Here is a 72,089-nt window from a genome sequence, read left to right as displayed (position 1 = left end):
CTGGATCTATTTTGTTCATCAGTTTATTTTGTTCATTAGATTCCACATATGAGGGAGATTATGTGATACTTGTCTTTCTCTGACTGGCTTATTTCCCTTAGCATAATACTCTCCAAGTCCATGCATGGTGTCCCAAAGGTAAGATTATCCTTCTTTTTTATAGCTGCATAGTATTCCATGGTGTAAATGTAGCACAGCTTTTTTTATCCACTCATCTACTGATGGGCACTTGGGCTGTTTCCAGATCTTAGCTTCTGAAAATTTCACTGCTCTGAACATAAGGGTGCATAAATTCTTTCTAATTGATGTTTCAGGTTTCTTAGGATATATTTCTAGTGAAACCATAAAAATCCTAGAAGAAATCATACGAATCCTAGAAGTAGCCATAGGCAGCAAAATCTCAGATATCTCTCATAACAATATGTTTGCCAATACATCTCCTAGGACAAGGGAAACAAAGAAGAAAATAATCAAATGGGACTACATCAAACTAAAAAGTTTTTGCGCAGCGAAAGAAAACATCAACAAAATGAAAAGGGAGCCCAATGCATGGGAGAACATACTTGTCAATGATACAGCTGATAAGAGGTTAATATCCAAACCTTATAAGGAACTTAACAAAAGGAAGACAAACAATCCAATTTAAAAAATGGGCAAAGGACCTACACAGACATTTCTCCAAAGTGGACATATAGATGGCCAACAGACATGAAAAAATGTTCAACATCACTAATCATCAAAGGGATGCAAATTAAAATGACAATGAGATATCACCTCACTCCTGTCAGAATGGCTGCCATGAACAAATCAACAAATGACGAGTGCTGGAGAAGATGTGCAGAAAACGGAACCCTAGTACACTGCTGGTGGGAATGGAGACTGGTGCAGCCACTATGGAAAACAGTGTTGGGTTTCCTTAAAAAATTAAATATGGAGCTGCCATTTGACCCAATGATCTCAAGGTCATTTTTAAAATGGCATTATTTGTTTCTTCCACTGACAGTGTTAACCCACAAAGTCCTTCTAGTTTATAATTCCTGGTCATAAGTTCCTGCATTTACATACATTTTAACTTATGAAAATATTAAAAAGGCAAAGCACTTTGCAGTGCAGCACCTGACAAATGGAGCTTTTTAAAAAGAAAATATTATTCTTGTGTCCAGTTTTCCCATCATGCTCAGAATTCCCTTTTAATTCAGTTTAAGCTCTCCATGGAGTGGACCAAGCACAGAGCTGTGCCAACATGTAATGTACACTGCTTACCTTGTGAGCCATTCCTCAGTCCCAAGGGGTGCAGGGAAATGGATTGAATGTTTATTAAGCAGGGACCCACAGATAGTCACCTGCAAGTGCAGAGTATTCTTGTTATAAAGTCACTAGGTAAAGTGAACCTCCTAATGCAGAACGGCCATGTTACTCTGAGCATATTCTGCAGATGCTATTAGGCCCCTCTAACCCCTTCTTGTGCAGAAAGTTACAAATACAATCATCTATTATTTAAATAAACTAGAGTGCTATAGATCTAAAAGAAATTCAAATTATTCCATTTCACTTCTGAAATAAATAAATGATTGTTGGAGGTAAAACAATGCAAAAGGTTCATATTTATATAGTGACATACTTCAGTTAATTCAGTCAATTTTCAGACATAGTTGACAATAGGTATTTTAAATGATCTGCATTGTACAAATCTTATTTCTAAGTTCATACACTTCTATTTAAGCAGCAGAGATAAATTTCTTTGATAAATTTTGTATTAACTCTTCATAACTCATGCTAACAAACCAACATGGACTATTTTAAATCGATCCTCACACAAAAGGATAGAAACCAGAAATACATCAAGATAATTCAATGTAAGCTTATATTTTGCATTCATTCTGATCAATAATATTTAAGATAGCATTTTGTACAGTGGAGAGGACAATGTCTTTGACCTCAGGAGACCTGAGTATTTATCTCATTCCTCTTCTCTCTCCCTCCCTGTCTTTCTTATTCCCTCCCTCCTTCTCTCACTCCCTCCCCTTTCTCCCTCTTCCTCCTCTCTTCCTCCTTCCCTTTTTTCCTCCCTTCCTTCCTTTCTCCATAAATATTCATTAATCACCTACCTACACAAGATGTTATGTGATAAAAAAGGTATATAAGATCCAGTTTATACCCTCAAATAATATTTCTCTTTGCAGAGAAAGAGTAGCAATAATTTCTTTTCTTAAAAAAAAAAATTTAGATTTGAAATCAGAAGAGCTGGATATAATTTCTGTCTCTGCCACAGGAGCAACCTTGGGGCAATTCTGTAAACTGCCCAGATCCCAAAACCTCCCTCAATATAAGGACAAGATTGAATAAGCTGATTTTGAACACTTCTTTCACTTCTAAAATTTACTTTTATCTATTCCAGTGAAGAGAAACTTGAGATTTTGGGGAGAAGAATTACTTAAGTAGATTAGAAAGATTAACTCCATAGCAGCTGGTTGATGAAGGTGTGTGTAAAGTTAAGAGAAAAAGACAAGAATATCTGTTAGAAAATCTCTCTTCTCTCCACATCACACAACACCCACCTAAAGAGGCAGGACCCACCTAAATCAACAGCACTCACCTATATAGTGAGCACAGAACCTTTCATTGTTTCTTGATTCCTCCAAGTAACCATGTACACAGGCTATTATTCATACAGAGTTAGTTTTAAAATTATAAAGTTTTTGTGTGTTAGGGATGGGGTGGTATAGAGCTGGCAGAGGAGTCACATTATATCAAATTATTTAAAATAGAATTGTACATGATACATCGCTTAAAGTCCTTACGAAGCTATTTCTAACACTGGGAACTTCTCAATGAGCTTCTCTCCTCAGAAAGCCCCAGCCCTACACACAGCCCATGCAGCCCCACTGCTACTAATGCACACAGGAACATTTCCTTTCTCTCCTTGTATTTCTTATGCTTCACTCTTTCCCCATTTTCATCCTAATCGTAGGTGATATTTCTTTTTTCATATATCTTTATTGATTTCAGAGGGAGGAAGGGAGAGGGAGAGCGAGAGATAGAAACATCAATGATGAGAGAGTGAGTCATTGATCTGTTGCAGCTCGCAACCCGGGCATGTGCCCTGACCAGGAATCAAACCCCAATCTCCTGGATCCTAGGTCGACGCTCAACCGCTGAGCCATGCCTGGCTGAGCTAGGTGATATTTCTTTAGTGTTGAGAATATAATTGATATTTAAGAGCTTACTATGTGTCTGATGCTATTTTAAGCACTTTGCTGGCATATATTATCTAATCTTACCACACTTCTGTCTTCTAGGTTTCATTATCATCATCATTGTCATATTACTAAGTGTGTAACTCAGGCACAAAGAGGATAAGGACCATGGCGATAAAGACGATAGACAGCCCAGCCAGCCTGTGGAGGCAGGATTCAGAGACTAGCTGTGTGATTCCAGGGCCATGTGGTATGCCTCCCTTAGCCAAATATGCCTCTTCCAATTGGAGACACTTAGTCTCTCTTTTGCTGACCTTTCAGTCCCAAAACAAAAATGCCTCCCATTTTTTGGTGCTTAGCAATGTCAGCTCTCTTTGTCTGGTCCTATCCCAGCACCATGGATTCAAACCTCTGACCGAGATCCTTCATTGGTCTCTCCCTGCTGCTCTTCTTGGGGTGAACTGTTTTTACCTAATCCCCACTCTCTCTTGGCATGGTGGGCTGCTTTCCAAGACTCTACCCCAAAACCAGAGTCAGCAAACTGCTGCTAAGGCAAAAAGAAAGAGTGAATATGTCTTGGTGTCCTCTCCCTCACCCTTAACTGCCATCAGACTGTCATCCATTTCAATCTGAATATAAACAATTTCATTAAAGCTAACTCAAAGTCACCTTGTCCAATCCATTAATTTCCACATGAAAATGTACCATCTCCTAGAGTTTATTATAAAAGGATTTGACCTATACCAGTGTCTTTCACCATGAAGGAAGAAATCAATATAGTCACCTTAAAATAAAATAAAAATATTTTAAACTCTTTTAATGCCCATGGTAGTCACTTTACAATTATTTTATAGACTTACATTTTTGTGGCTTTGTTTACTCTTTAAATGCATTTCCTCACAACCTCATGTGGGGTGCTGTGATCCTTTTTTGATAGAAAAAACACAAAGGTAGTGACCACCTGACCAAGTTCATTCAGATTCACAGTGGCCAATCCAGGAATGAAACACAGCTCCTTCTAGAGAAACCTGACCCCTGAAACTTATTACCACTCACTTTAAATGCCTTTTGCACTAAACCATAAGTCAAGGAATAATTGTCCCTGTTTCTACACAGCTCCTGGAGGAACTGTCAGTGAAACACAAAATAGAGTGAAGAACACAATTTCTGAGGGACCAGGAGGAAAATTCTGGAATCTTGTGATATTAAATCATTAAGAGGGGATCTTCTCAGTTCCTAGAATCTGAGTGGTTCTCATTTCATTAGCTCTTAAAGACATAGTATCTAAATATGACAAAGTCCCAGTGGGGTTTAAATTTATCATTTCTGATTGAGGAACAATGATTTTACTTATGAGGTGCCAAAGTATCTGCATGCTATTCTAACATGTAAAGATAAAGTATTCCTGGGATTACCGTTGTCAGGAGGGCTCTAGACTGTTTAGGATTCTCCAACACAGAAGGGTGGGGTCCCTAGGTAATGCCTCAGGACGTTTTCACTGCCATGGTACAAAGATTTGCAGAAAAACAGCTGGTGGCTGTCTCACTCCAAACATGAAGAAAGGAGGAGCAAAATGTTGCAGAGGGAACAGGGAACATAGTAACTGAAATTAGTGGGCTGACTGAAGAAGATGAATACGAGAGAAAAGCCCTTCACCAAGAGCCTCCTTAGGAATCTTGGTTATTTAAGATACTTCCATGAAAAGGATTCTGTGGACTAATGATTTGGGTAAATTCGATTTCCTCTTGAAGAATAACAGCTGCTTTGATATGTTAATGTACACTTCAATCTTTAGTTCAGAAATCCCCATACTTATTGACCCATTAGAAAAAAATTTTGTGTACAATTCTTTGATAACATCCCCATTCTGAGAAATAGTTAGACAGTAATAAAGTAAGAAATATATTTGTTTGTATGAATGAAAACCAGGGACATCTGGCATGTATGGTTGTAAACGTTGTCCCAAGATGTGAAGTGGCCTTTAAGATGGATCCTTTGTCCTAGTTGAGCTGATAAAGGACCAAAAAGACAAAGAGAATTATTGATAAAGGGGCCACAGAGGTACAGGAATCTTGGACAAAAACTCTTGACCAGAATATACAGCTTGCAGCCTACTTCTTTTTTTCAACAAATTCTTTACGCTAATGAGCCTGGCATTATGGTTCATCATCTTCTACTTGCTTAATTATTCTTGATTGCCTCTGTTGTACATGCATAACTTCAGGTTAACAATGCAGACAACCCTTTCCTCTTCCCTGACTGGACAGTGTATCAGAACGGAGCCATTTCTGCCTCTCTAGCCACCTCCTATTCTCCAAAGTGCATCCCCATACATTAATCTGCTGGTTAAATATTGATAGCATGCCTCTCCCTTAATATTTATTTTGTTGTCCCGTTGTTGCTGCATATATGGTGATTTATTTGTTTGTCTTTCCAGTCTGTATAATCAGAACTAAGTCAACATTTCCTGTGTTGACCCTTCTCATCCAATCACAGTTGGAGGTGTTTTGGAGAGTGAACTGGTGTCAGCTTTGAAATAATTCTCTGTGCTCAGTAAGTGTGCCATCATAGCCAGTAGGGGTCAGAAGGGTATTTCTCTCTGGGGCCAAGTGGCTGGTGGTGGCAAAGGAGAGCCCCAGAGGCAATGTCTTGGGTTGATCATCTCTCTTTGAGCATTGTCTCCTAAAGGCAGCCTGAGAAAAATGGGGCCAAATGGGTAACTTTTGTGCCTTTTATGGAATGTTGGCCCTGGATCTTTTATAGTAAGTAACTTGAAGTGTCCCTACCAAAAATAAAGACCTGCATGCAACCTCTGGTCTTACTGAGAGTCTATTGGAGGCTTTTAAGCAAGTAACTGAACTCTGTGCCCCAAACGCCTCACAAGATCATGTCGGAGTATTAAGTGATAAATGAACAGGAAACATCTTTGAGAATATGCCATGCTGTGCTGCTAAAGAAGTATACATTATACCATAGAAATGTAAATGTCATCTTTATTCTTAGGGTAAGCAAATCCTTCTGTTTTAATCAGACTGCTGTCAGTGGCAGCCTTTGACTCCTGCTTTCCAAGCTCAAAGCTGTGACTCCCCAGCAGAAAGGCCACACAGTTGCCTTGTGTGCAAGTGTCTTGGGGGAGGGGGTGGTGATCAAATCTGAGATACATTTGTGTTACTAACAAAAGAAGAAGATTAAACAGACCTGCTCTTGGCCATTTCCAAGCCCTGGGTCCCTGTTCACTTATCAGTGACTTGGGAAGTCTCTCTCTGCCTCTCCACCTGCTGACAGAATGAAGGCGAGCAGCAAGCAAGAGGTGACTCCTCCATCTAGGTCACTCTCTGATTTTCCACAACAATGCCTAACAGTTTAGAGACTTTAGGTCATATAAATACACAGGTTAATGCTTGTTGATACAGCAAATAATCCTTCATGTTGAGTTAGTGAATTGGAGGGCACAGTGACAACTTTCCAGTTATTTCTGGGTGATTCCTCCTATCCTCTGAGTCCTGGGGAATTTGCAGCTTCTGTGGCAATAGTGACATTTGTAGTCATAGAAACTAGAATCTAAATAACTAACCTCCAGCAGACCACTTATTTTGTGCCTGATCGATTCTTCAATGGATTTTGATTACTTGACATTCCTCTAAAACTCCATATTCTGTCACATTGCCATGCTTTTTGAGAATGATTGGAATACTTTCCCTCCTCCTGCCTCCTCCGCGTCAAGTAATTGTCTAGGAACTTCCTACTCATTCCTGGGGTTGCAACTCAAATTTCCACTCAGTATAAGCCTTCCTAGTCCCTGCAAGTGAGAGAGAAATGTCTCTGTAGCACCTTGCACAGACCATGTTTAAACAGCTCCACATGAACTTCATCACTTCTGCTTACTTTCTGTATTAGTCAGCCTACAGACAATAAAAGCTTATTCCAAGTAGTTCAATAAGAAGAATTCAGTGCAATAAATGAACAACAAAGGTGCCAAAGAGGCAACGATGAGGCAATGCAGATTTTAGTTACACTAGGAAGCTGCTAACTTGCTGCTAGGGCTGAACGAACAATGGTAAGAGATTGTTTTCAGAGCCTGGAATCCATGGCTACCAAATCAAGTCTGGTCCATGGGGCTGCAACCACTAAGATGCCACCCAGAGAGATAGGGATAGATGTTCTGTCATCTCCCTAACACCCATCCTCCAATCTTTTGCCAGTGCTTAACTGCCTTAAAAGTGGCCTGGGAAATGCAGCTCCCAAAGAAAATCTATGATTGGATCTGAGAGTAAAGAAGCAAGTGACTGGCTCAAATACTTCTTTCCCTTAGTAGACAGTGAGCTTCTTTTTGATATCCCCAGCACAAGAAAGATACTCCATAAATCTGTTGAGTAAAGTTCTGACGTAAAATAAGATCTATTTTCTTTGTATTCTTGTCAAAAGATCGATCATGCCTTTTTAGACAAATAATGTCAACGTTCTAAGCCTACCTTAAACCTTTCTTCTCTCTTTATCAAATTGAAAAGTTCCTTTTTTCCTTTAACTATGCTTTTTCCATCTTTGTTGGCTTTCCACAGTCCCCACATTCCCAGAGTTCCAAAAGTTTGGTAAGAATCTGCTGGTAATCCTGTTTGAAATTTGCATTGAGTTCAGCCATCTGTTCCCTAGGGTCCTGCTCTGTGGGCTAGTAAAGCTAAGAAAGGAGTTTCTTTGCTATCAGACACATTATAAGTCTTTTCGTTATCAACTCCCTGGTAGAACACATAATGAAGTTCTATAGCAGCGGATAGGGAATTCATTTCTCAATCAAGTGGCTGAACTTGTAGCTGCCAGACTGTGAGCCGTTAACTATAATTATGTCATGGGTATTCCACAAAGATAATTTTCTTTGTAGGACAAAAAAGGCAGGTTTTGCTGAAGGCCTGTAGATTAAGCCCAGGTCAAAGCAAGGTGAGCTTGTGTTGATATCTAAGAGGGAGGTGTTCCTCTTCTCCAGGATGAAATCATCTGGCCTCTGCCCTAACCCATAAAGACATACATTAGTGAAGAACTGACAATAACTATGTGGGTGTGTATTCACTGATTTCCAAAACTCGGGGTTCTCTGCTACTTGCCAATTTTTATATGCAAGTTCCCTGTCAATGAGTTTCTATTTCAGTCATAACATTCCTCAGAACTTGCTTATAAGTCAGGTAGGTGCCAGATTCCTCACACAAATTCAAGGAAAGAAAAATATCAGGCTACTCCATGGAGAAACAAATTCTGGAAAGCTCAATAAGAGAAAAAAAAATGTCCTTGCTTGAGGAAAGTGGGCAGGGGGGTGCTGGTGTTCACTTGTATAGATTCCGGAGAGCTGATGTGCCCATCTCTTCCTCACTCCATATTCAGTGAAGTCACATTGGTAGCTTGAAATTGACCATGGTGGGACTATTTACACCTCACTGATTGGCAAACACTATAAATTAAGACTTTTTCTTTTTCCTTTCTTTTCAAAGATCTAATTGTAAAACATTTACCAGTGTACCACTGAGAGAGGAAGAATCTCATTTTGCCAACAGCTAACATTTGATAAATTCGATCAAATAAAGACCACCATGAACACACCTGCAGCCAAACAAGTCGAGGTATAGTAACATCCTACACCAGGGATGACTGAAATGCAGGAATCTCATGGAGAGGAAGTGATGAGGGGCTTGTTATTGGGTTGGGCTCTGTAGAAAGGTTTTACAGGGGCCTGGGGAAGGGGCCAGCTCTACCTTGGAGCTGCCATACAGCACAGGCAGGTTAAAAAGGGAGTTTGCAGCGGTCATGATTTAGGAGAAAGAAGAAGGAAGTGTGGCTTGGAAAACCATTAAGAAAGAAGCTGCCATTAGGTAAGGAAGGACAGAAACTGCCCATTATTTCACAACTGTGGCATTGACTTGAGAGACACCTTGTCTATGTGGCCTTTGCCATGTCCTATCAGGCACATTTTTTTTAGGTTCTGTTAGGAACAACACAGTCTGATTACCAGCAAAGCTAAGAAATGGACTTGGGGTCCTGTTTTCTTGGAAATTAACAAGTTCAGGTAATGGTGAAATGTTGCATCCATTATTGCTGGGTTTGGAAAGCAGGGCTGCTTCCTTGTGTAAAGGTCGCCCATAGGCACATGGCCTCTGGGCAGGAGTGGGTTGTCCACTCCCACTGAAGTGAGTCAAACAGCAAAGCTTCTTACAACCTAGGATATGAGAAAACATCATTTCTCAGCACAATTTCACTGCTACCAATGAACTAAAGCAGTTTTCCTAAGTTCACACCTTCTACCAACCTTCACTTGCTCATTGCTTGCTTCAGACTCACCAGTCTGGCTACTGGATTCACAGGAAACAAGACTGCCTTTTTACCAAAGGCACTGCAGATACAGGGAAATGTTTTAAGACCTCTATGTCTTAAACACTTTTGTCTCCAGAACCAGGCACCGTGCCTGACACAAAGTAAGTGCCTAATGAGTGCTTGTGGAATTAAATCCTAGAAGATGGGAGTATTAAGGAGTGAGACAGGACTATTCTCAGGCCACACTGTTTGGACAGTTCTATGTTCTGTGCATTTACAGGTTGTTTGTTACCACCATCATCAAGTTCCGTTTTCTGCAGAAAGTGCCACTTAAGCATCTCATGGATAGGAAGGAAAGTGTGGTATCTGCAGCTGTGTCCTCTAGGTGTGGTCCTTGCTGCAAGTAAACATGAAGCATGATCTTTTTCTAGAGTTCAAATCCATAGAGCCATAAACTACCAGAACTTTTCAGAAGGGTTTCTCTTATTTTGGTCCATAAACCACCTGCACTGGATCACCTGAGATGCTTGTTGAAAAATGTAACTTCCAGTCTCCACCCCAGATTGACTGATTAGAGCCTCGGCACTGGAAACCGGGGTCTGCATCTTTCACAAACTCCCTTGTTTGATGACTATGCACACTAAGGTTTGAGAACAGCTGGTGTAGGTTTTTTTCTGCAAGGTTCCTTCAACTGAAGAATCAACAGGAATGCACAGATTCCCTTGTCCCAGTCAGCCAATGTTCACTGAGAGTCAGATACGGAGGTAATAACAGTGCAAAAGCCTCAGAGAGCTTAGAGTCTTCTGGTAAACTCATCTGTCAAGACTATTTGCCTGATTTGAGAAAGGTCCCATTTTTTATTTTTTAGACCAAAAAGAAAAAAAATGGCGTCATGCTTCCTGACCAACAATTAGAATTGCTAATATTTACAAATCAGCTGTTTATAGTGGTTCCTTCTCAGAAGATGAGCTTGCTTGGAGTGGGAAGAGAAATGCACTCAGTTGTACTGCCCCTTCCACCCCAGTTCACTCTCCACACCTTGAGTCTGGCTCCCGGGACACTGCCTCACCCCTCCCACTGCCAGCTGCCTCATCTTCTCCAGGCTCTGCTACACTGGTCATGGTGGGAGCTGAGGCAGGAACAACAATAGCACCCATGCCTTAGCCCCACCTGACCAGACCACTGGAAGGTCTGCTTCTTTCATAACTTCTGAAGATGCTCGGTGTAGTGAGCATCTCACTTACTCAAAGGCTAGTATGGGCAGGTGGTATCCCATATCAGGCAAACTTTGGCTAATAAGGGACAAGACAGACAAGAGCCATCAGAGAAACATCTTGCCATCCCATCCCAAACACACACCCATGGACTGTTCCAGGCAAGACAGTTCCCTAAACTCTGTCAGTGTCTGTCTCTTTCTTTTTTTATTATTGCTGCCCCAGGAGAGCACTCCTAGATACTAGTCATATGCTTTGCCTCAGGCTCTATTTTGCAAGGAACCCACGCTAAGACAGTATCTTTAGCACTTTTTAAAAATCATTCTTTTTGTAATTTGTCTATTAAAATATTTTAAATGTCTAACTTTGGCATAATGATTAACTGTGTCCCTATTTCTTCCTTGAAATCAGGGATTTCAATATGAGTACTTTGCTCATCAATATAAGGAATTCAAGGGGCCTGCAATTAATTGAATCATTCAAAGCCTCTGCCCTAAAGAGGTTTCCATTCAGAATTCTCAGGGACCTGGTGCCATCCTTGAAATGTCAGGCTTCTGAACAATGAGCCAGAGCTACTCCAAGTGGTCACTCACTACCAGGAGCAAAAAGTGGCCCGGAGTATGGGAAGAGAAAAACATAGATGATTTATAACTTTCAAATTCCCAAAATAAACTGCTGAGGAGACTGTGATTGTCATGGTCTGTGACAGTCACCTGTGCACCATGGAGCCCCTCTGAGTCACCTCCATACCAAGAGCAGTCACTTAATGTCATTTGGAGGTGCATCCCATATGAATGTGTCTCTGATTTTAATGAGCAAATCACCTACAACCTGATTTTTCAAAGAACTTTTTCATTTCATAAATTGAGAATATTCTCTTTGATTAGTTTATATTTGTAGCAAACAGGTATTTGAGAGATTTTAAGATGGTTGCAGAGTAGGTGGATGCTACACTCATCTGCTTCGGCACCAAACCAAATTTACATCTAAATTATAGAACAATAAACCTGAATAACCAACTGAAAGCTGGCTGAATTAAATTACAACCAAGGATTTACAGAAGAAGCCACACAGAGACTGGGGAAAAGGGCAGAGATGTGGAAAAGGCTGGCCTCCACACCCATGTGTGGTGACTAAAGAAGCTGGAGGAATATTTCAGCTGCAAAACTCCTTCTCCTAGGAGCATGAGGTCTCAAACCCACGCATAGATCCCCAACCCAGAGCAATAAAAATGGGAAGAGAAGCCCACATAGTATTTGGTGGTGAAAACCAGTGGGACTCAGTCTGCTTAAGAGAGAAGGGAGTCTGCTAGAGACCCAGATGCCACCTTCCCAAGATTGAGCCTTCCTTTTGTTACAGCATCAGCTTGGGGAGTGCACTCCCTGATCCTCCAACTACTGGCAACACCACTCTGCTATGCTTGGGCCTGGCAGAGAGATTTGCTGGCTGCACCCATCTGGGACCTTTGGGGCACTCATTTTCTGGAGAAGCTCTGATTGAACTGTATAACTTTTAAAATGGGACCATCTTCCCCACCTTAAGTGCATAGCTGGTGTGTCCCCACTTGTTGAATCACTTGGCCTGCCCTACCACTTTGTGGTCCTGCCCTGCAGAGTTCAGTTGCACAAGGAGATCAAAGTGCTTACAGAGCTGGGACTTTTGGACATTTCTCGGGAGGGTTTGGGGAGGAATCAGATGGGAGGGTGCTGGGTTGTGTGGCTACATGGAAGGGGAGCCACTGCCATCCCCTGAGAGCCCAGCCCATGCTACCCCAGGAAGGAGAAGAAGTTCCAGTCCTCCCACCCCTTGTCATCAACACCACCAACTGGAGACTGTTTGGATAAGCCCATCCAAGTCCCGGTGGCCTTGCCCTGTTGAGCTCAGCTCTGCAGGGGGAAGGGTGTGCCTCTCAGAGCTAGGGCGTTTGGATTGTGTCTCTCTAGAAGGGTATTGTCTGACAATGGAAGGAAGTGCTTGGCCCCCTCTTACAGGCTCCATTTACACCACCATCAATGGGAGACTCTTGATCTGTCCCCCCTGAGCCCCAGTGGCTCCTCCCTGCTGAGCCTTCTCCTGCATCCAACTGGCTGTATCCAACCTGAACCTGTTGTGTACTCCTCCTGGGGGTTCTAGAGACTCTTGCAAAGACTGAATGGATTGGCTGTAGCATAGGGACACTTTCCCCTCATCGAGTGCTTGAAAACATAGTCCCCAAGCAAGGGAATCACTAACCCCATCCTCCCAACCCAAGTCACCCCACCCTAATGATCTCTGGACCTATGGAAGGGTTTGTGGGTCATGGCCAGCCTGGACCAATTCTACAGTCTTTCTGCAGAAGGCTCTAGAGGAAGATCAGGTAACATCATGGGAGGTAGAGTAGCTGATAGTTGGAGGAAAACCTCAGGGAGCCTCAGACCTTTTGTAGATCTTCCCCCAGCTCTAAAATAGAGGAAACCAGCCCTTGTAACACAGACTGGCCCTTCCTATGCACGCCTGGGTTCAGTTGATGCAGCCACAAATAGTGAATAGCATGGTAGCTCCAGACAGGTAGCCCAAGACCAGTTACACACAGTATCTGACATCAACCTGTACCTGAACCTTGCCCAAGCAGACCCAGAACCAACAGAACCAGTGGTGGGCTTCATGCCACACCAGAGCTCGACCCTACTAGACACATAAGTAGCACATCAAAGGAGGATTCTGGCCAGCACCAGAGACTGCTGGGAACAACTCTGCCCCTGGAGGCAGCCTCTGCACAGCAACTCAGGCACAGTGATTGAGATTTATCCTTACAGTCAGCCAACCTGGAGGGTTATCTCCACCCACAAAAGGGCCAACCTCATTCAAACAGCAGGGTGCACATAACCCACAAGAAGCATTCCTGGAGCACTGAGATCAGGTGATCTGGAAGACTGTACCACTGAGCCCAACTAAACAACTACATCATAAAGCCATTATAACAAGTTTGGAAGTCATAGTAGATCTGCATTATACACAAAGACAAAATAAAAGTAAAAAAAACATGCCTCAAATTAAAGGACAAAAGAAATCCCTAGAAAAAGAATTCAATGAAATGGAAGCAACCAAAACACAAGATGCAAAGTTTAAAACAATGGTTATAAAAATGCTTACGGATCTTAGGGGAAGAATAGATGAACGCAGTGACAACTTAAAGAGACAGTAAGCAACAAAAAAGATATAGGAACCATAAAAAAAGAACAAGCCAGAAATAAAGAATACATCTTAAATGAAGAATACACTAGAAAGAATCAACAGCACATTAGATGAAGCAGAGGATCAAATCAGCAATTTAGATGATAACAGTAAGCACCAAAGAAGAGCATAAAAAAAAAAAAAGTTTTTAAAATGAGGATGGTTTAAGGGGTGTGTGGGACAACATCAAGCATAATAACATCCACATCATAGAGGTAACCAGAATGAAAAATGAGTGAGCAAGGCATAGAGAACCTGTTTAAAGAAATAATGGCTGAAAACATTCCTAATCTGGTGAAGGAAAAAGTCATGCAAGTACAGGAAGCACAGAGAGTCCCAATCAAGATGAACCTAAAGAGATCCACACTAAGTCACATCATAATTAAAATGGCAAAGGTTAAATCTAAAGAGATAATATTAAAAGCAGCAAGAGAAAGACAGTTAGCTACCTACAACTGAGTTCCCATAAGGATGTCAGCTGATTTTCCAACAGAAACACTTCAGGACAGAAGGGATTAGAAATGAAATATTCAAAGTTATGAAAAGCAAAGACCTACAACCAAGACTAATCTTATCAGCAAGGTAAAATTGAAGGCAAGATAAAAAATTCTCAGACAAAAAAAAAAGCGGAAGTTCGTTATCACCAAACCACTATTGCAAGAACTTTTAAAGAGCCTGCTTTAAGAAGAAGAAATAGAGACAGAAACATAGATATGAAGAATCAAATGGCAAAAAAAAGTACCTATCATTAGTAACTTTAAATGTAAATGAATTAAATACTCCAGACCCATATATATGCTGTCTATAAAAGAAACACAAAGGCTGAAAGTGGAGAGGTGGAAAAACATATTCTATAAATGGAAACCAAAAAAAAAAAAAAAAAAAGCTGAGTAACAATACTTATATCTGACATAATAGGCTTCAAAAGAAAGATGACACCAAAAGGTAACTACATATTACAAAAAGGATCAATCCCACAAGAGGACATAACCCTTATAAACAGATATGCACCCAATATATGAGCACCTAAACATATAAAGAAAATCTTGGTGGACATTAAAGGAGAGATCATCAACAATGCAATCATAGTAGAAAATTTTAACACCTCAGTGACATCAACTGATAGATCTTTCAGACAAAAAATCAACAAGGCAATAGCAACCTTAAATGACATACTGGATTGGATGGATTTAATTGGTATTTAAAGAATATTTCATCTTAAGCAACACAAAATACATTCTTCAAAGAGTGTACATAGAATAGTCTCAGAGATAGTCCACATGTTAGGACTCAAAATAAGTCTTAACAAATTCAAAAGATTGATATCATACCAAACATCTTCTCAGATCACAATGGCATGAAACTAGAAATCAGTTACAATAAAAAAACTGAAAAACATTAAAAAACGTGGAGGCTAAATACCATGTTATTAAAAAGTGAATGGGTTAACAATGAGGTCAAAGAAGAAATCAAAGGTCACCTGGATACAAATGAAAATGAACACATAACAACCCAAAGTCAATGGGACACAGTGAAAGCAGTCCTGAAAGCAGGAAGTTCATAGCATTACAGGCCTAACTCAGGAAGCAAGAAAAATCTCAAACACTCTAACCTTACACTTAAAAGAACTAGAAAAGGAACAACAAGCAAAGCCCAGATTAAGTAGAAGAAAGCAATTAATAAAGATTAGAGTAGAAATTAATGACATAGAGACTAAAAAAAAAATACAAAAGGTCAATGAAACCAAGAGTTAGTTCTTTGAAAGAGTAAACAAATTCACAAATCTTTAAGCAGACTCGTCAAGATAAAAAAAAGGAGAGTACCCAAATAAATAAAATTAGAAATGAAAGAGAAGTAACAACTGACACCACAGAAATACAAAGGATTGCAAGAACATACTACATGCCAACAACTATATGCCAACAAATTGGACAACCTGGGCAAAATGGACAGATCTCTAGAAACATACAATCTTCCAACACCAAATCAAGATGAATCAGAAAACCTGTACAGACTGGTAACAACTAATGAAATTGAAGCAGTAATCCAAAAACTCCCAGCAAACAAAAGTCAAGTCTTGGACTGAATTTTATCAAACATTCAAAGAACTAATATCTATCATTCTCAAACTATTCCAAAAATTCAAGAGGAGGGAAGGCTTCCAAGCTCTTTTTAGAGCCAGCGTTATCCTAATTCCAAAGCTAGATAAAGACACTACAAAGAAAAACAATTATAGGCCAATATCCCTGATGAACACAGATGCTAAAATCCTCAACAAAAAATTAACAAACTGAATCCAGCAAAACAATAAAAAGGTCATATACCATGATCAAGTGCTATTTATTCTGGGGATGCAAGATGAGTATAGTATTCCCAAGTCAATAAATGAGATATATCACATAAACAAAATAAAAGATAAGAATAACATGATCATATCATTAGATACAGAAACAGCATTTGATAAAATCCAGCACCCATTTATGACAAAAATCCTTAGCAAAATGGGATCAAACCTCAACATAATAAAAGCCATATATGACAAACACACAACCAATTTCATACTTAATGGGAAAAAATTAAAATAATTTCTCCTAAGATCAGGTACAAAACAGGTATGTCCATATTCACCACTCAATTCAACATAGTACTGGAAGAACTAACCACAGCAATCAGACAAGAAGAAACAGAAGGAATCCAAATTGGAAAGGAGGAAATAAAACTGTCATTATTTGCAGATGACATGACACTATATATAGAAAACCCTAAAGACTCCACAAAAAACCACTAGATCTAATAAATTAATTTGTAGTAGGATACAAAATTCATATCAGAAATCGGCAGCATTTTTATACACCAATAATAAACTATCAGAAAGAAAAATTTAAAAACAATCCAATTTACCACTGGCCAAAAAAAAAAAAAAAAAAAGGTACCTAGAAATAAATTTAACCAAGGATGTAAAAGACCTGTACTTGGAAAATTATAAGATATGGAAGAAAGAAGTTGAGGAAGATAAAAATAAGTGGAAGCATATGCTATGTTCATGGATAGGAAGAATTAACATCATTAAAATTTCTATACTACTTAAAGCAATCTAAAGATTCAACACAAGTCCTATTAAAACACCAATGGCATACCTCACAGATCTAGACCAAATATTCCAAAAATTTATAAGATACCACAAAAGACCTTGAATAGCCTCAGCTATCTTGTGAAAGAAAACCAAAGTCAGAAATATCGCACTAACTGATATCAAACTGTACTACAAGATCATAGTAATCAAAACAGCATGGCACTGGCACAGGAACAGGCACATGAATCAATGGAACAGAATAGAGACCCCAGAAATAAACACATGCCTTTATGGTAAATTAATATTTCACAAAGGAGGCAAGAACATACAACAGGGTAAAGACAGTCTTTTCAATAAATGGTGTTGGGAAAATTGGAAAGATATATGCAAAGAAAAAATGAAACGGGACCACCTTATTATACCATACACCAGTATAAATTGGAAATGGATTGAAGACTTAAATATAAGTTGCAAAACCAAAAAAAATCCTAGAAGAAAACCTAAGCAGTAAAATTTCAGATATTTCTCATAGAAATATTTTTGTTGATCTATCTCCTTGGGCAAGGGAAACAAAGGAAAAAATAAACAAATGAAACTACATCAAACTAAAAAGCTTTTGCATAGTAAAATATACCATCATCAAAATGAAAAGGGATCCTACTGAATGAGAAAATATATTTGTCAATGATTCATCTAAAAAAGGGTTAATTTCCAAAATTATAAGAACTTATACTACTCAACAGCAAAAAACAACCCAATTAAAAGATGGGCAAAGGACCTAAATAGACACTTCTCCAAAGAGACATACAGATGGCCAATAGGCATATGAAAAAAATTTTCAATGTCATTAATCATCAGAGATGCAAATTAAAAACACAATGAGATATCACTTCACACCTATCAGAATGGCTACCATCAATAAACCAACAAACAGCCCTGGTCCAGTGGCTCAGTTGGTTGGAGCATCATCCCTTACACCAAAAGGCTGTGGCTTCAGTTCCTGGTCAGGGCACATATTTCGGTTGCAGGTTCAATCCCCAATTAGGGGTGCATTCTGGAGGCAATCAATAAATCACTGTTTCTCTCTCACATCAATAATTCTCTCCCTCTCTATCTCTGTCTTCCTTTCTCTCCAAAAATCAATACAAACATTTCCTGGGTGAGGATTAAAAAAACAAATCAACAAACAACAAGTGCTGGCAAGGGTATGGAGAAAAGGGATCCCTCATATCTGAGATTTTGGAGCCTATCTTTTTTTCTAGAATTTTTATGGTTTCACAACTCAGGTTTAAGTCTTTTGTCCATTTCGAGTTTACTCTTGTGGATGGTGTAAGTTGGTGTTCTAGCTTCATTTTTTTGCATGTACCTGTCCAATTTTCCCAGCACCATTTATTGAAGAGACTGTCTTTACTCCAATGTATGCTCTAGACTGCTTTGTCAAATATTAATTGAGCATAATGACTTGGGTCGAGTTCTGGGTTCTCTATTCTGTTCCATTGATCTATAAGCTTGTTCTTGTGCCAGTACCAGGCTGTTTTGATTACAGTGCTTTGTAGTATAACTTGATATCTGGTATTGTGATCCCTCCAACTTTGTTCTTCATTTTCAAGGTTGCTGTGGCTATTTTGGGTCTTTTTTGGTTCCATATAAATTTTTGGAGTATTTGTTCTAGGTCTGTGAAATTTGCCATTGGTATTTTAATAGGAATTGCATTGAATCTATAGATTGCTTTGCATAGTATGGAGATTTTAATGAAGTTAATTCTTCCTATCCATGAACACAGTCTATGCTTCCACTTTTTGTAGCTTCCTCTATTTTTTTTTCAATGTCTTATAGTTTTCCAAGTACAGGTCTTTTATCTCCTTGCTTAAGTTTATTCCTCGGTATCTTATTTGTTTTTGCAATGATAAATTGGATTTTTTTTTAGTTTCTTGTTGAACCAATCACAATTATACCTATTTTTTTGTCAGATTGGCAAAATATATATTTTTTGGTGTGTCACAGAATTTTAGTAATTAGTTTATGTGTGCTGTGAGATAAAAAAGGTTGCTCTAAGACAATAAAATGGCAATGCAGCTTTTTTAAGGGAAGAATCCCAACCTCAATTCATGTAAGCATTTCCCTGGGGCCTCAAATTCCTCCTTAGAGGAATCATCTATCATCTAACCTCCTGCTTTGGAGACATTACCTGGTTACCAGTACCATGAATGCGGGGTGGGGAAAGAGGGGTAATTACACCCATCATTCATTATAAACACATTACTTAATTTCTTTTTTTTAAGGTGTGTTCTCCTTCCCCCACCCTCTATATCTTTGTCTGATGTCCTGAAATTCAGAGCCTCTTGGGTTCAATTTTCCCAAAGAAGAATGAACTTCTAGTTTTTCAATGGGAGAGAGGCATATGACAAAGGGACCTATCCTTTCTTCATGTAGACTTTCTACTGGCTTTCCACCTGCCTTAGTCAGCTCAGGCTGCAGAAACAGAATTCCATGGACTGTGGCTTATAAACAACAGATCTTTATTTCTCACTGTTCTGGAGGCTGGAAGTCCAAAATCAGGGTACCTGGATATTTGGGTTCTGGTGAGAGCCATCATCCAGTTGCAGACTGCTGACTTCTTGTGGTTTCTTCACATGACAGAGAGCAGAGAGCAGAAAGTTCTCTCCTGACTCTTATAAAGGCACTAATTCACTAATTCCAATCAGGAGGATTCCATCCTCATGACCTCATCAAATTTTACTTACCTCCCAAAGGCCTTACCTCCTAAAACCATCATCATATCAGTAGGTTAGGGTTTCAATACATGAATTGGGGTGGTAGTGCACAAATATTTAACCCATAACAGCATCTCATCTAACCAACTGTGTTTCAAAGCAATATCCTTTGTTGCTAAATTTCTGAGCTTCTGTGGTTGCTGAGAGCAAATCAGCTCACCTCTCCACAGCATCTCCTCCCAGAAATCTAGGTTTTAATTTCCTCCATTTTCCTAAGTCATTATCCCAAACATGGGCTTCTCATTTCCCAGAAGTTTATTGTAATCTTTTCCCCACTATTGTTTTCTACTGCCTTTGAGAGTTTATATCTTTTTATTCTTTTGATAGCACATTGAGAGAGAGAAAAGAGAAATATGAGGTCAATTTACCTTGTCTTACCAGAAGACCCTACTCCCTACTGTTTTCCGGAGTATTACTGCATCTCCTTTTCTCTATGATTGCTGAGGTTCAGCATTTCCCAAAAGACATTTTATAAGAACAGTGATTCCATGAGCTCCTAATTAAGAAATATATAAAGGATCCCATGGCGAAATAATCATGAGAGATATTATCCAAGGATATCTTTCTGCAAAACCAATATCTTTCAAATAAGTTGAGTAGCACTTATCAAGAAATGCCTTCAGAACTAACTTATAATCCACATAAGAAAATCCACTCTTTTGTTTTGGGGATCACACACACACACACACACACACACACACACACACACACCTATGGTAGACTTGGCTTACATAATTATCTTATTCCCCAGATTTAGCTCTAAATTTTTTAGAGCTAAAATATTCAAAAGAATATGCTTCTGTTTCTAAAGAGGAATTCTAAGCATATTTTGAGTAATGACATAGTCAGCTTCAGTCTAGAGCAAGGCAAGATAAGTGCTTCGCAAGGAACAGCACACAATCAAATGCAGAAGCCCTGCTTATTAATATTTTTTAAGTCCTTTGATTTTTTGGCCACATCTTATGTACTCAAATGAGACACATCTTATAGGGTTGCTTCCAACTTCCTATAAAAACAAGGATTAATCTCCCTCAGTGACCAGTGAAGTCCTCTCCCTTGACAGGCATCAAAACCAGCAAGAGCTTGAGCTGTTTTCATTTTTTCAGTTAAGCTCTTCCTATGAAGTCCCATATTTGATGTGTTCTTTGTGAAATAAAAAATATGCTTTAGTTTTACTGTTTCAGTTTAAAAGAAGGATAAAAGAGGGTCTGGGTTTTGTTTTTCAAGAGTGGTTGGGAAGGAGGATTTCCAAAAGCACCCAACGATTTTCTCCATTCTCAGTTTTGCCCTTTCTTTCATGGTTTGTGTTTTTTCTGAGGAAGGATGCTTCTTGTGTGCCAAAATACCACTTGTTACAAATGCAGTCAGTGTCCCTGAAACACTCAGAGGGTAACTTCGTGATGTGCTCAAGTGTCTGGCTGATACACAGTGCAGCTCAGCTGCCAGTACCCTAAATGAATGCTGATTGCAATTAGATGCAAATTAGTTGCAGCAATACATACACAATTTCTTCAGCTGCTTCCATATTCCAAGGCACAAATGCCATTCCTGACTCTTATAATTAATTTCCCTCAAATAAGTGTACAGTAAGGATATCCCTACCATTTTGTCTTTCATCACTAATTTACACATCTGACATGGGGAACATGTAGTTTACCAGTTAGACAGTTTAATTAGGTTAACTGACACAGCCACCAAGATGTTATGGGAGTCGCTAGACTCTTTGTTACCCACCTATCTTGTCTCTGTGCAGAGCAACACAATCATGTACAAATCTTGCACTAGGGCAACTCTGCCCTCTCCAGTTCTCAGCACAGTGCCTGGCACATAGTAGGTGCTCATTAAATTTGTTAAATGGATAAGTGAGTGCATGTTCTAGAGCCTTATTTTTATCACCACAGTACTTTACTTCCATTGGAAATCAGAGAAGCTCTAGGGTCATAGGGGCCAGAGGATGTGCAGAAAGAATAGCTGGTGAAGGTAGAACCTGTGATCATGTGTCCCACCTTGCCTCATTTTCTGAAGCTACCGAACTTAGCCTAAGTTCTGTCTGGCCTGGTGGGGTTCACTGGAATGTGTTAAAGGTGGAGAGCATCAGAATGCCATCTGGCCACCACATGGCTGCACTTTCCCATCAAGCAGAATTTCAATTGTTTGCAGCATGATATTGCTTTTTCTGCCAACTTCCTAAAAGTGTCTTTGCAGATGTCTCCATTTGACCAGAGAGCATTACAATGAGCCCATTCATGAAATAAAAAAGCTCCTTATTGCATGTGACCGAGGTTGCTAGCTATAACCAAAATGTGAGCTTACTTGCCATTATTGTCACTTTGAAGTGGTTGCCAAACTAGGGCTATATTTCCTAAGTTCATTTTGCATTTAGTGGTCTCATGCAACTAGTTCTCACCAGTGGAATTGTGGGAGACTATACTGTCTTAGATGGCCACACCACTAGGTCCCATTTCACTCAGTCTTATAATGTGACGCTGCATTTATGTATCACACACTGGGGTCTATGTTCTCTCCCTTTTGTCAGGAGCAGGGGGCTTGGGAAGCTTATCAGTCCAAGTTATAAAAGGTGATACAGCTTCTGCCCAGTCCTCTTGGGACACATACCCTTGGAACCCAGCCACCATATCCTGAGGCAGTCCAGCAGCTGAAAGTCCAGTGTAGATATTCTCTCTATAGCCATAGCTGATGTACCAGTAGACACCAGCCTTGGCAATAGCGAGTGAGTTGGCCATTGACTCCAGCCCTCAGCCTTCAAGCCATCCCAGAGGTCACCAAATGGAGCAGGAAAAAAAGCTGTCTCCACTGAGACCTGTCTAATTTTCAAATTTATGAGCAAAACAAATATTGTCATTGTTGTAAGCCACTAAGTTGTGGTTATTTCTTATGCATCCATAAAGAACTAGAACAGGACTGTGAGTGGAAATGATGTATATAACTTCCAATATGAGGCATACAAGTAGTAAGATTGACTTCTCCATGCCCTCTCTTTCCCCAATGCACTTGGGACAACTGAACCACAAAATGGAAGGAGCCAGGTATCCTGATTGCCACTGCTGCAAGTCTTCTATCTCTCAAGAATACCTACATCAGACTGTTCAGGAGATAGAAATAAATTTCAATTGTGTTAAAATATTAAAATTTAAGAGTTAAGCCTGGCTGGTGTGGCTCTGTGGTTGAGTGCCAACACATGAAGCAAGAGGTCATGTTTGATTCCCTGTCAGGGCACATGCCTGGGTTTCAACTAGATCCCCAGTAAGGGGCATGCAAGAGGCAGCTGATCAATGACTCTCTCTCATCACTGATGTTTCTGTCTCTCTCTCCCTCTCCTTTCCTCTCTGAAATCAATAAAAACATATTTTAAAAAATATTAAGAGTTTATATCTTTACAGCATCTAGAATTATCCTAATTCATGTTTCTAATCTGTCCCAAATCTTCTGCTCTTACCAGTATCTTCCCCTCCTGTAGTTTCCCAGTTGTCTGAGTGATAGTATGTGTTGTCACAGGGTTTCTGTTCAATTATCCTCAGAATGACAGACAAATCCTGTGTATTATCAGAAGAACAATACTTACAAACTTTGAATCTCCTGGGTGAAGTTTAGGCAGAGGGCAAAAGAAAGGCAGGAGCTCAGTCCTCTTACCTCTACTAGACACCTCAATGACAAAGCCCACACTAGCCCAAGACACAAGAGGGAAGGAACCACCATGCAGAGCAGCACACTCATAATAAACCAATACAGGTCTACAATAAATCAATTCCGGTCAGCAGGCTGGATCTCTAAGCTCATCCCAGAAGCAGCTTTATACAGTGGAGCTGAAACTATCACACATAAGCTTTTACAAGGAGATCGTATTAATGTTTTTGCTACATTTCATAACCAGTTTAGAACAGGCAGGTGAAGCTTTGGCCTCCATGGGCTTTGGTGCCAGGCAGAAGTCTGAAAAAATTAGAGGCTCAGGGCAGCATCAGCACCCCAGTGACAATGTCTTTCCCACAGGGCTTAAGGCCTAGTGTCCATTTCTTGAGCTGTCCATAGACAAGAATCTTTTTACTTCCCTGGAATCCTCGTGAATAATAATGCAATGCCCTATAGCATCATTCTTGACAAAAACAGAGATGCACGCGTTAACAAGAGCCAGTTCCACAGGAGGTAGGTAGTGAACTTCAGGGGTTCCCTTTCAGCTTTTCTGGATTATTCAGAGACCTTAAAAGGCCTTGCCTTCTGCCTACTCTTAAGGTTCACTTCATAATCTGAGAGAATTGAAAAAGTTCTGCTGGGGAGCTTAGATTTTGTCCTTGGTACTCTGGAATCTTGGTGTGAACTGTGCTGTTCCAGGAAGTTACCTTTCGAATGTTCAGTATAAATTATGTTCTACATAAAACATCAGTGTCTGACCTAATATCTGACCTGTGCCTTCCCCTAGCACCCAGGGACCTGCCCACATCCACCCACACCTTCCTTTTTGATGATATCTCTCACCTCTATTACTTAGAGTTGCCTAAAGCTTTCTCTGATTATTTTTTTATTTATTTTTTCAGTACTTAATGACAACTGTCCAGGGAACAATTGGCATCCAATCCAAGATGAAAAAGCTTTACCATGAAATGAAAAAGTATAATAAAAATGCAGCGAATTCATGTTTACTTTTTGAATCCCAATAAGAGCTTACTTCATCAGTGAGTTCTGAGTCTCCTGAACTCACCACTGCCTGGCATTTTAAGGTATAATCACCAGCCAGGCCTGTGGGGGCTCACATTCTGCTGCCAGCCCTACAACAGTGTGAAGTAAGATCATGTGTAATTTCCCCAAATGGCCTTTTTATGCTTCAACAGAGATCCCAGACTGGAATTCAGCTTTTCACAGTTCATTCCTAACTTGAACAAACCTCTTTCTATGGGGACTTAAAGAATGTTAGAAATTCCCTCATGTTTATGTGGTCCCGAGCTTGGTCTCAGCCTCTATCTTGTCATGAGCTATTTGTTTCATGCTGTTTTGATTTCACTGGAACAACGGAGCCTCTGAGATCCCTCACTCTGGTCTCCTCTTTTCCACATACATTTAGGTCTCTGGGCTTAGTGTCTTCAGTGGAGATCTTGTGAAATGTTTCCAAATTTATTTTCCAGAGCCTCAGCCCTTGAGAGCAGACTTGCCTGGGTTTTGTCAGTCTCCTCCTCACCATATTTCTCCCCTCCCCCATCCCTCTCCTCCATCAGCAGCTCCCTCCCTGTTGGCTCCATCAGTCATTGCTAACCTTAGAGAAGTGATAAAGGCTTTTGGTTGCTGTGCTCAGCTGGGGAGATTCAAAGGTGCCAAAAGCCAATTTATAGTTCTCAACTTCTTCCATCTTTTACTAGCTCCTAACAGGTTTGGGAGTTTTGAAGGCCTTGTCAATCCACAAACCCTCTTTTCACTCATCCCTGTCCTTGAAGCTCCTCACTAAAGGACCAGTTCCAGTTGACAAGACTCTTTCTTCTCAGTAACTAGACCAGGCTTGATCTGTTTTTGTATTGAGTGGACAGTAGCCTCACCAAACTTCCAAGACTAGGTCAAGCAATTACTCCACTTCTGATGTTTTAGTAGGCCTGAAAATGCACGAGGGGAGCAGGAGTCTCCCTAGGTTATGCCCCCCCACCAGTACTGCCCACTACTCAACTATAGACCTAGGCCTTGTGTCCACTCCCTGGACTCCTGGGTGAATAAGAGCATTTGCCTAAAGGAGCTGAGAGCCTTGAAAAATTCAGTTCCTCTAGCAAATCAAAGATGGATTCAGCAGTGAGCCAAGTCACCATTCCAGTCCCAGGCACACAGCTGTGTGACTATCTTATGCCTTCAAGTGACAATCAGGCTTCAGATATGACCCTCTGCACCCTGACTAGCACACTTCTTATGTAGAATAGTTAGAGTCTGAGTGTCATAGGAAATGAAGGACTGAGCAGATACAGATAGACACTCACACCAGAGTGTAAGACTGGCTCAAAACCACCTTGGAGTTATCTGTAACTCAATTTAGAATCACTTATGAAACGGGGGATGCAAACACCCACAGACACAATCCCTGTACTCAAGGAAGCCCCAGACTCATCAGGAAAATGAGCTGTAAATCTGGGCTTCTCCTACACGCCCCCAACCCACACATCACTGAGAATCCCTGGAACTGGACTTCAGGATGAGCATTGTTTGAGACTCTACAGAGTCTCACTCAAGGTTGGCAAGTCCTAGAAGGGCACATGGAATGTGATGGGAGGACAAAGGAGGAGTAGCTTGCCATCCAGAAAGCAAAAAAGAGTGCAGAAACCACAGGAATTAAGTAATGAAGTCATTCATTCATTCATGCATTCAACAGATATTTATTGAGAGCCTATAACATACTGGTCATTCTTCTCGATATTGGGACTGTGGTAGTGAACAAAACAGATCAAGAAAATCCTGTTTTTATGGAAATGATGGACATTTATATCCTTGACTAAGACCAGCTTGGTGGAGGGGTTGTACCATAGAAAGTCAGGAAGTGTCAGGGAGCCTTCCCCATTGGCCGAGATGGTGTAGCAGGAGGTTCTTACACTGAGAACACCAAATGCTAGAAAGTTGAATGAACAAGGCCCTAGTGCACCAAAAGCTAGAAAGATAACTTTATAGAAAAAACGTCCTCCCCTCCCTATCCCTATAAAAACCACAGGCTTCAGCAAAACCAGGAGATGGTCTTTGAGATGGGAGTCCACCATTCTCCCAGCTTGTGGCACCTGAATAAACCTCTTTTCTTCTGCACCAGCACTTGTTTTATGAATTTGGCTTTTGTTGTGGCAGGCAGCCGAACCTGCATTTGGTTACAAGGTAAGACAGGGTAGGAACAGTCTGAAGTCAGAGGACAGCAGTGCAGGATGAGAGAAGTTTAAATGATGGATGAACAGCCCTACTGAATAGGAATGGAGGAAAGGATAACAATTTGGGAGGCAAAGGAATATAGAAATTGAGAATTGAGAATTCTACTGAAGGTGCAGACAAGGATTATTAGGAGGAAGAGAAGGAACTGAGGGAACAGCAGAGTTAAGATGGGGGCTGCAGAATGGGCTACAGAGATGACAAGATCTAGGGTATGTCTGTGGGAAGATGGATTGAAGTTGAGGAAAGCTCATGGGAGCTTAGTGATCACTGGCGGACCTACCCATCCACTGAGAAGGAGGTAACACATAGCCCTGTTTTTGCATCTTCTACCTATGAAAGGAAAAAATGTTATCAGCTGTGAAATAAAACTGACAGTTGTTACCACTTCAAACATTTGAGGTTTGTCGTCTTTCTCTTGGAACGGAAGTAACCATAGGTATGTATGTATGTGTGTATCTCAGTTTCCTTCTGAAAAACCAAGCTGTTCAGAATTTTCTTAACAAATTGTATTTTTTCCTGTAACCAGTATAGAATTGAAAGAAAGAAATTGCTGTAAAGTACCATTTTATTCTATGTGATACTCCTTTAGCTAACCGAGGATGGTGATTTTTTGTAACCATAGGAATTTCAGTCTTGGTCTGGAATATTATACCTATAAAACCCCTTGACTATGCATGTTTGTTCTTATAGTTTGTTCTGAAAATAATACACTAAAAACCCTATGCCCTTTCCTAGTATAGTTGTCAAATTTTAGTTCTTAACTTCAGCCTTGCATAACAAAATTGGTTACACACTTGTTTTGTTTTGGTGTACTTTGCTTTGGCTTGTTTTATAGACTTCATTGCTGTTTCTAAATGTCTTGAATTTTTTACAGGAGTTATGTTATCTGTGTAGATGAAGATCTCTACCCAATAGGCCTGGAAACTGATGGTAAAAGTGCTGACCAAAACACGAATGAAATGCATATGTAAACCTTGGCTCTCCAGCAAGTTGTTAGGAAAGGAAACAGCTGAAACTCACAACCACAACATTTGGTGCCAGTGTTTGAGCATTTTTTGCCAGGGCTCTGTGGCCCCTCCCTTTGCCAGTTCCCTATGTATAGGCACACAGATGGGTCAGGATGGCCTGCGTTTCCACCTAAGGTTTCCCATTTTGTTAGTGGCAAATCTTCGGTTTCCTCAATTTCACATTGCAAATGTAATGCCCTTTCCCTGTCTCATCTCTCCATCAAGCTGATCCTAGTCAAGGATATAAACGTCCATCATCTCCATAAGAACAGGATTTTCTTGATCCGTTTTGTTCACTACCACAGTCCCAATATCGAGAAGAACGACTGGCACATTATAGACTCTCAATAAATATCTGCTGAATGCATGAATGAATGAATGACTTCATTGCTTAACTCCTGTGGTTTTTTGCACTTTTCTCTGCTTTCTGAATGGCAAGCTACTCCTCCTTTGTCCTCCCATCACATTCCATGTGCCCTTCCAGGACTTGCCAAACTTGAGTGAATATCAGGATGATCTGTAGATTCTCAAACAATGCTCATCCTGAAGTCCAGTTCCAGAGATTCTCAGTGAGGTGTGGGCTGGGGCTTGTAAGAGAAGCCCAGGTTTACAACTTTTTTCCTGATGAGCTTGGGGCTTTCTTGAGGACAGGGACTGTGTCTCTGGATGTTTGCATCCCCTGGCCGGGGCCACTGTTTCATAAGTACTTATGATGCCATGTCTGGTGCATAGCAATTGCTTAGAAAAGGTAGGTGTGTGAATATTATAATCCTGACATCTATGGGTCTTCTCACCACCTGTGATCTAATCCAAAAGCCTTCTTTCAAAGCTTCTCCCAGGCAGTGGACCTCAGACTATAAGGGAGCTAACATTCTGGCCAAATACCTTAAAGACCCTGAGGCAATGTAGTGGCATGCACATGTGGCACCAAATAATCTTGAAAAGGAAAAGTTTTGTCCCTATGATTTGTACAATTTTCCAACAGAAGATGGTACATTTTAGAAGAAAGAATGTTGGGTTTGGAGGCCTTGAGATCTGTTTCATCTCTTGCTAGATCTATTACCTAGTATGACTCAATTTTTCCTAATTAGGAAGACCCATTTCAAAGACTTGTGTTAGAATTATCTATAAATAAATGTAAAGCTCAATGTAAACATTGACCAAAAAAGATGAACCAGGACTAGTCAAGTATCCCTTAATGGTAGCTAAGTAATCTATGTAACCCTTCCCTTCCTTGTTACACTCCCAACACACACACACCCAACCCTTTAGCCATTTTACTGCACCTTCCAAAAGAAAGGAAGCATAAGAAGCATGTTTTCTTATTTTTAAATCCTGATAAATTACTTAATGGAAGGTAGAGAAGTTATTTCTGAGTTGAAAGTTTGTGAGCATGTTGCAGACTGCCCAGTTAGCTGTCCTGCCAGCAGTTTCCATGGAGAGCTGTACATGGCACACACATCCTGTCAGGGTGCATCTTACTTAGCTCTTCATTTTACATAAACAAGCTTTCTTTCAAAACACTCCCATTTCGCTCCTACATGACCCCATCTTGTGCAAGGGAGTTTGGTCTCCATAGCTTGGCACATTTACACAAAGAGCTTTGATTAGTTTCAGTCTTTCTTCACGGTAACAGTTGTGCCAGTCAAAGGAGGCTAGACCTGAGCTTAAACTAAACCAATTAGCGTCAAGACCTGCCCCCTCCGCACTGCCTTTCTTTCTGCTCCTGCGTAAATGTCTGAATTTGCAACATGAAAAATCTCCATAGTGGCCATGCCAAGTTCTAAGCCAAGACTTTTAAAGCCCTTCCTGGCTGCTGCCCCTGTGGACACAACATTTGAGAGCATAGACTGTCTGGGCTGAGCCTATCTGTCTCTGCTGTAAACTGCCTTTAATGGAAGGCACTCTTCAGTAGCTTATATTGCAGTGAAATGCTGGCCTCTAATTTTAGCTTCACCCAGTACAGCAGTTGCACAGTTTTTTCAAATGTTATTTCAGTTACATAATACTCTGTAAACTCTGAAACACTGAATATGTGAAAACCCCCAGGTTTAGTTTAGTGCCTAGCAGTTGCACTTGTGGTAGATGGGCCAAGGCTGGGGGGTGGGGGTAAACTGGCAGATAAACCGCAAGTGAAGGTGGCTGCTTTGCCATTGTCCAGTCCCTTTAAGCTGCCTGCCCCTCAGAGCTGGGGCTTTAAGCAGAATCCAGAGATGACTGGTGATCTCCTGTTTGATGATCGTTGACTGGAAAATATTACTGGGTGTTGAACTGGCACAACTTTACCTTGAAATGACTAAGCTTGCCTGAGTAGGATGAGTCAGAGGCACTGCCACTTTTAGGCAGGGGCCCAAGTTTGTTTTTTTCTTACCTTGCTGATGGTTCAGACCTCACCCAATTGCGACTCAAGGGGTTACATATCCCCACTTTCTGTATGAGGAGGAAGGTGACAAAATTGAGTAAGGCATGGGGAGAATGATAATTCTTGCCTCTGTTCATCACTATGATAAAGCTTTGGCAAGCCTCTGGGTGCTTTTGCTCCTTGCTCAGAGCCTGAACTGAGTCGTGTCTGACCAGGGAAGAGTTCATTCCTTTCTTTATTGAGTCACTAGATCTCAACTCTGAAACCTCAGGAAATTTACTTCCAATGACCATCATGCCCTCTTTCTCCCCCTTTTATATTTTATTTCCAAGGGTGTAGAATGGTGTGGCATGGTTCCTTTTTATTTAATTGGCGAAAAGACTCTGTATCTACCTCTATCATATATAAATTAATGCCCATTGTAACATGCCATGTATAGAAATATTCAAGGTTAGGATTAGCATGTCAAGACCTAGAGCTTGATTTTCAACATTAGTCACTATCATGTCCAAGGAAAGCAAGTGACTGAATAGACCTATGACAAGGATCTGCATATCCTGTAACATCACATAAGCAAAGCAAAGCAGGCTGTGGCAAAGGAAACACATTCATCAGCTAAGGTGGGCTGCCAATTGATGGAAGGTTCCAGTTGCTCTACTAGATCAGGATGCTGTGGGAACCAGGGAGGGTCATCCCACCCAGCCTGGTGTGTGAATGAGAGAGTTCAGTCCCCAGGTTCAATAGGAATTGGCCATAAGAAGGGTGTCTACACTTAATATTCAGAGGGTGAAACAAACATGAAAACTAAGAGAAAAGAGAAACTGTGGATAGTTCAGTAGCTGCAGAGGTGATCTAGTTCTAGAGAGGGAAGCAAGACTGGATCGAGAAGGGCTTGTGTGATTTGCATGGAGGAGTTTAAGCAGGCAAGCAACATGATCAAAAGTGCAACTCATACAGCTCACTCTGATGGAGGGGCAGAAGGAGGCAAGAGTGGGAACAGAGGGATCAGCAGAGAAGCCAGGAAAGAAGGATGGGTAACTTGGAACCTCAGCAGTGGTGGTTAACTATCAAAGAAGACAGAGGAACGAGAGATAGCCAGTGAAATGTGGGGCTAGTGAGAGGTAGGATGGTGCACCTGGTCTCTGAGGCCTCTGGTTTGGGCATCTGGAAAAACATCAGAACCATTCACTGAGACCAGCACACAGGAAGAAGAGCAGGGGAGGGAGCATGAGTTCCACTGGGCACATGTTGAACTGCAAACTCCTGGGCTCCTCAATTTCCAGTAATAGCATGCAGGCATGTGGCCTAGTGATGTGTATTTAGGTAGTTGTAACACCTTCGGTGTCCATTGTGACCCTTCACCCCCACATCCAGTGGGGACACAGCAGGACAAGCTGTAGGTCATAGTAGTGCAGGACTGGGAAAACTGGTCAGCTATTCTCTGAATCACTTCAACACAAAGGAAAATGTGTTTGTACACACCATGGAAATGCTATGTAAGTCATGAGATTAAAAAGACAACAGTCTTTTTAATCCTAACATAAAAGACAATAATCATTTTTGTCCCATGAAGCAAAAACTATAGCCCATTATAAATTCTGGAAGAGCTGACTGATACTAATTAATTTTACTGCATTGATAAAAGTGTCAAGATTCAAGTAGCCAACCAATCGATAATTAACAATACCTACTATGTGAAAAAGCATCTAGGTAGAAGATGCAAAGATGTGTGTGATGGCCCACATCTTCAAAGAATTTATAATTTTAAAGGTCATTTAGTTAAAAGCATATATTTCATAAGTACTGTTAGCCAACAATCAACAACACTAGGGTGGGAGACATAAGTTCTGACTAAGGTTGCCGGATCATGAGGTGCTTTGAGGGCCTAAGGTCAGAGGGCTAAGGATGCTTCATGCATCAGACTGGACTTTGCAGTATGAGAAGGATTTCCTTCTAAATTCCATAGGGATCTTTCTGTCACCATGGGATAAAAAGGTCACAATGAAGTGTCAAGTACGTACATCAGGTCCAATACATGAAACTGCCATTTTTACAGGTAAAAATGGTTGAACACTGACCATCTCACATAGGTCAATAGAGAAACCCTATTTGATCTGAGGCCTCCATTCAAAGAATCTGGAGCACACGCTGCAGACCCCACAACCTGCTGTGGAGACTTGGCAGGCCATTATCATCAGCATCTTTACTTTGACTCCAGAGGGAACAGTACTCCAAGGAGCCCACTCTCTCTGCTGGAACAAATTCACATGGTTGGACGCCTATGGACAGTTTGAAAAATTCACCAGTATCATCTATCTCATTCCCCAGATTCCCAGGCTTGTGAACATTAAAGGAAAATCAATATGATTAGGTCATGGTCCTGAAAAAGGCAAATGTTCCTGACAGGTTTTGCAACTGAAATTCTTACTAAAACCAAGGTTCTTGAAGCTCAGCAGCTTCTGGGGTACCCATGTTAACTACCATTTCAATGTTTCGTGAAAGAGATTAATCACTCCTCCCAACCCTACTTGCTGAAACTTGCCCAGTGTTAAAAAACTCAGTTTGAACCCAGCCTGCATCCTGCAGGAGAATCACCTTAAGGTGGGGTGCTGAGTCAGGCTGTTTGAAGCATATGCTTTTTGGATCTGAGTGATTACTGATGTCAGCTGGTGAGCACATAATGATTCCCCTAGGCTGAAGTCATGAACGTAGAGCATATTTCTAAAAATGTATTAGAGAGCCATTTCAACATCTGTGTGGGGACAAGAAAAACAATTTTTTGATAAATAATTTAAACAATTATGTTTTGGCCCTGCCCCTCACCCCACAATTGTGGACTCAACCACAGTGTGAGTTGAATCGTTTAAATTCATCCCATGAATGGTCTTTTTTTTTTTTTTTTTTTTAAAGAGGGAATCTCATCTTAGAATTAGAAAGAAAAATGCTTTGGAAATTCAAAGATCTCACAAATGTTTACATACATTACTTAATTGGCCCTTGCAGCCCCTTCACAGCTCTCGTTTGGCTTAGTTCAGATGCTAGAGCAATGCAGGGAGCTAGCCAAAGTTATCTCCCTGCGTCCGCAGAGTTATGCCTTGCAAAGGATGGTACAGGCTCGCAAGCACCTGAGAAAAATACTTCCTCAGCAGCTTTCCACGGGACTTACCACTGCGTTCCTTGTATTCCTGTGGTGCCAAGTGTGGCTGGGATAGAAAAAGAAATATACTGTTAGAGCTGACCTCAGTGGTCAGCCAGTTTGGTGATTCGGAGACCCAAGTCCCTGGGAGCTCTCTGAAGCCACCGTGGGTGGCCTGGTGAGGCAGATTGGAGAGGGCTCCAGGCCCTTGGGCATCATTTAAAAAAGACCAGCCCCAATTTCATAATCTTAAAGCATGCCCCACTTCTTGCTTCTACACACGAGGAAAGTGTGTCCCACAAGAATGCATGGCCTCTTTTAAGGTCACAAAGAGGAGTGATAGTAATCCAGATCTCTCAGTTCAAAAAAACTGGAAAAACTGAGCAAGCAAGAGAAGAAAGAGAAAGAAAAAGACAATAACAACACAAAAATGGGAGAAAAAGGGCAGAAGGAAAAAATAAAGTGTTGCAAGTGTAGGATGCTTTTGTGTCCCTGACAATGGTCTGTGGCTGGCTGACCACCCTGTATGCCTGTGTGTGGCCTGCGTGTGGCCTCACTGGCTATTCTGTGGAACATGCACCATGGGAAGTGGCTCAGGGCATTCAAGGAAAGCATAAACCTCAGCCATTTCCTCTTGTAGGAATGGAAACTCCAGGAACTGAGCACTACCCCATCCCAGGCACTGTGCACACATGACCTCGTTCAAGAAAAATCAATTTCCATTTTACAGAGGAGTAAACTGCTCCTACCCCTTGCTGATTTGTGGAGGCAGGGCCCTGCTTTGTGTGTCCAAATTTCTCTGCATCTGTGCACACCCACCAATTGTCACCAGGACCTTCAGGTGAAATGGGGGAAAGCGGCAGGGGCATGAGGCATCAGAAACAGCAGAGCCTCTGGCACCACGCTGCTCCCCCTGCCACTCTCCCCAAGTAAATAGGTATAAATGAAATAGAGAAAGTCCTTTGCCTCTAGCTGAAGGGAGTTGCCAGAAAGTGTGTCAGCTGACTCTTGCCAAGGCTGGCATTGTGGTTAAGAGGGACCCCAAAAGGAAATATTCCATCTTGCTTTGCTTGGTAATTGTTTCTTCTCTATAACTCCCAAACTAGGTTGTGCTCTCCCAGAGGTCAAAAGTCACCTGAATGATGCTCCTCCTTTCTGGAGAAGGCAGTATAGAAACCTAGCTCCTGCCAAGGTGAGAGTGAGAAGAGCAGAGATTTGAGCAGGGCTGAGTATGAGCACAGGAAACAAAGAGGGATGTTTGCATGTTCTGACAGGCAGGGTATGTGATCTATCTTCTATTCTTCATACAGCCTCAGGCAGGACTGACACACAGGATGTGACCAAAATAAATTTGGGGATAGTTAGTGGGAAGAAAGGGTGAACAGAATGGCAGTGTTTGCTGACATCCTACCTCATGCCCAGAGAAAACCCCAGAATGGTCAGCTATGCCTGATTCTCCTCCCTTTCACCAAGGACTAGTTGATCTACTTCTTGACCTGACAATAAATTCTGAGTTGACTTCCTAGAATATGTCAGATCTGGGAAGAAAGAACAAACAAACACCTAAAGGAAGTGCCACCACATTTCCCATTTATTTGTGGAAATAGATCAAGCAGAGAGAATGGCTTGGAAAATCACCTTACATTTGCCTTCAGAAGCTATTGAACATAAAAGGAAATTCCCATAGATAGAGGTGAGGTAACTGTCTCTGTCCACCTGTACAAAAAGCCTAGATGCTCAGCACTGTGGAAAGACTGGAGGTGTGATCGCCCTGGCTGAGGGCAGGGGAGAAATGAGGTCACCCTCACAGTTCCTCCACCCACAGGACTGTACACTTTAGCTCTGTCTTTGGTGTTCCAGCCAGACCCACTGGGACACATACTCTATTTGAACATGATTGTTCATCTTTGATAAGTAACTTAATAAGCATGACCTGAAGCTTCCTAATGCTTTGCAATAATGCCCAGCTTATCCACATTTTCCTGGGGTATAAGAAGGAAGACACGTCCGCAGATCAGCCTACCCCATGGCCTAACTCCCCTCCAGCACTCTATGTCCTAGCTCCATGCTTATGCTTCACAATCTTGGCTGCTCCTTTTTTACTTTGTCTCCAAGGTTTGATGACTGGGCAGTGCGCCTATTAATCTTGAATGGAATGAAGTCTCCACCACTTCCATTTGAAAAAGAAATAGCTTTGCCTTTTCCATTTGATTCAACAGTATAAAATATTTATGATTCCTCTGGCACCTCCAAGCCCCCTCTCTCCCATTGATTCTTTCAGTCGGCACTAAGTGCTCACTTTGAGGAAAGTACTTCCCATCCATCAGGGACAAGCCAGGATGACAATATTCAGTGAGCCCAGCTGCTCCATGTCTACTGGGTCGCTAGTAAACTCCTTCTGCTCACATGGGGAGCTCTCCTGTATTTTCAAGCCACTCTGCCCCCTGGGGCTCTGGGTCCTGCTTTTCCTTCTTATTTTCTTCCACTTGGCTATTTCTGCTTCACCCAAATGTAACTAACATCTTTGGGTCTCCTGTGACCTCAGGGACAAAATTAGAACAATTGGGGGGGTGGCTGGTATGGGGGTGGCTGGTATGGAGGTCCATTGGGATCCCAGAGACAGTTGATTTAGGTAGGTGGTTAGGTCTTCCAGGGGGAAAGCACCTATATTGCTGTTTTTGAGACTGGCTAGAGGTTTTCCTCTTGCCTCTTCTAAGTGACTACTGCTCTCTCCTTGCTGGTTCATATATAATACTCTTGACTTCACTGCACCAGTAATTCCTCCAAACACACTCACCATTGTAAGGACAGAAAATAGTACTGGAAAAAGAGAGAGACACCAATCCTAACTGACCAAAGGAAAGATACAGAGTTCTGGAAGTCACTAAGCCCTTCCTAGCTTCAGTCCTAGGAATAATAATGTCAGTCACTGTCCTGAGTGATTACGGAGGGTTCTAAATAAGAGATATAAAGAGCTTAAAACAATGTCTGGTACCTAAGTAAGTGTTCAGTAAACATTGCAATTGTTGTAACTGTTGTCAGGTTTATTTGACAAGGCAATATCAGTCCCAGCCATAAATGACAGTGATATGTCTCTGGCAGATGGCAGGGGATGTAGTGGGCTAAGAGCCAGGGAACAAGGAGAACTGGCTAGAAGTTTTGTGCCTGAATCATCCTGGATGCCCTTATATACTTTCTGCCATTAGCCCAGAGCCAGCAAGCAGGGCCATAGGAAGCATGTGGGGCGGTGGGATAACTAGCCTGATCCCACAGCCCTAGTGCCTAGTATAATTCTCTATACACAGTAGGAGTTCAATAAATCCTGAATGGATAGATTTATGTTCAGCATCCCTTACAACCTATTTTTCATCCTCTTAGTGCTCCAAGTGGTTTCCCTAAGGAAGAATGTCATACTCTCCCGCCCCCGATGCCCCCATCAGAACATAACTATCAGGTATCCCAGACTCCAAGAGTCCTGCTCTTTGCCCACTGTGTAATTGTGTAACTTTTCAGTGGTTGAAAGCAAAAGCTTTGGACTAAAACAGACTTGAGTTCAAATCCTTGCTCTGAGTCTTATGCCTGGAGCAAGCTGTTAACACTCCAGAAGCCTTGTTTTCCTTATTTTTGAAATGAGGATAATAACAGTGACTGACATAAAATTACCACTCATAAAGTAGAATTTTATGAAAAGTGGAAGGAAAGGAATCATCAGAGTGCCTGACATATACTAAGTGCTCAATAAATGTTGATTGGCTTGGCCCCTATTAGTCATGAGTTAATGCACTTAACCAGAGGATGTTTGACTTGCACTGAATCTTCTAGATGCCATGGCACAAGACTATTAGAAAAACAATTAATGGTGGACATTTTATTCAGATCAGAGGAAAGAGATTTTTGTATAACTGATTCTCTGGACAAAGAATGCTTCACTGCCAGCAATGGAGTGCTACCTCCTCTGGCTTGGACTAAAAAAAGCAAATGAAAGAAAACCCTGCTACTGAGCTGAAAGGTGAATTGAGCTCATTCAGCCCTTTACTGAGTCAAGGAGGCAGGATGGGGAGTGATTAGCAAGTAGAAAACTCATTCTGAGTCAGGTATGGTCAACCTGGCAATGGGGCCAATTTCTGTCATAAAGTTATTTTAAGTAGTAGCAGCAGGAGGCTGTCTTGAGATGCTTAATTGTATTGTCTGCCCTGTGAAAAATTAAAAGCTGGAGAATATAAAAGAAATGATTAGAAGTGACTCTGCCTAACCTGGTACATTCCCCTGAAAGCCCATAAATGTCTGCTGAACTGATATAGTGCTGCCAGCCTGTCCTGGGTGGATCAGAGAGGGTCCACCCCCTGATGTGAAATTTCCAGGCCCTCCTGGAAAGCGTTCAGCAAACACAGTTGTTAAACACAGCTCCATTTGCCCACCAGTGCCAGCGTTGATTGCATTAGAATGTATCACATTTGGCCATGCTGGCACTTTCCTCATCTGTTCACACTTAGAACAGGACTCATTGCCAAAGATTAAAAATTTCAGTGCCCACAATCCAGAAAGCACAAACCAAAGGGTAGAAATAAAAGCAAATTGAAAAAGTACTTGTTGCTGGCTTAGTTAGATTCAGAAGGAGGAGGAATTTTTCCCTAGAGCATTCAATCTCAAAGAGGAGGGCTTTAGTGGCAGAAAACCCGAATAGACTGCACAAAGTCCCTCTCTCAGTTTATCACCTCAACTCTGGGCGACCTTCTCCTCCACCAGCAGACCACGAACTCCTCAAGGCAGGTGGGGACATGCTGAATTATTCTTAGTTTTTCCAGCCTAGATCTGGTATCTGTGCTTAAATGCTGGCTGGTTGAATGAGTAAATGAATTACAATAAATTCATTGTGGTGGTTTTCAAATATGACCACAAATTTTTTGACACTCCTCCATTGAGAGATTGTGTCTGCACCCCCTCCCCTTGAATCTGGACAGCATTCTGAGTACTTCGCTATCCTGGAGGAGCAGAAGTGACACTTATGTGATTCCAAAGCTAAGTGATAAAAGGCCATTTGCTTTTGGGGTGCTGAGCCACATGTAAGCAGTCCACCCACCCTGGGGCTGACATGCTGGAGAAGTCTTGTATAGTGACATCACAGAAAGGCCTGGACACTCCATAGGGAGATGAAGTGATGCCCAACATGACTGCAGGCATTTGACATGTGAGTGAAGAAACCTTTAAATGAATCCAGCCCATCATGTAAGTTACTCCCAGCCTTTCAAGCCTTCCCAACTGAAGCCTCAGCCATTGTGTAATGGGACAAGACATTTTTGTTGTGCCTTATCTGAATTCCTGACCCACAGAATCCATTTCTTATTTCACCTAATGAAGTTCTGGAGTGGCTTATACATTAAGATAGACAAATGTAACAATCTTCAACACTCAAGGCAGGTGATTCTGTGTTATTCTAGCCTGTCCTAGTTGGTAAAAATCTCCATAGTAAGGATGTTGATCTTAAAAAAAATTAAATTCTCTCTTCAGCTAAAGCCCATAACTTCTTTATTTGACCTCTGAAAAGATGGGTAACAGCTGGTCCCTACTCTCACTTTATCTTAGGCCTTCACATATTAAGTAAGCAATTTTTCAGCTTTCCTTCTTTGGGTCAAAGACACTGAAAACTTTGCAGATTATTTTATCTTTCTTCATTTTACCTTGAATTTCTCACCCTCTAAGAAAAGATCCAACAGTTTTTGGAGATATAAAGAGCATCGCCATGAAATGAGAGCCTTAGATTTAAAAAAAAAACAAAAAACAATCCTTTTGGCATTTAAGGCACTTTACAGAATGCAAACCATCTTCACCAGCATTATCTCCAGATCTCCATAACTACCCAATGACATGAGTAAGATGGACATTTATCCCTGCTTATTAGAACTAACCTCCTTTCTCAGAATCATACTTGTTAATGGCTGAGCTGAAACTAGAAAACAAACTTTGAATTGCAAGTATATGGACAAGGGCAGGAAGAAAATTGAATAAAATCAGCTGATGTATTTAAATAGTAAACTATTGTCTCTTTAATTTTCCTGATTACAACTTTGTCTTTTCAATAAACAAAATCAGAACATTTTTTAAAAGAAAAACTAGGCCTTTATAAAGTGTTTGGGCAGCATCAAAATGTTTGGAAGTATGCAATTTAAACATAAATAACTCAAATTGTAGGCACAAAAGAAATGACATAGTGAATTATCTTCTCATAGCTGTCATTAACTTTAATTTTTTTATTTCTAGGAAAATGGTAGAAAATTTGTTGTGGTGAGAATCAGAAATAAATATATATTGAGTGCCACTGAGTTGGCCTAAACAATGTACATATATTTGTACTTAAGTGCCAGTTCCAAATGATTCCGTTACATGAATAATGTATTAGACCATAAAGAAGCACCAGGAACCTCCATACTGTTTTCCATAGTGGCTGCACCAGTCTGCATTCCCACCCTTGCCAGCACATGTCGTTTGTTGATTTGTTGATGGCAGCCATTCTGACAGGTGTGAAGTGATGCCTCATTGTGGTTTTAATTTGCATGATCTCGCTTATACGTGGAATCTAAAGAACTTAATAAACTGATGAGCAGAATAGATTCAATGACATGGAAGCGTAGATGAGACTGATGAATGTCGGAGGGATGGAGGAGGGTGGGTGGGTGGAGGGCGAGAGAGTAACCAAAGAATTTATATGCATATATGCACAACCCAAGGACACGGACAATGGTGGGGAGAGGGACTGGGGAGGGGGAGGGAATGGGGGGGAACTGGTCATTGGGGAGAAAAAGGGACATCTGTAATATTTTAAACAAAAATAAAATTGAAGAAGAAAAACAAAAAGCACCAGGATGTTATAGGTACCATGCAACATCTTTATCAATAAACCACTCAAATGAAAGTCCCATCTTTGTCTATTTCTATGCTAGTGACAGGACATAGAAAGTTAAGACATAATGGCCTCTGCTCTGTGAAGTAGGCATGGGTTCACACTTATTCACATGTCCAATATTCTGGCAGGTGTAATAGAGCAAACAGCAAGACAGAATGTGTACAGTTGACCCTTGAATAATGCAGGTGTTAGGGGTGCCAACCTCTGGTCAGTTGAAAAGTCATATATAATTTTTGACTCCCCAAAAACTTAATAGCCCCTTGGTATCTACAGGAGATTGGTTCCAGGACCCTCTTTGGACACCAAAATCCACAGAATGCACAAGTCCCCTGTATAAAATGGCATAAAACAATGCATATAGTCAGCCCTTCACATCCACTGACTCCCAACTGTGACCAAAAACAGTATAAGTAATTACTGAAAAAAAATGGGTATATATGTGGATTCACACAGTTTAAACCCATGTTATTCAAGAGTCAACTGTATTTCTATATCCTAAACGAATCCAAGGGAGGAGAAAAGTGTTGTGATCTAGAAGACAGAAGTGATGGGATGGAGTGTAGGTGAATAAGGCTGAAGGTTGTTTCCACTTAGTAAAGTTAAGCTACGTTTTCAGGATCGTGCCTGTCAATGGCTGCTCTGGGACTAGAAAAGAGAGTAAAGAGACACTGACTCAGAGGCTGTGCCTGTAAGAGACAGCAAAGACTCATATTCGTCTCCATGATCTCCCACAAAGATGACTCATGGAAACCTGAATCCAAATCTCTGAGGGAGTATGGGAGGAAGTCCAGAATCTGCATTTTTAACAAGTATTCCAGAAAATTCTGAAGCACAATAGAATGTGTGTGTTCATTCATGTCATCTTCTCAACAATTCAAAAGCTTGCAAAGAGTAATGCAAGAATCAGAGAGGCTCTGTTGAGCCACGACTGGAGGAGTCACACTTCTGACTCTAGAAGCAGACTCTTCTCTACCACACGTCACCACCACCTCGTGGCAAGTCTTCCCAGTTTTCTAAGCCTCAGTGTTCTTGTTTATGCAGTGAGACTTTAGTCTATATCAGCTTGAGTTATTTCGTGTCTGACTTGAGATGGAACAGTTGACTGCATCCAAGGCACCTGGATACAAGGTGCTATTTTAGATCAGAGAAACTTGTACAGACTTTGGAACAAATGGTTTTATAGCAATCTTTGAATCCCCTGGATTGATTTAAGGTATATGTGAGGAGAATAAGTAGATAGCCCATTTATATCAAGATCCAGCTGAATTCTAGATATCACTGCATATGCCAGTTCTTGCAAAGGTGATTGCCACCAGCAGCCCTGTTGCAGTGGAGAGGATGTGGGCACGAACACTTCAGTCATGGGTGTGTCACATTAGACAAGGCTTGAGCCATCAAAACACTTTGCTTTCCTCCACCCTTTCCGACTGCCCCAAGACTGGCACAGGGCTTACTAAGAGCGAAAGTAACACTTGCCTATCTGGGGGCCAACAGTCTTTTCTAGGCATTTGAATGAGGTGCCAGACAGAGAGCTGCCACCAGAGAGGGATGAATTTTTCACAGTACTAAACCTGACACTTTTGCTACCTGACCCTTAAGCTCCACCAGACTGCATTGCAACGTGACAAGTGCACATTTATTGTCAAGATTTAACTGCAAATCTTTGTCATCTTAATCTGTCATTTCAAAATATGTAACAGCACCTTCTTGGTCTATAAGGTCTTCTTTTACCTAATGGTGTTTTAGAGATAAATTGGCAGTGAAAGATACTGCATTGTTATGGGGCTATTTGTCACTTAATTTCATTTATCAATGCCATTTTGCAAGAAATAGTCTCCACTTTAGAGATTACACTTCATCCATAATAGGGAGGGTTTGAGTCTTACTTGGCTGCCAACACATTTCATTAGAGAAGTGTCATCAGGCCTCAAAAAAAGCAGCAAGGCTGTGTGCATGTAGGTGACACCAAAGCCAACATGTTCTTAGCCAAAGCATGTTCAATGTCTTTAGAATGTGCAAAATGAGATTCTGTAGCTGTTAGGGATCAATGGTGGTAGAGTGCAAGACAGAGATCTCACAGCTCCCAAGCTCTGGACAATCTGTTCTCAGTTATCCACTAGTATGGAGGGAACACCTACAGATGAAACACTGATACCCCTAAATGCTTGAATCCTTTTCACTATTTGGCCTCATTTTATGCATCTGTTTCCTATCCCTCCCTAACTCCTTCCATGGTTTGTAGAATGGGCCTAATTAGCTAGTTTGGTTTTCACTTATCAACTTTAACTGCGATAACAGGCAATTAGGGGATGGTGGGGAAAGAGGTCCAATCTGGAAGTCCCAGTTCATCGCCAAGCCAGACAGCCATCCGTAATTAATCAAAAGCAAATAAAGGCTATTGATGGTTTTCAGTCAAAGATAGCAAAGTGCCATTTTGAGAACTCCCAGGCATATATTGCAGAAACCCTGAGTTTTTTTTGTAGTCTGTCTGGTTCTGGACTGAGTGACTCAAATCACCCAATTAATCTCTCTGTATCTCACGAGTCTTGTGAAAAGTGAGGCTAATGGTTGTGGCCTTTTTCAAAAAAGTACTGTTAAGGAATAATGATTAAAAAATATTATGAAGCCCTTTGTAATATCTAAGTGATAATAAAGAAATAATGAGCTTTGACCAGAGGCATATGTTTCGTGGGTAGTTACCTTAATTCCTTGTGTTCATTACTAAACTGGTGCCAGAGTGTGGAACAAGGCCAGTGGTAAGGGCTTTGGTGGTCTTGTTAAACTGTAGAGTGTGGGCTTTTGCAGATATGCAACACTGCCCTCTACCGGCACCCAGCATATGAATAAGCCACTGAGGCTGCACAGCCTATTTTTCTTCAGCCAGATGTCTCCAAACTTCACAGCTGAGGCCCAGAGAGCTGGTGTGCAGGGCCTGTAACCAGACCATGCAGCGGAGGGCTTTTTGCTTCACCCAATGTGGTACATGTCCATTAGAAGGTTGCTGAGTGGAAACCTTATTCCCTGGGATTTTAAACAGCCACATTTCCTGGCATTTGACATCAAAGGGACATTTAGCAAACGGAGTGCCAGCTGGAGCTCCTGGCTCTATTTTCTGTAAGAAGCTTGAGAGTCGGAAACCTCCGAATGTTTGCATTTGATAGGCTTGCTCACCATGGAGCTGTCCATTGCTCAGTGGACTTGGGGCATTCTGCAGGCTGCAAAGTCAGGGAAAGCGGGGACACACAGGACAGCAAGCGGCAGCTCTGCCTACAGCATTATGCATATAAGCATCCTTGGTAATTCACTTTAACACTCAGATGCTCATTAGTCTTATTTATTTGTCTTTCTTACAAGCCACAGGCAAGAATGCACATAATAATTGACTACCACTTTCACCAGCCTCCAAAGGAAGCTGGGCAGACAGTGTGGCTCCATTTTACAGATCAAAAAACTGACGGTCAGAATGGGGAGGGACTTGCCTGCAGTTCGAGTAGGCAAGAACTAAATACACATAAATACATAAATACAGGAAAGCAATGAAATCTCCGGGCTTCTCTGGTACCTAAAGTCCACCACTCTCTCTGTAACCACATAGACATTTATAAATCACTGATTATTTTGGTGTTAATAATTCATGTGAATTACAGCCCAATATTATAGTCCCTTGAAATTGCTTTATTAATTACTATATTTATGAAGACTTAGAGAAAATCTTTGTGGTGATATTCTGAGAGGCTTCAATATGTTCAAAGTTGTCCTATAACTGTACAGAAGATGACTGACAGTAAAAAAGTCAATAAAATAATGATTCTCTGAGGATGAACGTTTGGAATTTTTTTCTTTCCATCAAGTTGTCAATGTATTTGGTATTCAGGTTGGTAGATGTCACATGGATTTATTAAATTGGTGTGACAGAGCATGGCTGTTGTTCTTTGTCATATGTAGAGGTTATCTAAATTTCTAGAACTATAATTCATCCCTGAGGATTTTTCACTCATATTGTACAATAATCAGAAAGTGTTTAGGACTCAAACTGCTCTTAAGTGGGCACAGCTGGTCCCTCTGAAGTTTGCATGCTGTTATTTTTACAGATGCCCTTCCTCTTCAGTTCCCACCTTAATTCAAGTCAGGGGAGTTACTGGGAAATGAAACTGGGCTTCCTCTGTTTCCCTCCTCCCTGCACGGTTGACTTGAATTGTAAGCCCACAGATGTGCTCTACCAGTCGACACTTGAGTTGTTTACCACCTCGACCAGGCACACGATGATTATCTGTTTTTGCTGGCTTTAGAAAAGGGTTGCCTCATAAACATGGGGAAACGGTCTGTGCATCTGGCCCATTTTACCTTTGCCTTGGATTATACAGGGTTACCTTCTTCCTTGAGGAAAGGCTAACCCAGGCTCAGGCTGCTCCTGCAGAAGAGACTGAAATGTTGTCAAAGTTTACTATAATTTTCCACACAGCAAACAAATTAAACTGCTCTTCTCCTATTTTAGAAAAAACACCCTATCCCATATGACTCTTAACAGCAACAACAGTATAAGAACATTTTTACTTTTTCAAGTAAAACTAGTAATAATAATAACAAAACAAAAACCTTCCATTTATATGTATTAAGCATCCCTTGGCGCCCCTACATTGAACTAAGTCAGCGATTTTCAACCAGTGTGTCTCAAGAATTTTTAAAATATGCAATACCTGACTATGTAGTCAAGGGCACGGACTTATTTTTCCCTTAGATTGTCAAACAAAAAAATGACAACAGCCAACATAACAATAGCAGACCAGTGCAAATGAATCAAAATTATGCTTATGTTTTTTGTCAGATCAGCAAAAAATATTTTTTTGGTGTGCTGAAGAATTTTAGTAATTATTCTATGTATGCCATGACATGAAAAAGGTTGAAAATCACTGAACTAAGTGTTTGAGTATCATTTCAATAAATCTTAACTTCAGAATGAGTTTTAGAAAGTACCTATTCTAGTCTCCCAGTTAATACAGAAATGTGACTATGTATAAATACTTCTACTGACAATGATTCCTCTCTTTAAAAGATTCTGAAGAACTCTAATAGAAGATGAATAAGAGGAATGGTGTTTCTTTCACTGGACATTATATCTTTAAGTGTTCCTTTTATATATATTAACAAGTAAAAGGAGAGTGAACAAAGACTCAAGAATAGGCCAACAACAAAATGGACAAATTTAATACATTATCAATCGTGAAAAGAGAAGTTGTATTGAAGTAGCCTTGGCAAATCCCCAAACAGAACTTTCACATGCTCAGTGATCATCTGAATGCAATTGGGGAATGTGACACTTTGGTCTAACACAAGCACAGAATAACAAGTAGCATATACCCAAATTAAGTGAGTGGCTAATAAGTAAGTCCTTAAAGTCTACAAAAACCAACAACAGGACTGTAATGAAAGAAAGTGATGACAGATAGGTTATAACAGAGCTAGCCAATTTCTGAACACAGTATTTTGGCTGACTAGTCCTGGACATGGGAAGAGTTACGTTGCTCAGTTTACAGCATGTTAAAGAGAGAGTGAAGCTGCTGATACAGATGGGTTCTATAGTAAAGAAGACTAGGAGAGGTGATGTTACAGAGTTTCTATTGAGCAAACTGTCAAGTAGTACTTCATTCACTTTTTTCCATACCTAATCATTAGAAAAGAATGAATTTTCTAAAGGTTAAAAAAATGCAATATTCTTAGTATGCCATGGCTTTGCTCTCTTTTATCTGTAAAAGCCTAGACTAGATGATAGAACCAGATTCCTTTCTTAGACAATGCAGTAATTACTTTTTCACATGGTGCTGATCCTGGCAAGGAGTAAGTTACTTATGACTTGCAGAATGAAATGCCTTGGTGGGGAAGGGAGGGGTGAATTAAGAGTTTATTATAGTTTTTTTGCTAGTAGGTGAAATTTGTCTCCAAATATAACATAAAAACTATTTCTTATCTACCAGAAGAAACATAGTCTATATGTTTCTTAAAAGTGGCACAGTCTATGAACACTTTTAACAGTAAGCCCCAAAATAGGCACCAGAAGTGTCAAGTATGAGAAGAAAATAGCCATCCTGGCTTAAACAAACTGAATTTTTTTTTTACTCGAGAAATGAAATGCTGTTCATTGTTGCTTTCGGTTGGTGGAATGGAAAAGCCAGAAGACTGGTTCTGTGGTCATTAATTAACCATGCATGCCTGATTTTGAGTAGTCTTGCTGAGTCTTAATTTGCCTCATCTAGAAAGGGAAAAGCTGCATTAAACTATCTCCAAGATTTGTTCAGTTCTCATGTTCTCTGATTCTATCTCCTTGAATGAATAACTTCACCACACACCAGTACAGAACAAAAGACTTCAGAAAACCCTCATAAGCCTTTGGTCCATTGGACACTCCTGGAAAATATATATCAGAAAGGGAACAGGATGTCAGTCCCCCCACCCCTTGTCAGTGTGAATTAATCATCCCAGCACAGAGTCATTGTAACCTTAGAGAGACTCTTAAATTCCATTCACTTTTATCCACTCGTAAGTGGCAATAATCTGTCTAACCAACACCCCCCCAAACCAGATTTCATTTATGAAAATTAACTAGATAACCTCTTCAGTTTTCTATTCCTTGGAAGTAAATGTCCTAAAAATGTAACATATTTATTTTGGAAAAAGAACATGTAAACAACCTATTGTGCTGTGATATATAAGCTACACCTCCAAAAAGAAAATCTTGAGTGCACTCTGACTCATGACTTAATTAACACTTTTCTTTATAACCATGATCCTTCTGATTTTTTTTTCCTGAATTTATAAGCTGCTTATCAGAATAAGTCATTTCTTATGACTTGGGTCACTTCCTTTTCTCTGCAAAAGGATTTCACTTGGTGAGCTGGAATTTCCTTTAGAATGCTTGAAAAATCTGGAATGGTCTCACTAGTTCATTTCTAGAATGAGGGTGTCCAACCAAGAGCTAAACTGACATAACGCCCAAAGGGTCTCTTTCACATGGCTGTAATTTATATTTCACATATGAAAAGTTAATGCCAAGCAATTGTTCAGCACATGCAGAAACAAATTTCATAGAATATAAACTCCCAAGTCAGGAACGCCCTGATGTATTCCAGAACTGGGTGGAGGGTGGGCACATCTTCTGAACAGCTATGCACACAGCAGATACCTAATGGGCTTTAACTGGTGATAAATGAACTGCCCGTGCTCTTTAATAACTATTTGATTTATTTCCTTTTGTTTGATTTGACTCTATGTGGTGAACCATTTATGTCGAATTTTAACATTTCAGGACAATAAATCATGTCTTTCATATTACTGTCACCAGAATAGGATATGAAGCTCTTTATGATTTGTTGCTAATTTGACCATAATTATTCTTTATCTTTAAAAATCCAGCCATAGCCCTGGCCAGTTTGGTTCAGTGGTTAGAGCATCGGCCCACAGACTAAAGGGTCTTGGGTTTGATTCCTGGCCAAGAGCATGTACCTCAGTTGTAGGTTCGATCCATGTCCCCTGGTCAGGGTGTGTGCAGTAGGCTACCAGATGATGTGTCTTTCTCACAGCGATGTTTCCCTCTCTCTCTCCTTTCAACTCTCTCTAAAGATCGATGGAAAAAATACCCTCAGATCAAAATTTTAAAAAAAGAAGAAAAAATATTCCAGCCATAACTTAAACCAGAAAATAAGCTATTTAGGCCTTCTGTTTATTTTTAACATATTCTGTGGGGAAATTTTAGTTAATTTCTCTTAGATACACAAAATTGAGAAATATTTCCTCCAGTACTATTTTTTAAAATTAGTCAAAAAATTTCATTGTTACCCTGAGTTAACTGAGCTATTTCCAAATCCCAAATATAAACCTGAAAACAGCAGCATGGGGGCCCCTGGGAATCTTCCATTGTGGCATCCTCTCTTCAGGAGAGGGAGAACTAGAATGTGACCAGGGTTCCAAGACAAGCCAAAAACATGACAGAGAGACTAGGACCCCTAAGGAAAAGTTAGAGAAAGAAATTTTCTGGTCTTGGTCTGGAAAAAGGAAGAGTAAGGAGTGATTGACTCTGGGTCTTGGAGTTTGTGAAGGACCTTGACACACAGGAGATGGGAGATGTACTCCAACCTCCCTGAAGACATGTCAGGAAAAGTGAACACAAATTGCAACAGCATGGGCTTGTGTCTGTATCAGGAAGCATTTCCTGACAGCGAGGGCTGTTAAAAACTGGAACAAGGTGCCAGGGGAAGTTGGGCAATCTCCATTCTTGGAGGTTTAGAAATTAGATAGATTCTTATCTGCTGGAATCAAAGCTGTGGGGAGAGAACTGAACTACCTTAAGAGACCCCTTTCAAGCCTAAGAATCTCTGCATTGGTTTGGTTGAGGGAAGTAGATAATGTAAAATGAAGAGGGCTCTCAACTGAGTCTGTTGATACATTTCCTTTTCCTATCAAAATGATATATTTTTTTCTTTTCTGAGAGATGTGTATCCTGAGGAAATTATTATTTTCTATTTTCTTTTGATAAAAAATAGTGCTAATCACTTCTGGGTTTTTAGCAGAACCCATTGGCAGAGATTATGGGAGGCTGTGACAGTGCCTACAACAACTGAGTTATGAGGCCTCCAGTGTTCTATTAAAGGAGACCTGAGAAGAGACAGTAGGGCCACCCTGCGTCAATTTGTGAAACACTTAGGATGTTGTTCTGTGTGATTCTTAAAAAGAAAAAAGGAAATTTTAGTTTCCACATGGCAGCTACTTGAGTAATTTGGTCACTGCTGACCCACAGCATTCTGAGCATTGAGAACACACAAGAGAAGCCTCTCCAAGCTATACTTGTTTCATTTGGGTGCTTCAGAGAAAGTTGCACATTTCCTAGAAGCTCCAGGATAAGAATGGTTTACAGTTGTATTGCATCAGAACATGTGGTTTTCACACAAATGGCTATGGACATCACAGGATTTTTGTGCTTACAAGAACATCCTGGGAAGAGGAACTAAGAAAGAAATTTGAACCCCTCTGCAGACTTTTCTTCCCATTAAGATTAACCTTAGTCCAGATGTGATCTGCCCCAGTCTCTGTGTTCCCATGCCTTAGACCAGTTGTGCTATACTCTAAAGGGCAGAACAGCCTGCAAAAAAGCAGTATAGCCATTCCAGTAAGGACAGAATCCATTTTGTCTCTCTTAAAGTACAGGGTTAACAGTTACTTCAAGATCACTTCTACAGCCCTAACTGTTGAAAGCTGAAGCGAATCACCTTGGGGAGTGATTATCTATTCTCTCTTGATTATTGTCTAGGGTACAATATGTAATTTTCCCCTGGCAGCTGGAAAATTATGTTGTGGCAGGAAGGACATCATTCTGCCTGTCTTGAGAGGCTTTTCCCAAGGAAGCTGATGCTGAGTCTGTGTTGATAAAACACACATATAGAAAAGAAAGAACTCTCTCCCTTCCTTCCTTCCTTCCTTCCTTCCTTCCTTCCTTCCTTCCTTCCTTCCTTCCTTCCTTCCTTCCTTCCTTCCTTCCTCCCTCCCTCCCTCCCTCCCTCCCTCCCTCCCTCCCTCCCTCCCTTCCTTCCTTCCTTCCTTCCTTCCTTCCTTCCTTCCTTCCTTCCTTCCTTCCTTCCTTCCTTCCTTTTTTTGTCTTTTGGTTATACATCTTTGTGTGGAAATAAAATAAAATGGAGAAGAAAATTCAACACTTACTTTGATATAGGAAGGCTCTGCTACTTAGTGAATGAACTAAATTGTGGTAATATTTATATAAGTATTTCAGCCTTAAATGGAAACTGGCCCATTTATACATTGGGCACCTTTTTGTAAACAAACCAACTAACTTTTTCAAAAGTGTACATGCACAGACATCTGAAATCTCAAGAAAATTGACTATGTTGTAGCTAAGAATGGATAGATGAAATCCCCAAGGGAACTAGTTAGACTGTCTTTCTAGGCCTTTCTAACTCTCAAAAGTTGTGTTTTAGGCCCAGCCAGTGTGGCTCAGGGGTTGAGCATTGACCTATGATCCAGGAGATCGAGGTTCGATCCCCTGTCAGAGCACATGCCTTGGGGGGGGCATGTAGGAGGCAGACCATCAATGACTCTCTAATCATTGATGTTTCTCTCTCTCCTTTCCTCTCTCTGAAATCAATGAAGATATATTTTTTAAAACAAGTTGTGTTTTAGAAGCTCTCTAACTTCTCTCTACTAATGAACTTCACTGTTTTATTTACTGTGATTCCTGGTAACCACAAGCCATTTCAAGTGTCCATCCCCAAAGTCCCTGTTACATTTCAGGTGCTTTTGAAAAGTTGCTCTAATTATCCTCATACAGGAAGGTAGCACCCAGTTATCTGTGATTGGAGCATTCCGTGAACTGGCCAGGAGCTAGGAATTAGTGCAATAAAACAAATTCTTAGACACTTTTTGGACAACTGAGCTTCTCTGACATAAATTGTTGGCTTTTCCTCTTCTGAGATCCTAATAGTTAGAGGAAAGTGTCTAAGCATTGTACTCTGGTACACCTGTGTTTGAATTGCAACCTACCATTTCTGAGCTGTGTGACTTAAGCAAATTGCTTACCCTCCCTGAGCCTTGATTCCTCATCTATAAAACGAGTGTTCTAGTCCCTTACTTATAAGGTTACTGTGATATATATGAGGCATGTGGTACAGAGCAGGCACCTGGTACTATTTTTGTCCTTTGTCCATTAGTAAGGACATGCCCCAACCCCAAACTTGTATGGAGACTCCTAGAAGCAAACTGGAGAGAAGACTCACAAGAATACAAAGGGAAGGAGAGATCCTAACATTAACATAATAGACTGCCCAGAACCCCAAACAGTAAGTCTATTTTTCCATCTACCTCTTGGATTTTCTGCATGGGTTCCCAGGCGCAGAAACTGGTCTAACTTCTGAAGTTTGCAGCTCTCATTTAAACGATTCAACTGTTCTTCTCTATCATTCCAGAAGAATTCAAAACCACAATGACCACATGCACTCTTAACCAGTTCCCATATTAGTGCTTTTCCCATTATCTTTTTAAAAATGACCTTCCAACCTGATCCAACAGGAAGAATGTTGTGAACTTCTTGGGCCAGGGTTGCCTATGGTCAGGTACATTAATAACCATTCCCTCCTCTGAACCTTCTTAGGAATTTTAAAAACCTCCCCCATCTGTGATAATGAGCTTTAATGGCCCCACTTCTCATTTCCAGGGGACTGTGAAATTTGAGCTTTACTAAATACCCAGCAAGATTGTACTTTGCCTTCCAACTGCACTTTATCACACACCATGGGATAGTATGAGAATTTGTTAAATCAGCTATTTCTACAAAATATTTCTCACTGACTAAGTTGCTCATTAAAACCAAATCTTCCTTCAGGAAGAGCTCTATTAAAATTTTATTAATGTTGCCAAAGTAATTGGTATAGTTATTAAACACATACTTCATAGCAGCAACATCTCAATTGCCCTAATAGTCTTATGAAACACATACTTTTGATACACATAACAGAAACAGGACTGGAAGGTCACAAGAGCACCTAATGGAAAGATGCAGAACAAACTCAGGCCATCAGACATCAGATCGTGAACTGCCTCTGCTATCCTCCAAGTGGTCACTAACACGAACTGTTCATTCTGCTGCTTGAGTGGGCTCAGCATTGCTGTTTCAGAGAAACAAAAATAAACCATGACAAGTACTATTTTGGTTACTTTTTTCTAAGAAATGAGGATGAAGTTCCTTCACTTCTAAATTACACCTACATTTAATTTAAAAAGATGTCTCCAGTTGGTTAGAAATCCATTCTCAAATATCTTGGTACAGTTCCACTAAGACCATGCTTGAGGTCAGCCTCTGTGTGCAGTATAAGAATATGTTGTTCTAAAAGTAAGGTACATTCACTGGAGAAAATGCGTAAAATAACAAATATACCAGCCACATTCTACACATATGTTGTTGAATATAATTCCAGTATTTTTCATATATATCTTAGAGCACATAGTACAAGTTTGTATAATAAGAATCTTCTATTAATAAAATAAGAGTATATTGTGATTATTTTTCATTGTTTTCAAATAGTCTTCTACTTCATTATTTTAATGACTGACCTATATTCTATCATAGGGACATACCATAATTGTATTCCAGAAGCCCACTATTAATAGATGTATTAGTTACAAACCTTAGTGACTTAAAACAGCAAACATTTATTATCTCACAGATTTTGTAGGTCAGAAATCCAGGCACAGCTTAGCTGCGTCCTCTGGCTTAGGGCCCCTCACAAAGCTAGAGTCTGATTCTGGTCTGGAGCTGCAGATATCTCAAGGCTCAAACAGGATGATGTGCTTCCAGGCTTACTCATGTGGTTACTTCAGATTTCAAGTTCTTGCTAAATTTGGCTAGAAACATCAATTCCTTGCCAGGTGGGCCTCTCCATCCTCACAGCATAGTAACTGGCTTCCCCCAGAGCAAGGTTTGCAAGAGAGAGAATGTGAGAGAGGTCAACCAAAATGGAAGGCACCGTCTTTTTATACCCCAATCTAGGAAATGTCATACCATGATTTTATCATATTCTATATGCTAGAAATTAGTCACTTGGTCTAGCCCCATGGAGAGAATTCTCCAGGGTAGAGAATCACCTGAAGGTAGAGATCACGAGATAGAGACCATTTAGGACCATCTTAGAATGATGACTACAGTGGGCATTTAGGAACACACACATGTATACACAGTTCAAATGTTAGTAACAGGAAAATATTTTTAAAATATCTTAAGATGACCAGTAGAAGTTTTCAAGACTCAATGTTTCAAACATTGTCATGGCAAACTTTTTTCAGTCAGTTTAGCATGTGAGCCAGAAAATCACCTATAACTTGGCTAATTTGTGAACATTTTCCCAGTGTAGTGTTGGATTTAAGAAGCAAGTTTTATACCAATTCACCCTCATCTTCCTCCTAAACCAAATGTTCATCACATCCGTCCCCAGCTCATCTTCATCAGGCTTCACCATAAGTTCACCACACTCTCTGGCCTGGCATTTAGCTCATCCACAGCCCAAACCCAGGTTGTTTTTTCAATCTCTTCACAACACAGTCTCTCTGGTCCACCTGCAACCCTAAAAAAGTGCCACTGTATTTCCTTCCTTTCCACCTCTCTGAATCTTATCCGTCCTTTTGAGTTCAGTCCAAATGAACACAAACCTCCTTCCTTCCTCTCTGGGCAATCCTTACCATTGTCCAAGCAATCACTCAAGTCTGTGCTCTGGTTAGAGGACTCCAGAATTGAAAAAAGGCTTCAAGAGTAAACTTAAGACAGGGAATGAAATAACATAAAGAGAAACCCTAACTTCTGCAACAACAATGATAATAATGTAGCAATGGCAGAGTGCCCAATACCACTTGGAAGAGGAGCTGAGCTAATTCTGGGCTTGAGAGACCCTCCTATCAAAAACCAGAGAAGACTGAGGAAAACTCTAGAATTAGGAAAGCAGAAATCCAAGAACAAATGCTAAGGCCCAAGACTGAGGTGTATACCTGGAGTTAAACATGGATCAAGGAGAGAGGGCTAACTGCAATCACAATGAACTGCTAGTTACAAAAGAATTAACATCCGAACATTAATATGTAATCAGCCACAGGTTCCTAAATAATTTAACCAGATAAATGTTTGGCTCTTCTAAACACATATTTACTAAATTACTAAGTAAAAAATCCTTGTTGAATCCAAAATATTGAGTGTGGTAAAATCCATCTGTGAGGAGTCCAGGTGTGAAGACAATGACTCGCAGCTTCCCCGTGGGTTCCTCTGCAGTGTCAATCCATCAGGCACAACAGACCATCCACAATTAGAAGGAAGTAAACAAAGCAGATTCTCAGTGTCTCCATCACCAAGTAAAACAGCAGCAACTCAAGTGCAGATTCAGTGCATAAATGGAAACTCAGGCGTTTGTCGACTGCTTCTAGCCCCTGGATGCTAAAACCATCAGGATTATTCTGAGGGCTGCAGAATCACTGCAGATGGTGCTTACATCTGGATGGCCCTTTCTGAAAGCCTTCTAGAAACCCCAACAGCTGTGGAACAGAGGTCTCCATCTTGCAGGTATGTCATGGCTACTTTCTAATTTTCTAGCAATTGGCAGGTGCTGAGAGAAAAGCAAAGATAAATGAACTGCAGTCCTTGCCCTCACAGTGCTTACAATCTGGCTGGTAAAACAAAACACAGTCACCTTAAAAATGAAATGGCGCCCGGCTGGGCATGGCTCAGCGGTTGAGCGTCGACCTAGGATCCAGGCAATCGGGGTTTGATTCCTGGTCAGGGCACATGCCCGGGTTGTGGGCTGCAGCCGATCAATGACTCTCTCATCATTGATGTTTCTATCTCTCCCTCTCCCTCTCCTTCCCTCTCTCTGAAATCAATAAAGATATATTTTTTAAAAAAATGAAATGACATACATTGCAGTGGATGATTAAGCACCACATGAGAAGAAGATCAGCCAGTGGCATGGCAGGTGGGTGATCTGCCCATCAGTCTGCCAGCTAACTCACTATGAAGAGACATGAATCAGGATGCAGGGAGACGGGGCTAAAATGACTCAAGGCACAGATCTGTATAAACAACCCAGAAAAGTAGCTATGATGAGGCAGGGAGGGCAGGCAAGGCAAGAGGGGGAGCCCCTACTCCTTTCCACCTCCCACCTACAGAACACCCTGCCTTGACTTCCCCCCACCAGAGCCTTCTTGTTAAGCTGGATCCTCACATCACTTTCCATCCCCCGTACTTCATTATAGGGAAGAGATGTATTTAAATTTCTCTTTTATTTTTCTCAGCTCTTTTCAGTTCTGTTTTCTGGCTTGTTCTATCTTAAGCTCATTAAACATGATTTAGAATATTTTACCTTACCACTTTATTCACTTAATTCTTCAAAGCTTCCCTTCTCCACTCATCAGAGGTTTTATTATCACCTCTGCATTCTAATCATGTTCCCAGCTGCAAATGTTATCACACAACCTTGTTTTAGCAATTGGTTTCTTTTCCTTTTATCTTCTAATTGGAATTTACCTTGAAAACCTTCCAAGACTCCTTCCTGCAGACTCTCTGTTTTATTACCAGCCCTCCCTGTGTTTCACACCCTCTTAGGTTAGCTTTCTCTCTTCAGGAAGTTTCTCTTTATTCAGTTACTCATTTTTTTTAGAAAGACCTGTATTAAAACCTGAAATTCACCATAAAATACACAGCTTAGTTGTACCAAAAATCAGCTGATTTCTACAGGGTGAAATAAGACAGAGTTCACCTTGATTCAATCATGTAATAGACATCTGTGGAGAAGGGTTGAAAGCAGAAAGGACAGAGTTTCTGTTTTAAAAAGAAACTACATTTGAATGTCATGGTGTCCTATGTGGTTTTCTTTTTAAATAAAAAACCAGAAATAGAAATTTTATCTGTTCCATGGTTTGCTAAGGAGTGTTATCCAGATGGCAAGGAACAATGGACTATTTAACTGTGTACAAAAAGAAAGGGAAGTGTGAGCATGTCAGCCCATGACTCAAGGAAAGGCCACAATGACTGCCCCAAGCTAGAGGCCATCTGGAAAACAAGGAGGCACTTCCCTGCCAGGATCCACTAAGTGATTCCAAGAGCAGTGATTGCCAGGACAGACTGTAAGGACAGCAAAGAGGGAGTTGATATTTCTCAGTTATTCTTTTGGAATTTTCCCACCACTATGAAAATGGACCAGGGATCTCTCCTGATGAAGCAAATGATGCATTTAGAATGAACATTCAGAAAGATGGGGATTTGGGGGCAAGCTGTAAACTGAATTCTGAGAAATATCTGAACATGAGGAGTGGGTGGGCCTAAATACTAACTGAATGTGTGGTTGCACTGACCCAGAACTGAGGTCTGTTCTCACCATTTGAGATGCCATTGTCTATAATTACAGAAAATGTGACACAAAATAACCAGTAGATTGATATTCTTTAACCATTATAAACAATTTCCCAATAGTAATTGTGCAAACTCAGAAGGAAAACAGAGTATTGAAAAGTATATAAGTCATAGAAAGAAACTTATGTATTCTCATTAGAGGAGCAAAAAGCCCCAGATTAGTGGGAAACAGCTCATATTGAATGGTGATGCCACTTATCTTGGAAAGTCTCCTGAACTAAATAGGAGGGCTTCCATATCTAAGAACTTCACTGATTCCTTTTATAACCACACTCAACCAGACTCTATGCCATGGAATTAGCATGCAGTCTTAGTCTCCCAGAAATCGGTAGTAAGCTGTTTAGAATCTCTTTCTTGACTACTGAAACTATTATAAAAGAATATTGAATGTAAAAAATAATTGTAGAAAAGACCCTTAAACATAATGGCTGTTTGATAAGTAAGTATGAATGACTAGATTTGTCATCAGCATCATAAACTAGTCAGTATTTGGTTTTGTTCCTAGAGTGCTGTACTTCTTTGAATGCTCTGATGGTTCTAATAAATGCAGTTACTCCACTGAAGTCTATGATTGTGTGAGGTAAAACTCCAAGAATGTGCCTCTTATCTAAGCACCCAGTCAGGTATGGCCTCTTTTCTAACAGATGGACGCAGGGTACCAAGGGGATTGAGCACAAAGTGAGAAAAATGCCCACTGTGCAAGGACTAAAAGAGGGTTTGATCTAAGAAGCAGAGGCTGTGTACAAAGGGTTCACCAACAAATGATGTCTAGTCAACCAGTTAGCAACAAGATTCAAGACAGAAAAAGGATGTGCTGAGAGTGGAAAACTCGGGGCAAAATTCTTATGCCTTGCTATCATGAAAATGAAAAGTACACCATAGACTAGAAGGAAAATATTTGCAAAACATATCCAATAAAAATATGGATCTGAAATATAGACATTCTTATAAGTCAGTAAGAAGACAACTATCCAATTTGAAAAAGAAGATATACAGATGGCATTTAGGTACATGAAAAGATACTCAATAGTTATCAGGGAAATGCAAATTAAAACCACAAGGAGAAACTGTCACCACTCACCAGGATGGCTAAAATTAAAAAGACTAACCTACAAAATGTTGGCCAAAATGTGGAGAAACTGTCATACACTGCAGGTAGGAATCTAAAATGGTAAAAACACTTTGGAAAACATTTCAGCAATTTCTTACATAGTTAAACATACACCTACCCAACCATGTAACTTAGTAGCCATTTGACTCCTGGGTAGAAAAACATAATCATATAACCACAGAAAGACTGGTAGACCAATATTCATAATAGTTTTCTTTGTAATAGCCCAGACTAGAAACATTTCAAGTGCCCACCAGTGGTGAAAGGATAAGCAATTGTAGTCCATTTCTACAGTGGTGTCCTGTACAACAGTAAGAAGGGATGGACTATTGACATGCGACAACATGGATGGATTACAAAGTAATTATGTTAAGTAAAGAAACCAGACAAAACAGAGTAATGCTGTATGATTCACTTATATAAAATTCTAGAAGCTACAAACTTTTCTATAGTGATATAAAGCAGATCAGCAGTTGCCTGAAGACAGGGAAGGAGTGAGAGAAGTGAAAGGAAAGGGTAACTAACCAGAGGCACCAGGAAGCTTGGGGGTGACTAAGATGTTCCTTATCTTGGCTGTGCTGATGGATTCATGAATGTATACGTATGTCAAAATTCACCAAACTTTACGCTTGATACATGTGCAGTTTATTGGGCTTCAATTGTACATCAATTGAGCATTTTAAAAAAGATATGACCATGTCTTCAGGCTCTCCATTATTAAATTACAATAAGATCTAAAGTGCTATTTTAATTCAAAAGTGTGAGTGTATACCCATGTGAATTGTGAAATCATAATTGAGAGATCAAAAAATAGTGACATTATCTTACTATACTGCAGAAAATAGAAGCATATCTAGTCCGTTTAAATTTAAAGAATGAGTTAAATTGAAAAAGTAATTCTCATGGAGCAGGAAACAAAAAATATTGGTAGACAACAGTCCAGGAAAATGTTCTAAAATAGAAATACCTGAGGTAAAACTCCACTCCCACCAACTACTAGTCTGAGGGACCTTAATAAATTATTTCAACATCTGTGAGCTTAAAGAATTTTTATAAAATGTATGAAATAATGACACTGAAAATGCCTACTACATAGGTGATGGTGAAGATCAAATGAGAAAAAATGTGAAAGTTTCTATAAAACTAGACATATAAGAATTAACAACTATATTCTGATTATAATAATTATTGCATGTCAGGCAGCATCTTAAGAACTTTTCATTCATGCACTCTTTCCAACAGTACTGTGATTTCTCCCATGCTGTGGATGAGTGCACAGGGGTTTAGAGAGGTTAGGTAATTTGCTGTGGGCACATATCTAGCACATTGTGCGGCTATGAGTGTCACACAGGCCTCTCCGACTACATAGTCAGTCATGAGCACTACATAGCAGTGCCTTCCCCTATGATTTATGCATGACAGAAACCCACACCTGGGAGGGCTAGATTCCCTGTTGTACTGTGTTTTCCAAGCTCTGTGGAAGGTGTGATGTCAGTTAGAAAAGAGCTCTGGTATAAAGCAGGTCTCCAAATTCTCTCCCAATACATGTAGGTGGGTGAAGACCACCTCTACTGACAGAGGTGATCTGTCAGAGAATGATGCCATTCTTTATGAAAGAGCAATACTGTGTCTATGTTTATTACTAAACCCATAGTAGCCATTTTCACTGTCAAAGGAGTACTCCCAGGTGAAAGAGTGACCTCCCCTGGGGCACAGCTGGATGGATAGGGAAAGGCATAGAAGCAAGGTTTCCTTCTCTGACTCCTGGCTTTATCAGGTGCTTTATTGAGGCTTTTCTGTTTCATTCACTCATCCATTTTCCTACCCATTCTTCTGTATCTCTGCTTTGTTGAAAACTTCTTCAACTCCCCTCTTCTGCTTTCTACTGTTCTCACACTGACCATTCATTGATTATTTAATTAAATGTATCTGATGTCTTGAACTAACCAATGAAATAGTTTTATAAAAATAAAATGGGGAAATGAGAATGAATAGTAGCTTAAAATGATATCCAGCCAACTTTTCATTTCCCCATTATGTGGGCAGAAACAGAGAAGCCAATTACAAAAAGAAACTCCAAATAAATCATTAAAAGTATTACTTTAACCCTCTCTCTAATCACCTGTTTAACAAGTAATAATACCTATTCTATTAGACTGTCACTTAAGTTTTGAGTTTCAAAGTGGTCAAACAAATAATAAGAGGTATAGAGAGAAATTTTTTAAAAACTGAAATAAGACAAATTATATGCTATACTGTGCTATGATATTTACAGTTTACTTTAGATATAATCATATATCCTACATTTTGTTCAACATATAATTATGTCATATATTACAGATAACTATATTTTATATATTATATATTAACATGTAACATATATAATATATTATGCTATAGAATAAATTGAATTATGTATTAAATGTGTGTGTGGTATTTACATATATATTTAACTCAAGAGCAAAACTCCATCATAAAGATTCTTACTGAGTTTAATTGATTTATTAAACTCATGTATCCAACTATATAAGCTCCAGAGTGCCTCTCTATTGGTGTAATAAAAAATTCCTATTATCGGTCAGCCAGATGTGACTCAGCGGTTGAGCACTGACCTAAGATCCATGAGATCTCGGTTTGATTCCCAGTCAGGGCACATGCCAGGGTTGAGGGCTCGATCCCCAGTCAGGGGCATGCAGGAGGCAGCTGATTAATGACGACCCCCTCATCACTGATGTTTCAACTCTCTCTCTCCCTCTCTTCCTCTCTATTGATTTTTTTAATCAGTGAAGATGTATTAAAAAAAATTTCTATCATCATAAAGGAATTGTGCTGTGTATACATTTCAATACAAATCTTTATTTTACCCTATATAACATCACTTGATATTTTGCATAATTTTCTAGAAGAATTTGACCTTGCCCTTTAGGGTAGCCTGCTTACTCTTTTCCTGACTATGGAACCCATTTCCCATGGGCCCTGTATGTTATGGAACTGCCTCCCTTGGGAAAACAACCAGATGCCCCAAGGAAAACAAGGTGGGGACATTCAGATTCATTTCCATGTAGTAAAGGAAGTTGAAACTTGTCTTGATTATTAAAACAAGACCAATTTTGGCTGCACTTGTTTGAAAATTTTATCTGCAAGGGTGTTGAGTTTTTGGCTTGAGTTAGATTTAAGTTTCAGTGTATTTTCAGATACCCAGCATTAAGATGACCCCTTTGTGTGTTTGGGGAATTCCCAGTAAGTGTTGGTGGAAGTGAGCCCAACTCCCAACTGGAAGAGACAAATGTCCCCTTTCTCTACCTCTTGGCCAGAAGGCACAAACATGTGGCCTAATTCAGCCAGTTGGTTTTATTTATTTATTTGTTTGTTTGTTTATTATTTATTTATCTTTATTGTAGAAAGTATTACAGATGTCCCCTTTTTTCCCCACTGACCCCTTCTACCCTCTACCCCCACCCCCACCCAAGCCTTCACCACACTATTGTCTGTGACCATGGGTTATACATATATGCATATAAATTCTTGGGTTAATCTACCCCCCCCTCCTTCGCCTTCCCTCTGAGATTTGTCAGTCTGTTCCATGAGTTTATGTCACTGATGAACAAAATAGATCCAGCCAATTGATTTTCCAACTACAGTTAGTGCCCAGCAGGTGTAATTCAGTGGTTGAGCATCAACCTATGATCCAGGAGATCATAGTTCAATTCCAGGTCAAGGCACATGCCTGGGTTGTGGGCTCCATCTCCAGTAAGGAGACATGCAGGAGGCAGCCAATCAATGACTCGATCATCATTGATGTTTCTCTCTCTCTCTCCCTCTTCCTTCCTCTCTCTGAAATCAATAAAAACATTTTTTTAAATGAAAAAATAATGAATTCTGTTTAGCAAATAAATTACCCATTAACAAAGAGCTATTTTTAGGGTTTTAAGAATACAATTAACCCTTGAACAACTTGGGGGTTAGGGGTGCCAACCCCAATGCAGTAAAAAATCCTTGTATAATTTTGACTCCCCAAAAACTTAACTACTAATAGCCTACTGTTAACCGAAAGCAATACTGATAATATAAACAATCGATTAACACATATTTTGTATGTTTTAAGGGTTAAGTGCTGCACTCTTACAATAAAGTAAGCTAGAGAAAAGAAAACGTTATTAAAAATTATAAGGACTGTAGAGCATTACGCTAAGTGAAATAAGCCAGTTAGAAGCATGAAACAGACTGACAAATCTCAGAGGGAAGGCAGGGATGGGGGAGTGGGTGGGGAGAGATTAATCACAGAATTTATATGCATATATGCATAACCCATGGGCACAGACAAATAGTATGGGGAAGGCCTGGGGGTGGGGCGGATGGGGGGTGGAAGGGATCAATGGGGGGAAAAAGAGGGACTTCTGTAATACTTCCTACAATAAAGATAAATTTAAAATAAAAATTATAAGGAAGAGAAAATACATTTATTGTATTTATGAAAAAAAATCTGTGTTTAAGTGGACCAGCATTGTTCAAACCTGTGTTGTTCAAGGTTCAACTATATATTAGAAGTTTGGTATTTTGGGGAATTATAAATATCCTTTGGCCTATGTTGTTTGTTATACCAGTTCAGTAAACAGAAGCTCAAAGGCTGGGATTCTTAAGAAAATCAATGTGAGAGAAATCAAGATAGTCTCCCCTTTCAAACTATTTTTCTGGGTTAAGAAAAGCTTTGATTCCTCACAAAAGAGAGGGAAAGCAGAGAGATGCTTGTTTAAAATGCAAATATTCCTGGATCATTGATATATATAGCTCAACTGGTAGGGAATTCTATTGCTATTCATTATGAAAGAAAGAAGCAATGGAATAGAAGGGTCAAGTTTAAGAAGGAGGGTGGGGGTGGGTGGGAAGAGATTAACCAAAAAACTTATATGCATGTATGCAAAACTCACGGACACAGACAATAGTGTGGTGAAGGCTGGGGGTGGGGGTGGGGTAGAAGGAGTCAATGGGGAAAAAGGGGACATCTGTAATCTGTAATACAGTCAACAATAACAATAATTTATTTTTTTTAAGTTTTAAAGAAGAGCACTAGAAATATCCAAGAGACAGTCCCAGCCTGGAGGCCCTGCAAGGACAGAGTAAAGACCCCAGACACATGAGGGGAGATGGGAAACTGGGAGGGGGGGAAACGATCTACCAGAGTTATGGGTGGAAGGATAAAAAGCTAATTTGACCACCTTCACTTTCACTATTTTGTCCAGGGTTAGCAAAGGCAGGCCAGATGTCAGTTACCCATTTTAAAGTAGTGGAACTCTAATAATAATTTGTTGTGGAGTAAAAAGCCTCATATTTAGGAGTATAATCCATTTCACATTTTAAGACCAGTTCATTAGATGGGTCTAATCCTCAGCCATTTCAAGTGAGCTTCTTTGAATGTTTAGTCTAAGTATCATTTCACACTTATTTCTTTTATAGCTTAGGTGTCTATATTGTGACTCAATTACACTGGCACTTTGCATCAGAAAAGACCACATTTACTCTCTGTACTGGTCAAGAAATATATAGTTGAGATTAGGCTTGTTTTGTTTATTGCTATTATTGTTGTTTTTACATTTTCCCTTTATGAATCTGTCTTTCAGAGCATTTTTCTTTTCTCAACTCTTTCTGAAATTTGCCACCAACTATCAATATTTCCCCAGACTTTAAAACATCTCTGTCATTTGTGTGTTTTTTCCCTTGACTCACTTATAAATCCAGATGCTATAAACTAATAACAAGCCACTGAGCCAGATTCTCTCAGGGACTATTTTTCTTCCTGAGGTCAGACCTATGAGGCCTTCCCAAAAGTTCTATAGACTCTCTAGCACATCACTATAGGTAACACTTAGCATCTGGCAGTCATGTGCAACATGGAGTCACAATGGACGAGATAGAAAAGACACCACACTAGGACCCAGAGGCTGGTCTGGCTACCACTCAAATATGACACTCTTAACATTTCATTGTTCTCAAACATTTCAGAAGGTGAGGGGAAAAGTATAAGAGATTGTTTTTGTTTTGTTAATGTTTTTTATTGGTTTTAAAGAGAGAGAAGAAGGGAGAGAGAGAAAGAAAAATAAGCAAAACATCGATGTGAGAGAAATATTGATCAGTTGCTTCCTGCATGCACCTTGACTGGGGATCGAACACACAACCTGGGCATGTGCCCTGACTGGGAATCCAACAGGTGACTCTTCAGTGCATTGGACGATGCTCAACCAACTGAGCCACACCAGCCAGAGGAGGAGATTGTTTTAATCCCTCTTTGAGAAAATATAGCACAGTGCAAAGCATAAAGGCTATAGTGTCAGCAGACCTGAGTTTGAATTCCAGACATCCCCCAGCTAAATGACCTTAGTCAAGACCCGAGTCTCTATTTCTCTCTCGGTAAAATGGGGATAATAGCAGCATCATGGAGTTTTATAAAGATTAAATAAAATAATATATGTAAGATGCCTAGCACATTATGGCTGCAAAATAAATGTTAGCTTTTTATTTATTCCCTTCCCTTCCAATGGGAAGTATTAAGAATTAATTTTAAGAATTAATGTAGTGGTTATTAAATGATGTATAAATTAAAGTATTAAAGTAATGTATCAGAAAATGTCCTGTCTACTATAAAGAGCAACATTAAATAAAAAGCATTTTGAAAGCTAAGCACTACATGAAGGAAGGAAGAAAGTTTCATTATTAATTATTATATAAATTATTAAATTAATTTTGTCCTAATTTGTTCACCTAAATAGAGCACAGTATTCCCAACGAAGCTATTACTTATTTATATTTGTTGAAAGGAATCACAGACTAGATATTCCAAGAAAGCATATCATCTAAAAGTCAATTCTAAAAGTCAGCTTCCCTCTGAAATGCATTTGATGTCACTAGCGAACAAGATCCTTGAAGGTAGAAACATCAATTACTCCTCTTTGTATCTTCAAATCCTGACTCATTGCAGATGTCCTATGAACAGTTTTTGAGCTGAATTTAATAAGTAAAAAGTTCAAAGTGTTTCTTATTAAGTGTATGCGTGGCATGGGCGAGTCAGAGAACAACATGAGATTTGGAATTGAAAAACATGTTTCAGAATAAACCATCTCACATTCTGAGGAAACTTGGAATTATTGGAGAAAAATCACCAACAGGCCTCTCCACTTGTGTCTGAATTAACCATATTAGTGTCTTAAATGAAGCCCAGTCCATTCCCCCACCTCTGCCTGACCCTTCATTCTTAGCACATGACTTTGTTGACACTGCCTCAAGTTCCACACATCAAAGGTACAACCTCACCTGCAACAGCATACACCTTCTTCTCCTTCCTTCCCCTTAAAAATAAAGACATACTGCCTCTTCCATAAATGAATGTCCAATTTGTCTGCCTATTCCCAATCACAACTGCCTTCTTGGGAGCTAAAACTCTCTATTAAACATTCTTTCTCCTGTGTGTATATTGCTCACCCTTAACTATCTTCCATCAACATTGAAAATGCTGCAGACTTTCCCATCTTATAGAGCAAACAGCTGACAAAAACTCTTAACGTTATAACCACTTCATTCTGTCGTTCTATTTCTATTCTCCATTTTTCAGAAAACCAGAAAAATAAGCACTGTGTCTACATCCTCACCTCCACTTACTCCTCACTATGTCTATATCCACACCTCCCACTTACTCTTCCATGTGTCTGCTTCTTCCCCTCCCACCTAATTCTCACTGTGTCTACACCCTCACCTGCCTTTTACACCTTACTGTGTCTACATCTTCACCACTCACTTACTCCTTGAGTAGCTGTCACTTCCACTACTCCTTGAAAACCATTCTCACTAAGGTTTCTGCCAATAACATCCTTATTGCTAAACACAATGGGTATTTATTTGTTCTTGTCTTAAGCCCACTGCCATGTTTATCGATGTTAACCATCTCTTCTTTTTAGAGCATAATATTCCCTTTATTTTTTATTACCTAGCTTTTATTTTTATTTTTTAAACTTATCTTTATTGTTAAAAGTATTACAGATATTCCCTTTCCCCCCACTCTACTGACCACCTCTACCCTGCTCCCACCACCCCAGACTTGCCTTCACCACACTATTGTCTGTGTCCATGGGTTATGCATATATGCACATAAGTTCTTTGGTTGATCTCTTCCACTATCTCACTCTGCCCCCTTCCCTTTGAGATTCATCCGTCTGTTTCATGCTTTTATGTCTCTGGATCTATTTTGTTTGGCAGTTTATTCCATTCATTAGATTACACATAAAAGTGAGATCATGTAATACTTGTCTTTCTCTGATTGGCTTATTTCACTGAGCATAATTCTCTCCAGATCCCTCCATGTAGAGCATAATAGTCTCTTTAGATAGAACATATTCTCTTAATTTTTTTTACCTTCTCTTATTAAACTTTCTCCTACACTTAATTTCTGTTTCATTTGAAGATTTATTTCCCTTTGCCCATCCTTTCCTTGTTGGCATATCTCAGGTTACTCTACTCTTGGCCTATTTCTTTTCTCACTCTCTACTCTCTAATTCTGTAATTCTACCTACTCACTAGACTGTCTCAAGAAGCAGTGATGTATCTGTCTCAGGCAATATTGTATCTCCAGAACCTTAAACTTCTTGTTTAGTGAAGGTCCTGAAGGTGGCTCCCTGGTAGAGGTAAAGAGGACTGTGGATCCATGTATGCAAAGGGCAGATGTTCAAATCAGTCCTGACCTGTGCTCTTAAGGCAGCTGGCAGTCTGGGAGCTGGTTACCAAATGTGCCAAACAGAAAGAATTATAGCCTGGAGAGTCAAAGTGTAAGGTAGCTTTGGCCCAGCCATGACAATAATAGGATCAAGGTCCTAGAAGATCTTGGGCAGCCTACACAGGGATCTGGGCCACTAGAACATAACTGCAAAATGGACCAGCATCACTTGTCATCTTCCAAAGAATAAGCTTTTGGCAGCAACTGTGTGGCAGTGAGAATCAAAGGCAATCTTTCCAAACCCCACAGAGATTTTTCAAAATTCAGGCTTGAGAGAAAGATATCAGGCTTCCCATTAATGCAGTATGTGGGGGCTTAAGTCATTCATTGAGAAACAAAAAAGAGGAGACCATATTTATACCTTAGTTAAGGTACATAGCTTATAACTGTCACCAGGCTAAAATACCTGTATGTTACAGCTATTTTAGTGGTCTTTTTTCTGTACCCAGAAGCCTCAGCAGGAGAGGGAGCAAACAGAATACATGTTCTCAGTGATAGGCCTGAAAATGAGTAGCAACTTATCTCTTGCTTGTATTTCCCATGGAAGTATTCTGGAAAGTCTGTGCTCCCTTGATAGCCCTGGAGACAACCAGCACTTTGACATGCTCAATAAATAATGAGCAAACTCCTCACAGAATGTCTTGTCATATGATAGTTCAAGCTGTGATACTTGCTGTGACTTGGTGGAAACAACTTACCAAAAGATCAGAGGCATTCAATTATGCCTCTGTGGAGCTCCTTGAATCTCTTTCACACCTGAGTCTTACTCAGATTGGAGCTAAAAGAAAATATGTTTCCTTCAAGAAAGTGTTGGAGCCAGGCCAGTGTTGCTCAGTGGTTGAACATCAACCCCTGAACCTGGATCTCATGGTTTGATTCCCGGTCAGGGCACATGCCAGTGTTGCAGGCTCAATTCTCAGTAGGGGACAAGCAAGAGGCAGCTGATCAATGATTCTCATCATTTATGTTTCTATTTCTCTCTCCCTCTCCCTTCCTCTCTCTGAAATCAATAAAAACGTATTTTTTAAATCTTTAAAAAAAAAAAAAGAAAGTGATGGAGTTTGGATGCACCCAAGAGTTGGCATTTATACATATGTGCCCATCAGGTAGGACATTCCCTCTTTGTCTCAAGGGTGTTACTGAATATAGATTCAGTTGCCTGTCTCTTTGAAAACAAATACTTGAGAGACAGGTACTGATGAGATGTTAAGTGATTTATTCAAGTGTCAGCCACCTGGGAAGATGGAGGACTCTTGTCCTAAAGCCCATCTTAATATCTCAGTGCAGGCAAGGGTTTTTATAGCTAGGGAAAGGTAAAGCAGAAAAAAAGAGATCAAGGGAAAGGCTGTGGACATGCAGGCAAGGTTTTTGTTGGTCCCAATATGGATCTTTAATGTGAGCATACTGGCACTGGTCAGTGCGAGCCAAATTCCTGCAGTTGGGCGATCTGCATCACTTGAAGTCTTGTGGTCAAGGCCATTTCTTGTACAGCAAGAGCTGCTGGTGCCCGCAATATGGTAAGGTTTTTATTCCTTGTTACAAAGGCACACATCTTTTTGCCAAAAGCCTACCAATTTCACCATCCTCAGAACCTCAACAAAATTGGCAACTCCTGCCTTTTTCTTACACATCATTTTCTCATTATCTCAAACTGTCTCTTTTAGACTTAATTTCCAAGTAATTCTGACCTCTGGCTGTGGAGGGTTCCCAGCTGCAGTCCCTTACCAACAAAACCTGTGTCCAGACTCCCTGACATGTCCACATCAGCACTCTAGCTACACTGAATGCTAGGCACTTTGGTCAGTTTTCTCCAGGAATTAATACCTTGCTGGGCTGACTTGTTAATGTGTATTAATGTATTTTTTTATTATATATATATATATATCTTTATTGATTTCAGAGAGAGGAAAGGAGAGGGAGAGAGAGAGATAGAAACATCAATGATGAGAGAGTCATTGATCAACTGCCTCCTGCATCCCCCAGACTGGGGATCGAACCCCCAACCCGGGCATGTAGCCTGACCGGGAATCGAACTCCAATTGCCTGGATCCTAGGTCAATGCTCAGCTGCTGAGCCACGCCCGGTCAGGCACATATTTTTATTTTTAAAACATCTTTCATGTACAAGTCTTTCTAAAGCTTTGGGGTATGGACCAGTGAACTGAAAATGAAGGTTAAATAAGTGGAGTAAAAGGGATCTGTTTGGAAACTGGAGAAACCCTGGAACCCTTCAAGATAAACTGCACTACAGAGATGTCTGCCTCATTCTTTCATTGGTAAGACCTCAAAATAATCAAAATTATATTAGCTCATAAATCAAGATAATAAGGCATCGTTAGAACTTGTTGAACATCAAATTCAGATAGCCAACTGCCTCCTGGATTATTCAGACAGTTCCAACTCAATACATCCCTTTCTGAATTCACTGTCTACATACCACTCCCCCCTACACACACACACACACACACACACACACACACACACAAACAAAAGTAAATACCTACTTCTTCCCCCAATCCCCTGCATCTTTCTCTTCTTCTAGGCACTATTTAGAGAAAGATAGAGAGAAAAAGAGAGAGAAAAAACCACTTAAGATGAGAGAACTATCCCTCAGACTACATCTCTACTTTATAATAAAGAATACTTACCAGAGAAAGATTATTTTTAACTGAAAGAGGCTGAATTGCCTTTAATTGAGTTGTTTGTATTTTTTACCATTAGTAAGAACAGGAGTCCAGAGCAGAAGAGTTCAATTGTAAGAAATATGAAGACTAGCAAGATGGCAGAGGAGTAGGGCCATCAAGCTACAATCACCTCTTCCCAGGACAAAACTGGAAGCACAACTAAATTAAAGAACAATCATCTTAAATAACCAACTGGAGACTAGCTGAAGAGTTTTATAACCAAGGACTTACAGAAGAAACCATATTCAGACTTTTAGGAAGAGCAGAGAAACTCCACTTTCAAGTGTGGCTTAGGTTCTGGAGGGTGGGCAGGTTCCCCCGAGAAGTGTGGAACCTAAAACCCAAGCCAGGCTCCCCAACCCAGAGCACCAGAGCCAAGAAGAAGCACCCACATAATATCAGGCTGTGAAAAGCAACAGGGTTTCTATCTACCAAGGAGAGACAGAGTCCGGAGACACAGGCACCCTCTTAAAGGGCCAATGCAAAAATTTATTCACAGTTACTGAGCTTGGGCTCCAGCAGAGGGAAGGCAGAGGGCACTAGAGTCATCAGAGGAGAGTCTGGGGTTTGTGGCTTTGGGGAGGGAGCTGGGGGGACAGCTGCCAGAATCCCTGTGCAGAGTCACTCTCCCATCCCTCAAACACCATCTTTCTTGGGTGGAGCACCCCTCTCCTAATGGCATTAGCAATTACATTCCCCCACTCTCCGGACTTCCTCTTACCCCACCCTGTGAAACTTAGGTCCTACTGAAGAGTCAGCTGACTTAGCCAGGGAGTGGAGGTCTAGGCAGACTCAAGGGTGTCAGTGACTGAGTTGTCTAGTTGGGGCAAGGCCCATTCCCCTCACTTTTTCATTAACCTGACTGGCATTTCCCCCTCACTAGAGATACGATAGAACCACCATCCCATCTTCCAGCAGATACAACCTCCAAGCTCCAAGATACCCCACCTGTCTGATTCCTAGTGGTTCCATCCTATCAAGATCAGGGCAAAATCCAAGACAGAGAATCTTGTGGCTCTGGGGCAAGGACCACATCCACCACCTTCCCTGAAGCTTCAATGACAATCCCCCCCTACCTCATGGGAGATCTTCTAGGCCCTTCATCCCAACTCTGCCGGAGGCCCTTTCAATGACTGAGCCTAACTGACCTGCCCCATACCCAGTGTTGGTAAAAGCCAACCTTGGTGCACAGATGGGTCTTTCCTACTCAGCCAAGACCAGCAGAAGCAGTCACAAACTGTGGTTTTCTTGTAGTTTGAAACAGATTGCTGAGGGCTAGGCACAGACAGCATGTGGCATTGGCCTGCACCAAGAAACCTAGAACCAACACAACCAGTGGCCATCTCAGACAATATCAGAGAAAGATTCAATAAGCTTCACAAACAGCATATCCAAAGGGAGATCTCAGCAGGCGCTAAACCCTGCTGAAGCAAATTCTGCTTCATGTGGACAGCATGTGTACAGCAGCTCGTATCCATGTTGGGAGTTGAGCCTCACGGTTAGCCAACCTGAGAGTTGATTTGATGCACAAATGGGCCCATAGCAATCAAGACTCAATTACAATAGTAAGACCCACATAACCCATACAAGGGACAAACCTAGAGCTCCAAGTTCAGGGGATCAAAGAGATTGTGCAACTGGGTCCCACAGGACACCTACTACATAAGGCCACCCCCAAAGACTAAGAGTCATAGCAGATCTATTTAATACATAGAAACAAACACAAAGAGGCAGCAAAATTGGGAAGACAAAGAAACAAGCCCAAGTGAAAGAACAGGAGAACTCTCCAGAAAAAGAGCTAAATGAAATGAAGGCAAGCAATTTATCAGATACAGAATTCAAAGTAATGGTTATAAGGGTGCTCAATGAACTTGGTGAGAGCTACAGTAGCATGTGAAAGAGCATAGAAACCATGAAAAAGAATCAGTTGGAAATGAAGAATACCATATCTGACATCAAGAATACACTGAAAGGAATAAAAAGTAGGTTAGATAAGGTAGAGAATTTAATCAGTTATTTGGAAGACAAGGCAGAAAAATTACCCAATTCAAGCAACAAAAAGAAAAGAATTAAAAAGAATGAGAATAGTTTAAGGGACCTATGGGACAACATGAAGCATAACAACATCCACATCATAGGGGTGCCAGAAGAAGAAAAAAGCAAAGGATTGAGAACCTATTTGAAGATATAATGACTGAAAGCATCTCTAACTAAGTGAATAAACAGATACACAAGTCCAAGAAGCTCAGAGAGTCCCAAAGACTATGAACCAAAGAGGCCCACACCAAAACACATCATAATTAAAATGGAAAATTTAAAGACAAAGAGAGAACCTTAAGAGCAACAAGAGAAAAGCAGTTACCTACAAGGGAGCTCCCATAAGACTGTCCACTGATTTCTCAACAGAAACACTTCAGGCCAGAAGGGATTGGTATGCAATATTCAAAGTGTTGAAAAGCAAAAACTTAAAACCAAGACCACTCTACCAAGCAAGGCTATCATTTAAAAGTGAAGGTAAAATGAGAAATTCTCAGACAAAAAAAAAGCTAAAAGACTTTGTTACCATCGAACCAGTATTACAACAAATGTTAAAGGGCCTGTTTTAAGAAGTAGAAGAAGAAGAAGGTAAAGAAAAAAAACCCAGAGGAACATAGATTAAAGAATAAAATTGCAATAAATATGCACCTATCAATAATCACTTTAAATGTAAAAGGCTTAATGCTCCAATTAAAAGACATAAGGTAGTTGATTAGATAAGAAAGCAAGAGCCATATATGTGCTGTCTAGAAGAGACCCTCCTCAGAAGGAAAGATACACATAGACTAAAAGTAAAAAGATGGAAAAATATATTTTATGCAAATAGACATTTTTAAAAAGCTGAGGTAGCAATACTTATATCTGACAAAATAGACTTTAAAACAGAGGTTATAGTAAGAGAAAGAGAAAGGCACTACATAATGATAAAGGGAGCAATCCAACAAGAGGATATAATCCTTGTAAACATTTATGCACTCAACATAGGAGCACCTAAATAGTTAAAACAAATATTAATGGACACAAAAGGAGAGATAGACAGCAATACAGTCATAGTAGGGGATTTTAACACCTATTGACATCATTTGACAGATCTTCCATACAGAAAATCAATACAGAAAGGGTGGCCTTAAATGACACACTAAACCAGGTGGATTTAATTGATATCCTCAAAGCATTTCACCCCAAAGCATCATAATTCACATTCTATTCAAGGGTACATAGAACATTTGCTAAGATAGACCACATGTTAAGACACAAAACAAGTCTCAGTAAATTTATGAAGATTGAAATTAAATCAAGCATCTTCTCTGACTACATGGTATGAAATTAGAACTCAATCACAGAAAAACTGAAACACACATATATACACGGAGGATAAGTAACATGTTACTAAACAATGAATAGGTTACCAAGGAAATCAAGAAAAAATCAAAAGATACCAAAACAAATGAAAATGAGAACGTAGCAACCCAAAATCTACAAGACACAACGA

Source organism: Miniopterus natalensis, chromosome 1 (genome assembly GCF_054644295.1).
Source record: "Miniopterus natalensis isolate mMinNat1 chromosome 1, mMinNat1.hap1, whole genome shotgun sequence".
In the NCBI taxonomy this organism is placed as follows: Eukaryota; Metazoa; Chordata; class Mammalia; order Chiroptera; family Miniopteridae; genus Miniopterus; species Miniopterus natalensis.
The sequence above is the reverse complement of the archived record's forward strand: the minus strand, read 5'-3'. Positions refer to the sequence as shown.